This window comes from Rattus norvegicus, chromosome 4 (genome assembly GCF_021556685.1).
Source record: "Rattus norvegicus strain SHRSP/BbbUtx chromosome 4, alternate assembly SHRSP_T2T, whole genome shotgun sequence".
In the NCBI taxonomy this organism is placed as follows: domain Eukaryota; kingdom Metazoa; phylum Chordata; class Mammalia; order Rodentia; family Muridae; genus Rattus; species Rattus norvegicus.
In genome coordinates, this window is record NC_141537.1 from 78,036,310 (window position 1) to 78,108,398 (window position 72,089).

The following is a 72,089-nucleotide window of genomic DNA, read 5'->3' on the forward strand; positions in this document are numbered from 1 at the left end:
TCCACCTTATGAACCATTTTCTACCTCTTAAGGATGTTCAAAGATCTTTCTCTCTCATGGTCTGACCATTTAGTAGGGTTCCTCATGTTATGGTGACCACCAACCATAAAATTATTTTTTGTTGCTAAGTCATGACTGTAGTTAGTTTTGCTACTGTTACGGATCATAATGTACATATCTGTTTTCTGTGAAACTTAGGTGACCCCTGTGAAAGGTCATTTAACCTCCAGAGGGGTCAGGACCCACAGGTTGAGAACCGATGCTAGAAATTCAGCAGCTCTGTGGAACATTTTCTTGATTGATGATTGATGTGGGAGAGCCCAGCCCATTGTGGGTGGTGCCATTTTTAGGCAGGTGGTCCTCGGTTGCATAAGAAAACAAATTGACTCTAGCCTTCTTGCTCCCTCCTCCCCCCCTCTCAACTCTTCCCCCTCTCCATGTTCATGGCTGGCCTCTAGTCCCCCTCCCTCCCTCTGCTTTTCTTTGTCTCTACTAACCTCTCAACTCCCCTCCCTATGCCCTGAATAAACTATTCTATACGAAGGAAGGAAGGAAGGAAGGAAGGAAGGAAGGAAGGAAGGAAGGAAGAAAAAACAAATTGGGCAAGCAAGTAAGCAGAAGTTTGCTTCAATTCTCACCTCCAGGTTCCTACCTTGAGTTCCTGCCCTGGCTTCCTTTCATTAGGTGCTGTTATGTGGTATAAGCCCAATAAACCCTTTCATTCCCAGGTTTCTTTTGGTCATGGTGTTTATCACAGCAGTAAAAAGCAAACTAGGGCCATCTTGCTATGTAGCCCACACCCTGGTGTCAAACCCAACACCTTTCTCCCCGAGTGCTATGATTTATAGGTATGCCACTGTCACAGCTACCACACACCGACCCAGCTACATTTCCCCCTGCTTCCTCTGGCTTTTGTAATCCTGACTGTCCTGAAACTCACTCTGTAGACCAGGTTGGCCTCCAGCCAGTAGTTCTGCCTGCCTCTGCCTCCCAAGCACTGGACTAAGGGAGTGCACCACATCCAGCAGTATGCCTTTCATTTTAACAGCCTGCTTTGCATTAGTTATTCTACTTCACAGGGGCCAGACAGATGGCTTGGCAGTTAAGGGTACTTCCTGCTCTTGCTGGGGATCTTTAATATATATTTTACATATATATCTGGGGCTATGAAGGAAGATAGCTTAGCGAGTAAAGACATTTGCTCCCAAGTCTGATCCCTGGAACCCATATGGTGGAAGGAGAGATTATCCTTTGACCTTCACATATGCCTTGTGACACCCCTCCTCCCCGCTTCCACAAAATAAATAAATGCAAAAAAGTCTAGAAAACCGTATCTCTACAGAATTTTTTTTGCAGTTATTCCCCAAACAATACTGTATGACAAGTATTTACATATCATTTACATATATTAGGTAAGTGCCTGAGCATCCCTGGGTTTTTGGTATGCATGCATGGGGGTCCTGCTCATCCTAGGTATCGTAGTGCTGTGCTGTCTGGAGCCTCGGGACCCACTAGGGCCTTGGACTGTATTCCATTTCGCATCATGCAGGGATGTACTTTTCTCTGTATTTTGTGTCTTACAATGGTATATTTAATTGTTTCTGTAATTGTATGCATTTTTAGTATTTCTCCTCTTAAGATTACCAACATGAATGTTATATATTCTGTAATCAGTTGTAATTTTGTTATGAACTTCCAATAGAAAACATTGCTCTGGGGCTGGGGATTTAGCTCAGTGGTAGAGCGCTTACCTAGGAAGCGCAAGGCCCTGGGTTCGGTCTCCAGCTCCAAAAAAAAGAACCCCCCCCCAAAAAAAAGAAAAGAAAACATTGCTCTAGTCTGTGTCCAAACTGCCTTGAGCTGGTCTGATCTCAGAAGCTGAGCTGAGGTTAATACTTGGATGGAAGGATTGCTTCCCCCAAACAATATTAAATATTTTACATTTTGGTCAATAAATGATTATTCTCTTTACAAAATGTTTTGTTTTGTTTTTTTGAGACAGATCTTACTATGTGTCTCTGTCTACACTGGAACTTAATATGTAGAGCATGCTGGCCTTGAACTCAGAGTGCTTCCTGCCTTTGTGAGGATTAAAGGCATTCACCAACGTGCCTGGTTACAAATTTTTTTTATAGGATCAGGATATAACTGGGTGGTAGAATGTTTGCTTAGCATGTGAAAGGCTCCAGGTCAAACTCTCAGTACCATTCCTTCCCACCACCTCCATTATATATAATTTTAGTGCATGGTGATTTTTAAAAGTAGTCTGAACAAAATAGAGTACTTGAAATGTGTTGTGTTTTGCTTTGTAACCCTGCTGGTCCTTTTTATTTTGAGACTGACTTCAAGTAGACTGGCTTCATGTAGATTGGCCTAGAACTTGCTTTGTAGGTAAGGATGATCTTGAAAACACATGATCCTCCTGGTTCCACCTCCTAAGTGCTTCCAGGTGTGCACCACCACATCCGGTCTGATTTTGTAAATGACTAAAAAGAAAGTCTCATGATTAAAAACTAACTATGCCTTTCAAGTTTCTTATAGCCTTATTACTTTATCAGTAATTAAGTATGTGAAAATATTTCATTTTTATTTTTCTCATAGTTCTGTAATTTTTTTGCTTTATATATTTTTGAGGACAAGTTGGATACAGTAAACTTATTTTTCCTTTGATAATGTTGCCTTCTAGAGCCTAGAAATTAGAGCCTCTGGCATTAAAACATGCTTTGTCTGGTAGTGTTAGCACATGTTTGCTGTCTTCTCTCCTCAACCACAGATGATCTTCGAACTGTTTTCCATCCTTAGTTTGTAAGTCATCTGTTTTGCAGACAGTTTTGTGGCAGGATGTTGAGCATCCTTTTGCCCTTATCTAGGGATCAAGGCAAAGGACAAAAGATTTAAGGTACCCCCCTTTTGAATTTCATGTGGCCCCATGAGACAGTCCAGGCTGTCAGGACTGGCTGGTCACTGACCTGTCCCTATCACATGTACAGAGCAGATGTGGAGGCCTAGCATGCACCATGTGATCTCTTAGTCTCTTTAAGAAGTGGGCACACTTAAGACACAGAACCAGGTTTTAGTGCAGAGATTCCAAAGGACAGGTGGCTTCTAGTCCTTCTTGGCTCCTCTTGAGCCCTGGTAATCCACTAACTAGGTAAGAGACAAACGACTTAACCTGCCGCCATCTTGCTGACCCTTCCCTGTTGTCTCACCTTTTTGGGTTACTTTCTCCTTTTCCTTGGATTAATTAGATTTCCTTCCTTCCTGTTTTGGGGGAAGGGTATATGTGTGCAGGGAACTTTATTGATTGTATTCAGAAGAGTAGGACTCCCTAAGCCCTTCTCCTTCTTCTGGGGGTCTGTGGTGGAAAACTGAGGGGACAGGGACTACTCAAGGACTACTCAGCAGCCAAGGGTCTGGCCTCCTCTCTCTTGTCTTTGCTTGGGTGATAGTCTAGGGCTTCTTCTTGGAGACCTTCGAAGGCCATGAGGCCGACCACCCTGTTGCTGTAGCCATATTTATTGTCATACCAGGGGATAAGCTTTAGAGAGTTGTCTTGAGGGCAGCGTCAGCCTCAGCATCAAAGCTGGAAGAAGTGGAGACAACCTGGTCCTCAGTATAGCCTAGGATGCCCCTTAGTGGGCACTCAGATGCCTGCTTCACCACTGTCGTGACGTCATCATACTTGGCAGTTTTCTCTATGTGGCATGTCAGATCCAAGTGGACACTATGGGGGTAGGAACATGGAAGGCCATGCCTGAGATTCCCATTCAGCTCTGGGATGACCTTGTCCACATCCTTGGCTGGACCAATGGATTCAAGGATGATGTTCGGGGCAGTTCCACATACATTATGCCATAGCTTCCCAGAGGTGCCATCTACAGTCTTTTGTGTAGAAGTGGTGGCATGGATTGGTCATGAATCTCTCTCTCTTTTAAAGATTTATTTATTGTATATAAATACACTGTAGCTGTCTTCAGACACACCAGAAGAGGGCATCAGATCTCATTACAGATGGTTGTGAGCCACCATGTGGTTGCTGGGATTTGAACTCAGGACCTCTGGAAGAGCAGTCAGTGCTCTTAAGCGCTGAGCCATCTCACCAGCCCCCAAGTCATGAATCTCTTGACAATGACAAAGTTGATGTGGATGACCTTGGCCAGAGGACTAAGCAGTTTTGGTGGTGTAAGAAGCATCACTGACAGTCTTGAATGGGTTATCACACTTCTTGTGGTTCACACCCATTACAACCATGGGGGCATCAGCGGAAGGGGAGGAGATGATGATCCTTTTGTCCCCATTACTTCAAGTGGGCCCTGGTCTTCTCCATGCTGGTGAAGGCACCAGTAGACTCCTCAGTCTGCTCTGTACAGCATCATTCTATGATGTTGGCATAGTCTCACTAGGGAAGACAGGTGGCCTTCCAGTTTGATGACAAAGTTTTCTGTTCTCCACCTTGACTGTACCATTGAATTTACTGTGGGTAGAGCCATACTGCTACATGTAGGCCATGTAGTTGAGGTCAAGGATGGGGTCATTGATAGTAATAATATCAACTTTACCAGAGTTGAAGGCAGCCCTTACAACCAGGTACCCAATATGACCAAATCCATTCACTCCAACCTTCACCATCATCATCTCAGGGATGAGGCTGGCACTACACAAGATGTGGCTGTCTCTGGAGGAGCAGAGAGCATTTTTTCTCTCTCCTTCCTGGCTGTCTTAGAACTAGCTCTGTAGACTAGGCTAGCCTCACAGACATCCGTCTTCCTCTCTCTGCCTTCTAAGTGCCTCCTAAGTGCTGGGATTAGAGGCATGTGCTGTCACTGCCTGGCTTCTCCTTACCTTCCTCCCTCTCCTCCTTTTTTATTTTTCTTTTTTCTTTTTTTCCCCGGGAGCTGGGGACCAAACCCAGGGCCTTGCCCTTGCTAGGCAGGCATTCTACCGCTGAGCTAAATCCCCAACCCCTCCATCTTCCTTCTTCTTCCTCCTTTTTTCTCTCTTCTTTCTTCTTCAAGACAGTGTCTCACTATGTACCTCAGGGTGCCTGGAACTCAAAAGATCCCTCTGCCTCTGTCTCTGGGTGCTGGGATTAAATGAATTCACGACCATGCTCAATGAAGCAAGTTTTCTTCCTATTTGCTCCCTCGGCTAGGAGCCATTCTGATGTTCTTTTAGCGGTGTGAATGAACATTTTAAATTGTATAGCTGACTTCATAAGTCTAAAACCTGCTTCACGGGATGTGCTGGTGGATACCCGGTAACCCCAGCGCTCAGCAGAGACAGAAGCAAGTGGATCATTTGAGGGCAGCCTGGTTTACACAGTGAGCTCCAGGGTGGCCGGTGTTACATAGTGACACCCTGTCTCAAAAATATCTAAGTGAACTGGTACCTTTGTTTTTTTTTTTTTTTAAAGTTTAATTCTATTAGTTTTCGAGATGGAGGCCCAAGTTGCTAAGGCTAGTCTTAAATTTTCTCCATACTAAGAATGGCCTTCCATTTCTGACTTTCTTGCCTCTGCCTTCCTGGAGTTGAGAATACAGGGGATAACCACTATTCCTGACATCGCCTACCCTTGCTTGAAGTCAGAGACTATAAAATGCTTTCATCTAAATCACCTCCATCTCATATTTTATTGTTGTCCATTTTAATTTTGCTTTTTTTTTTACTCATTTACTTATGTGTATATGTGTGTCTTTGTGAGTTTATGTTGCGTGCATATGCATGAAAGTGCTTGCAGAGGCCAGAAGAGAGCATCAGATCTGGACCTGGAGTTATAGATGGAGAGTTACCAACTGCCTGTGCTGGGAACAGAAGTCAGGTCCTTTACAAGAGCACCAGGCACCCTAACCACTGAGCCAGCTCTAGCTTATGTAACATATTTCCACTTACCATTTTTTTTAAAAGATTATCTATTTTACTTATGTGAGTACACTGTAGCTGTCTTCAGACAAACCAGAAGAGGCCATCAGATTCCATTACAGACAGCTGTGAGCTGCCATGTGGGTGACTGGGAATTGAACTCAGGACCTGTAGGAAGAGCAGTCAGTGCTCTTAACCACTGAGCCATCTCTCCAGCCCTCATTTACCATTTCTTTATTCTTCATTCTAGGTTCTTTCTCCATCTATCTTTGATGTAGCTCTCATTATTTGCGGTTTTAGACATATACTCTATAAAAATCGTCAGTATTCCCTAAACAATGTATTATATCAACTATTTGTATTGCATTTATATCATATTAGATGTTAGTAGTAATATTGATATATGATTTAAGTTTTCTGGAAGGGTGTGCAAAGGTTATATACAAATGCTATGGGGGAAGGGCTTTGGAATGAGTCCCTTTCCCCGACACTGATGAATGATCATTTTTTTTTTTCAACTGTTGCTGGTGCTGTTGTATGAGCACTTCATTAATGTTTTAAAATTTCTGTCCTGGCTAGCTTTATGTCAGTTTGACACAGATAAAGTCATCTGAAAGGAGGGAACCTCAACTGAGAAAATGCTTCCATATGATTCTGTTGTAGGATATTTTCTTTATGCGTGATTGATGGGGGAGGGTACCACTGTGAGTGGTGCCGTCTCTGGGCTGGTGGTCCTGGGTTCTGGAAGAAAGCAGGCTGAGCAAGCCACAAGCAGCAAGCCAGTAAGCAGCACCCCTCTGTGGCCTCTGCATCAGCTCCTGCCTCCAAATTTCTTCCCCATTTTGAGTTCCTGTCCTGGCTTCCTTCAATGATGGGCTACAATGTGAAAGTATAAGTTAGATAAACCCTTTTCTTCTCAACTTGTTTTTTGGTTATGGTGTTTCAGCATAGCAAAACCCTAACTAAGGCACTATACTTTACTTCTAGAATACCTTATTAATTTATTTATGCAACAGGTTCTCACTATTTAGTCCTGGCTGGACTGTAACTTGTATGTAGACCAGGCTTGCCTCAAGTTCAGAGAGATTTACCTGCCACTGCCTCCCAGTTGCTACAATTGAAGTTGTGGGCTTATCATGCCTGGCTAGAAATACTTTTGTTGTTGTTGTTGTCTTTTTTGTTTTTTTTTTTTTTTTTTTTGGTTCTTTTTTTCGGAGCTGGGGACCGAACCCAGGGCCTTGCGCTTCCTAGGCAAGCGCTCTACCACTGAGCTAAATCCCCAACCCCCTTTTTTGTTTTTTAATGGTACATTGTTTAATACAGTATGTCAGTTTTCTTTTCTTTTTTTAAGGTTTATTTATTTTATGTATATGAGAACACTGTTGCTGTCTTCCAACACACCAGAAGAGGGCATCTGATCTCATTATAGATGGATGCGAGTCACCATGTGGTTGCCGGGGATTGAACTCAGCACCTCTGGAAGAGCAGTCAGTGCTCTTAACCACTGAGCCATCTCTCCAGCTCCCAGTCAGTTTTCTTAAGGTTTGGTGAATACACACACACACACACACACACGCGCGCGCGCGCGCGCGCGCACACACACTCTTATATATATGTGGGTCTCTGTGTTAATTGCAAAACAATTTAAAAAGAAGCTTCTCTAATGAAGTTTGGGAGATGCACTAATCTATGAATATATATCTATATGCAATTGAGAATTTCACATTGTATTTTGATCATATTCACTCCCAACTAATTTCAAATCCATCCCTAAGTCCATGCTTGCCCAACATTGTATCCCTGATTTAAAAAAAATTCAGCTCATTTAGCATTGGCTGTATCTGTCTGGGTATGTGGCTATCCACTGTAGTGTGCTTAACCTACTAGAGACCATACCTTAAAGAAAACTAACTTTCTATCTCTTGGCAACTATCTACTACCAATAGCAAGTCAGCACAGAGCAGCTTGGGGTCATAAAGTTCACAGTACATCATTTATTACCTACAAATGTTTAGACTTACTTGTGTTTTGCCTGCATGTAAGTGTGTTATGCATGTTTGGTACTTTTAGAGATCAGAAGAGGGTGTGAGATCTCCCAGAATTGGAGTTTCGAATGGGTGTGAGCTACCACAGTATTCTGGGAGTTAAATTTGGGTCCTCTTCAATGCCACGTGCTCCCAGCCACCTCTCCAGTGGCTCCCATTTCCCCATTTTTGAAGTGGCCTAACTGTAGCCCATATGAGCTTGGAAAATGCATTACATGGCCTAGCTTGCCTGGAACTCAACCTTTTGCTTCAGCCTCCTGAACTCTGGAACTAACACTTGTGAGCTACTACATCTAGCATTTCCTCCACCATTTTAAAAATAAATTGAGAGTATATATTAATGTATAAATGGTCTTAATATTTTTACACAGTCATGTGTACATTGTAGGATAATTTGACAATTGCACCCATATTAGGAACTCTGTCTTCTAGTTGTGAAAGAAAAAAGGCCTTATTTTCTAAGTCTTTTGCCTTGTTTTTAAATGAACAACTTTCATAGACATCTACAAGGTAGGAAAGGGTTGGATAAGGTGACAGATGGAGTCCACACAGGAGTCTGGGAGAAAGGCAGGGCTGGTGTCAGTTCCACTTGCAGCGATCTAGGGAGGTGGATGATTCTTTGAGCCAAGACCCAAGGGGAGGTACAATGTGCCAGGTGGACTGGGGACAAAGGGAAGGTGGATATTGTTTGCAGTGGCTGTGGCATGGAGTTAGGGGAGAGCCTAAGTTTGTCTAAGGTGTTCCCAAGTGAAACATAGGAAAGAATAAGGAAGCCCCCCTCCGCCATCCCATGTGAGGGTGTAGAAATACTATGCTGATCTTTAGATTTTAACTAGCAGATAATGGGGAATCCTTTCAGCTAGGGAGCAGTCGTGACCAGGTTTCCCAGGCAGAAGAATCACCATGGAGCAACGTAAGGGATGGCATGGAGCCTCTGTGGTAGTGACAGATGCTGAGGCCCAGAAGACCTTCAGTGAAGTGTTTTGTTTTTAAATCACAGTGGGTTTCAAGATATGGTTTAGCAGTTAAAAGCTTTTGCTGGCCTTGTATAGAACCGAGATTTGATTCCCAGAACCAGTGTGGTGCTCACAACAGCTTGCAACTCCTGGGGACCCAATACGCTTCTGGAATGTCAGAGCTGCTGCACATACATGGTACACATGAACTCACACAAGCAAATGCACATGAAAAGAAGTCACTCCAGTTATGTTTTACAGGGTCTCATAAAAAGCCATGGCTTGCTTGACACTATGTAGACCAGGTTGGCTTTGAATTGCAGTGACCCTTCTGCCCCTGCCTTCCGGTTGCTGGCATGATAGGAAGGTGCCATCTTACCTGGGTTGGGGTTCTTGATGTTACTGCTATGGTTAAAATACAACCCATCTTGCCTTTGGTGATCTGGGAGTGGCTCCTGCCCCAGATGGAGAAATCCTTCATTAGAGAGCCATACTGGGCTCTGCTTCTTAGTCTTCCAATGAGAGGCTGGGGTAGAGCAAGAGCACAGTGAACTGGGTAGGACTCCTTGCTGGCTTTCAAAGACTGGAGACATCTAGTGAGGGAGATGATCAGAAGTGAAGGAAGGTGCCAAGTTGGCAAGAAGTTAGGCACTGCCATGATTTTCCATCATGGGCCTGGTGGAACCTTCCCTTCTGTCTCATTCTTATGTCCTTCATGAAAATAATATGGAATAAATGAAAAATAAGTTTTAATATGTCTTTATTCTTAATTACGTGTATCTGTGTGGGCGTGCATGTGCCTAAGAGTACAGGTGTATTCAGGGGCCAGGCCCTTAGAGCCCCAGGAGCTAGAATTACAGGTTCACTTGCAGCGTAACACAGTGCCAAGAACTGAACTCAGGTCCTCTGCAAGAGCAGCACATGCTCTTCACTGCTGCGCCCTCTCTCCAGCCCCCCAAAATATGTTTTCCTTGCCTTAAAAAATGCTGAGCAAGATGATTAGCCCGGATGGGAGTGTGGCCAGGATGCAGCCAGACAGACTGGGGAAGGGGTAACTCACACCCATGTTCTTGATATTCTGTAGTTTTTCTCTAAGAATTTCCCATTTCCTGAATATCATCTCAAACTAAATTATATAAACCTTGTTTATAGTCTGTTGGCAAAGAGACGGTATGTTTTGATTCTCTTTCCAAAAGCCAGTTTATCTCTAGGAAGTCAGACTTCCCTGCAATCATCCATCCCTTGTTCCCGAGGTGGCCAAGCACTATGGGGGTTAAGAAATGGCTTCCTGGAGGAGGTGTTTAAAAGCAGCAGGAAAAATGATGAATGTCTAAGAATGGAATCCATGAAACAGCCTTGGTGCTGGTTAGATTTTATTTTAACAGGATGTTTTCTGTTCATCTGTTTTTCAAAATATCAGTTATATCAATATTAGAAGTGTAAACAGGTACAAAATATACAGTACATAGAAACAATTTTCTTAACTAGTCTATTTCTAATAAAAGTATGCAGGAAGGAGCTGAATGGGCACCATGGTCTCTGCCCTCTTCAGGGAATCATTACCCATTTGGGCAAGAGGACCAGTGGCTGCTTTAACAAAATGGGAATGGCTATGTGTGATGGGGACAGCACTGTTAAGACAGAAACTTGGACCTAGCTCTAATTCCACTGTGAAGATACTCCAGGCAGGCAGGCCTGAGAGCCATTTACCCAGTTAGCTGGCAATCCAACTGCCTCCTGCATGTCTATGATGTGCAAGCACACACACCGGGGACTGTCCAGCTCGAGCTGCTGAGGCAGGAGTTCTGTCTTGATGATCTATCTGATCCATGCGTGTGGGACAAATCTTTTAAGAGGGCAAGATCTCAAAACCTTTCCACTATTCTAGGACCCAGTATCACTGCTGCTCACCTTAGCTCCTAGAACACACAGTACTCATGGAGAGGCTCTGTCCCCTCTGAGCCCTTTATTCCTCTTCTGTAGAAAGAACTGCCTGTCTACCTGCTTTGCAAAGTCATGGTTAATGGTGGAATGACATGTGAGGTGGAACCGGTGAGTCCATTTTGAAAATGAACATACTACACAATGGGCAGCCAACTGAAGCATCTATGGGTAATGGAGGTAGCCCAAGATGGGTGGCCCTGGCTTTCTGTGACTTCATGTTCGAAGGCAAAACACCCTTGAGATCAAACACTACTACAGCTCCATATGATTCTTCTTAGCCTGGCCCAGAAGTCACTACTACAGTGGATGTTACCATCTTGGACAGGTATCACAGATGGCTCAAAACAGGAAAAGTCAGGCCTTGGCTTAAAGGGTCTTTTCAGAAGAGAAGGGCTGCTTCTAGTAGGGTCCCTACTGCTGAGTGGAACCTGTCAGTCTAGGCCCCAGCATGCCTGGACAGGACTGGAACTCAACCTGCCCAGGACTGTGTGGTCCACGGCTGGGAGTGCCCTTGCCTGCTTCTCCCACTGACCATCTTTCCAACACTGCTAAGACAAGGTGAGCACACACCTCTCAAAGCCACACCTCAAAAACTGGTCGTTGCTACCATTTTTCCAGCTTTTCCCTCAAGAATTAGAGAAAAAACAAAACAAAAAAAAAAAAAGGGTAATTAAATTACTTAAGATCCATTAAGGTGTTCAGTTTCACAGTCGGAACTCTACGTTCAGGCGGAGGCTGCGTTGATAGTCCTTCTTTCCAGTGATCAGTTCAGCAACATGGGATTTGGTTTTCTGCCATGTCCCCCATTCTGCTTCTGAGCTTTCAGGCCATCCTGCTATCTGCATTCAGGGCTGTACATTCGTGGCTTGCAGGGGCCACAGGAGGGTTGGGGCCCTCACAGGTCTCCACCACCATCATTGGGTCCCAGGACACTTAGGCCACAAGTCCAGTCAGTCACAAGGTCTGTGGATGCCATGGGTCCTTTGGCTGCGGGGCTCTTGAAGGGATCAGGAGGAGCCGGCAGTGGTGGGAGCGGCTGACCGTGTGCAGGTGCCTTAGCCACTGCCGGGTGGTTGCGCTGGTGCTTGCGGAGGTGGTCCTTGCGGATGAAGCTCTTTCCACACACTGTGCAGGTGAAGGGCCGCACGCCTGTGTGCGTTCGGTAGTGGTCGATGAGCTTGGAACGCTCTGTGAAGCGCTTCTCGCACTCGGTGCAGGGGAAGGGCCTCTCACCAGTGTGTAGCATGCGGTGGCGGATGAGGTGTGCAGGGCGTGTGAAGCAGCGGCCACACTCCCCACACCTCAGAGCGCTGCTGTCCCGTGCACTGCTTCCACCTGCGCTGCTGCCTCCGCCCCCGCCCCCACCCCCACCTCCGCCTCCTGTAGCGGTGGAAGCTGCCCCGGTACCCGCCCCGTCCGACAGTCCGCAGCTGCGCTGGTGAGCACTGAGGCTCACCTGCAGCTGGAAGCTCTTTCCGCAGGTGGCACAGGTGAAGGGCCGGCCTCCGGGTGGTGCTGCTGGGTGCTTCTTCAGCCCCGGTTTGTGGCCAAAGCCTTTTGTCCGGCCGGGGTATTTGCAGGGATCATTGAAGGGTCTTGGGGCCTGACTGGGGTCCAAGATGGCCTCTCCATTGTCTGGAGATGAGAAAGGGAGCCCCTCGGGCACCGTCCTTGGGTTCAGGCTCACTGGAGGTTTACACCGGAAATTCCAGCCCCACCTGACTCCTCCAAAGAGCCAATCCCCGGCAGGAGCCTCCTCCTGTGCTATGGCAGGACTGAGCTCACCAATGTCCCTCTCTGGCCGAGTGGGCTCCCGCAGGCCCAGCACTGGGTCCTGGCTGGGGAAGGAACTGCCTTGACTCTCCCAGGCTCCTTCCTGGACAGGGCTGGGGAAGAATCTTGTGGCTTGGCCTGGTGCAAACAAAGTCCCATGAGCCTCCAGGTCGGTGGGATGCACAGGTGTAGCCACCACCTCCTCTTCTTGGACTTCTGTTTTGATAACAATTTTTACATCTGCTGAGAAAGAGTAGGACAGAGATCATTCTGGGCATTTTTAAAGGACAAAATGGGTCAGACACCTCCATCTGGAAACTCAGCAATTACTCAGCCCCACGGAGCACCACATTGGGACCTCAATACCATAAGTCAAATGAGCATCCCGTCCTGGGTGAGGCTAACCAAAAGCTTCACCTGGCCTGGTGACTTCTTCACAGTAAAAGTAGCTCTCAAATTTGCTCCTCAGATTCTGTTTTCTCTTTCTTTAGCTATTAAAGTAAATTACGAATTTATTCTAAAAAAAGATTTTGAGTGTGGTGATCATGTACTAAAAATAAGGCAGAAGCACAGGCTTGCCCTCTGATGTGTCTGGGACTCTGTATAGCTGTCAGGCACATTCTTAGTCACAGCTTTATTTCATAGGGCTGCAAGATTAGCCAGGATAACACATGGAAAGGTCCCAGGCACACCGTCTGGTACACAGAAAATGCAGCTATCTGATCGAACAAGTGGAGCTGTTTGACTTTATATAAATGTATGAATCTCAACCTCAAGACCTGATAACAGCGTTCTTGGTGTTTTAGTATATTTGGTGGTGGGAGTGGTAAAAGATGACAGAAATTTTTATTAAGGTAACAGGTAATTAGCTTTCAAACAAAAGAATGTGAATGTTGCTCTTCCCAACTCTGGCGTCTGCTGTCTTTGTCTATGGATATCTAGGAAGTGGTTATAGCTCTGTCTGTCTGCATCTGGGCCTGGAAGCCACAGGTTGCCTGGGGGGGGGGGGGGTTGGGAGGTGGGATGGGGAAGGCTTATCCTCTAGAAATCAGCTTATTTGAATAGATTGGCCAACTCTACCAGGAAAGAATTACAGGGAGAATCTCTTTTAAGCAACACCTGTCAATAATAAAGCCTATGGCCAATGAGCTGAGGGAGGAAATAGGAGGTGGGGCACTGGCAGGAAGAGAGAGGATTCTAGGAAATAGAGAGGGGTGCAGGTCATTCCGGCTGGAACGCTGAGGAGATGGAGTAAACCAGCCATGTAGCTGAACCCAGGTTGGAATAAAGGGAGATTCCCCCTGGATTTGGACCCAGGAAGCTAGGAGAGGAAACTAACCATGTGGAAGGCATAGAACAGTTTGAATGGGTTAAATCAGTTACAAGCTAGTCGGGGAATGAGCCAAAACTTGTGGCTAGACATTTATTAATAAATAATTAGCCTCACAGTTGTCATTCCAGGAGCAAGGCTGGGAGGAAAAATGATTTTTTTTTTTTTAACAAGGAACTGTCTGTAAGAAACATGGGTATCCTCAAGAAAGGCTGTTCAGAGAGTTCTGAAGGAGATAGAGAGTAGAAGGCACAGAGAGCCGTAAGGGAAGTGCATGCTGGCCGAGAGGATGGGACAATTCACCAGTAAGAACAGAGTCCCCATCCATCCGGCATTCACTCTCCTGTCCTGCCACTCCTGTACCTTCTGTGGATGCTGCTGTGTTGAGCTTCAATGTCCCATCTGAGCATGCTGAAGAGGGGTGGTGGGGAGGGAGGTCTGCTTGCCAGGAAGTGGGTGGGATGGTGGTTGAAAAGTTGGAATGGACACCTGTAAGGAAGAGAAATCGCAGCCTGTGGGTTAGGGAAGGACAAGGACATGTGAGAATAGTGAACAGGAAAGCGGAGGGAGGGAGGGCAGGGCAGTGAATCCTTGAAAGCTCCCAGTGAATGGCCATGTGCCTTGGTCTCTCTGAAGCCAGTGTCTTTTGTTTCCTTCTCTGAAGCACTGGGAAGTCAGATATTATAAACTCGCTCACCTTTCTCCGGTAAGAGTTGAACCTATGCCTCAAGGTAGGTTTGAAGAACTTGTTAGGCCAGATTTTCTTCTTTTTTAAAAAGACTTATTTTTATTTTATATACATAGGTGTTTTGCTTGCAAGTATATCTGTGCAACACTTGCATGCATTGTGTACCCTCAGAGGTCAGAAAAGGGTGTCAAATCCCCTTCTGACAGTTAACTGCTATGTGGGTGCTAGGATTTGAACCTATGTTCTTCAAAGAGTTTCCAGCACTCTTAACTATTGAGCCATCTGTGCAGCCGCCAGGCTGTGTTTTCTGAGAGCGCACAGTTACTCATATGCTCTTAGCCACTTTTCCAACCCCTACCCTCAGTCCCTAAAACTCAGTCTGCTCTCCTGCCTCAATTACTTACCAGAGGTAGCATCTGTGGAGATGTCTCCTGCTCCAGAGTCCAACTGGCTGAGGCCCCACGGCTCTTCCCCAATATCTGGTTGTCCAGCTGCCCAGGCTTCCACACCCAGAGCCTGCTGCTCCTGTAGTTGGAGCTCCCCCTCTTGCTTGATTTGCATCAGGAGGTCAGGGGCAGGAACTGGTGCTCCAGAACCTAGGGAAAGGAGAGCACGTGAGACCTTTGGGCCCTTGGGGTGACCCTTAGGGTCTAATAGTACAAGAAAGCCATGGCAGTGGGTACCTGGGTTGATGAGAAGGAGAACATGCCAATGTGTTCAGGGTTAGGGATGGACCAAGGGCACTCCCAGCTGCCCTGGGATGCTGCCCTCACCTGTATGTAATATAGGAGCAGCAGCTTGAACTCACCCTATCTTACCCCTTCATTCTTGGTTATTCACATGAGTTTAAAACAAAGAGTCCAGAGGTAAAGGAAAGCAATTCAATGAGCAGACACAGTGAGGAGCTAAGGATGTAATTCAGTTGGGAGAGTGCCCACCAAGCTCAAGGAGCCCTTGGTCTAATCCCCAGCACTGCGTAAAACAGTATGGTGGCATATCCAGGTAATCCCAGCACTTGGGAGGTAGAGGTAGATGGGTCAAAAGTTTAAGATCATCCTTAGCTACACAGAAACTTTGAAGCCAGCCTGGGATGCATCAGACCCTGTCCCCCCTCTCCCCAAAAAAGTGTATGTGTGGGTGGGTGTGGAATCATCAGAATGGATGGTAAAAGACTCAGAGAGTTCTTGACAGATTAATAGCAAAGTTGCTGCAGTCATCTCAATGGATGCTAACAGTGGCATTTGGAGCTTCTGTTTAGGGTGAATGGCAGCTAGACATGGAGAGAACCAGAGAAACTCCCCCTAGTATTAGCATCTAAAATATTGGGGAAAACACAAATGGTTTTTTGTTTTGTTTTGTTTTGTCTTTTGAGACAGGGTCTTCCTGTGTAGCCCTGGCTGTCCTGGAACTCCCTTTGTAGACTAGGTTGGCCTGTAACTCACAGAGATAGATGCACCTGCCTCTGCCTCCTGAGTGCTAGGATTAAAGGTGCCCACAACCTCTGCCAAGCAAAGTATAGCTTTCAAACTAATTAGAAGTAAGATAGTCTGAAGTGGGGGGGAGGCTATAAATAATCCTCAAAGGAAGAGTGGGATAATGCAAAAGAGACAGGAATAAGACTGACATCCAAGAGAGGTGGCCAAAGTCAGCAGCCTATCTGGACCAGTCATAACTACAGGATGGCGCAGTTCACCCATATCTCCAGAAGTGTTCCAGTAGCAAAATTAGAAAAGGGCGAGCAGGTGGAGAGATGGCTCAGCACTTCAGAGCACTGGCTGCTCAGAAGATCTTAGAGCCAGGTTCCATTCCCAGCATCCACATGATAGCTCACAATCACCTGTAATGCTAATCGCAGGGGATCCAACACTCTTCTGGTTTCTGAGGGCACCAGGCATACAAGTAGTAAACAGACGTGCATGCAGAGAGAACATACATACACATAAAATAAAAAGATAACAGAAAGCTAAATAGAAACCAGAAATTCCATGTAGGTATGTAGAAAGGTACATATATATATCCAAGGGCTTAAGGGAAAACTGAAACATGAATTAGAAGATGGTGTCTGGATACTAGAGTTCATGAAGATATCAAAAATGTGTGGGTTGGAGCAACAGTAGCACATACGTGAAATTTTATAGGTTTGCATGTTTATGGTAGAAAAGACAGGATGAAAATTAATGGGCTAATCAGGTAATGCAAGGTATCACAAAAGAAGAAATGCCAGCAAAAGCATTTGTGTATTTTTTTATTTATAGAAAGAGTTTCACTGTGTAGCTGTGGCTATCCTAGAACTCCTGTAGACCAGGCTAGCCTCAAAAACAAAAGTCTTTAGAATAGAAGGAAGTTATACCTGTGCTTATGCCTCAAAGGCAGTGGGAGGGGATCACCACAGCAGATAGTTAAGGTCAGTCTGGGCACCAGTCTGATATCGTGTCTCAAAATAAGAAGTGGGAAAAGAAACCAACCCAAAAGGCTGGGGACATAGCTCAGTGGCAAAGCACTTGCCTAGCATGTGTGAAGTCTGGGTTTAATCACCAATGTGGGGTGTGTGTGTGTGTGTGTGTGTGTGTGTGTGTGTGTATCGAGACTGGAATTTGTATATTAGTATAAGGGAAAATAATGCAAAGAATAAAGGTTAACTAATTTAATATTAAGCTAGTTCAACGCTAATAAAATCCTAGGAGAAGGGAGAGAGCATCTGTAACCAGCCTGAGAAGGAAACAAAAGAAGTAGACTTGGTTGCAGCTGAGGTTTAAGGAACATACTGTAACAAGTATTGTAAATCTGAAATGTCTGAGGCAATGGACAAATTCCTAAAGTTACACTTCTAAAACCAACTAAAAAAGGAACAGAATACCTAAATAATCTTATAAGTAAAATAAAATAAATCTGTTGTCTAAACCTTCTCATGAAGAAAATCTGAGACCCACATGGCTTCAGTGTTATCTTCTGAACACCCAGAGCAGATCATTCCAACATCAAGCAAACTCTTTGAGCAAATAATATTTAATACTAAAAGCAAGAGAAGGCAGTCTACAAAAGGAAAATTACAGTCTAACTCAAGAATAATGACAGATTTAACAGTTTTAGAACAAACAACATAATCTATAATGTACACAAATGATCATGATACATAAGGCTTATCCCAAGACTGCAAGGTTGGCACAACTTTAGGAAATAATGTAACTTACTGTATCAGTACTCTAAAGAAAACAAACAAAAACTATATCATCTGAACAGATGCCAGAGCCAACAACAAGCCCATTCTATACAACTGTAGTCCCTCCTGCTGGATGTGGTAAACATGTAGAAATTATTTTGTGGAATTCTCAATGTGGAAAGTCCAAAGCAGTTTCTTTGAAATCATGAATAACCAGGGTGCAGACTATCATGGTATATTCCTAGGGTGTCCATTATTCTGCTATATCACTAGGGTTCCTGTTACCGTCTCTGTATCATTAGGGTGCCCCTTTTCTACTGAAGGATTTTTCTGGGATTTCTTAACAGAATAAAACAAGAAAAACAAGCCATTATGGATTTAAAACAAAAACCAGCACATCTTTATTAATTAAGAGTGTGATTAATTTCTCAGAAAACCTGAGAACAATTATTAGAAAAGTTATTAGTATTAATGAGAATTTTAGTAAGGTTTCTAGATAGAAATGTCAACAAATTCTCTTTTAATACACTATTAGTGTTCTGAGGTGCTGATCAACTGCTATTTTTCTTCTGAGTTATGGATCTTAACCCGAGAAACAAAGGAGGAAAGTCAGTGAGGCTAAGTTATTTTCTTGTGTGATGATTCAGGATTTAGCTTTTGTCTGTGGACAAAGACAATTTTTATAATGACCCTAGTGTCAGTGGTTAGCCAGGGCTGGGCTGGAGCCTGTTCCCAGCAGGGAAGTTGAGGACCTATGTCTGGAGGTGCCTAAGGCCCAGACACTATGCTAGTCGAGCTCCTGATCCTTACCTCTTTAGTGTGGTGTGTTACCTCACACTTATCAGAGGCTGGACTGAAAACAGAACCGGCAGGGGTCCTGCTATGTGGGAAGGGTGTTTTCTGCTTCTACTCTCCAGAAATCAGCAATAAACAAAAACTGCCAGTTAAAACAAGATACCATTGAGCACAGTAATTGGAAACAAAAACAGAAGTACAAAGGAACACAGAAATATAAGTAAAAAGTAAAGATTTTTTGGGTATAACATTATGGAACTTCAAAGAGATATTATTCAGAACATTAGATTAGACAGAACAAGGACTGCAGATCATCAAGGATAACATGACCCAATGCCAGTGAAAGTGTCAATACCTTGCAATCTTCAAACCCCATTTATATTTTTCATGGTACTCGATTAGGCAGATAAAGTTTCCCCACAACAGTAAAGGAAAAAAACAAAATGCTAGCTGAAAGTACCATGGTCCCTTCTGCTCAGCATAAAACCTAATTCTGCTGGGTTAAGGACTTGAACATGTGAAAGCTTAACACTTTCATTTCAGTTGGAAATACAAGACTTTATGATCTGGTGACTGGGAAACATTGCTTAATGGAAGACACAAAAAAGTTCACTCACAAAGGGAAAGACTACCGAATCCAAGTGCAGTGGAGGGAGAAGCATCTGTGCTTTTCAATGCAGCACTCAGCACACTGCTCAGTGGTGGAGCACTGCCTATTCTATACCTGACCCTGGAGCTCCATCTCCTACATACACACAGCCACCCACAACTAGAGAAGGTATCAGCACACACAGATTGTATTAAGATATGCAAAGAACTTACAGTAATAAAAAGACAAATGGAACAGCCCACAAACACAGCACACAATGCCTCATCTCACATACAGTTAAAGCCACTTCACTCCTACATGATGGTCACAAGTGAAAAGAATCTTTCAAGAGGCGGGAGAGGAGTCCTAGGTCCTGCTGGTAACCTGTTAAAGTCGAGTCCTGGCCACTGCCAGGTCTGCACTAGAGAAACCATTGCAGATGTCAAAGAATTCTCACAGCAGCATGCCTTTAAAGCACAACCACCAACCCAAAATCCACAACTAACTCCAAATAACCCAACATCTAGAAAAAATGCAAATACTCCCTAGCAGTAAAAGAAATACAATGTGTTTGTCATAAAACTACAGAGTGAAAAATCATGGAAGTGAACAAACTGTCCGGGTTTTTTTTGTTTGTTTTTAATCAACACAGGAGGCTCAAGATGCCAAATGAGAAAAGCAAGCCCAAGAAGGAAATCTGCACTATGGTACCATTCATAAAAAGTTGAAAGCCAGGTAAAACCGAATAATGGTTTTTGGTAATAAACAGGAAAAATAATGTAAAGGAAGGCAGGGAACGATCCGCTCAGTTTCTGATTTCTATTTGTTTACAAGGAAAGGGCTGGGCCTTGGAAGGTTCTGGTGGTGCTCATTTCTCATGCTGGATGTTGGACATACAAGTGTTCCTGAGTATTCTCTTGCCATTACGTGTGATGCACAGTAACAGAAAACCATACTGTTGAACAAAAGCACCCCTCAATGTTTGATAATAACACTATCTACAGTAAAAACTTCTGGGTAGATGGGATAGAGTGTAACTGGTCTTTGCTTCTTTGTGGGTTCTTCTTTTTCCCACTCTTTCTTTATCCCCCGCCCCCATAGTTTTATCCCATAGGAGAGAAAGAAAGGGGAGAGATAGAGATCCTTGAGTCTAATTTCTTTCTTCTTGTTTCTTCTTTGAGCTCTATTAACAATTGGCAAACAACCCCCTGCCCCCGATGACCAATAACCACCAACCTCACCTCTCAGGGCCCTGGCATTTATATATCCTCTGAGTTCCCAAAATTAAAAAATGTCACACAATTGCACAAAGTGTCTGCAGTTGGCAAAACCACGCCTCTGCTAGAGCACGAGGCAAATCATAGTCAGCTGCTGTGGACAGTCTGAAGCAGCCCTATATTCCCACACTTGGGATTAAGATGAAAACACATTCCCATAATATTTGTGTTTTTAAAGAAACAAAAATTCCAGAATTCTCATAATAGAGTACTTGCCAACCACATGTGTTGTGGATTCCCACACAAAACTGTTGGTTAGATACAAACAGAAGGAAGTGTGTGTATACGTGTGTGCATGGTTGAGGTGGAAACTTCTGATATCTTTGGAAAGTTGGTTATGCTAAATTGATATTTTGCTGGGGCAAACAGGTGAAAGGATGTAAGGGGAGGCACTGATACTAAGATTTGTCAATAAAGAAGGGTGGGAGCCCATTGCTGGGCAGAACTTCCAAGTGGGACTTCTGGGTCCCAGGGGGAAAAGGCAAATGAAAGGAAGGAGGACAGGGTTTTTTCTGCTATGCTTTGGAATGAGAAAAGCAGCAGTCATGTAAGGTCTTGGGCAGCTACATCCTTCAGCCTTCTCTGTGGAGGCGTGCTGGTGGGTAGGTGGGGAGGTTGGCAGGGGGTCTGAGGAGGTTGGCGGGGCTAGCTGATACAGGCCACAAAGCTTAGGACAGGAGGAGAAACACTGATAATAATTGACAAGGGCATGCCTTTCACAAGGCAATTGTGCCTAGCTGGCAAGTTCTAAAAATAAAGCTGTCTTGTTTTGGTGGAGCGGTCGACTCCCAGAGCATAAGGTGGGTAAAGAGAGAAGTTAGGTTAGAGCTGGTGGATAAGCTGCTGGGAGGAGCTGGTAGCTCCAGGGCTAAGTTGGTAGTGTGTTTTTAAAACTACACACAACAAAAGGGTGTTTTGCTAAAATAGAGACATGAAAGAATATTTTCCTGAAACAGACAAGGTGAAACGATGTTTTGCTATAGCAAACACCTGAAAGGACTCTTAAGGAGTATAAATATGATCGCATAAACAGTGGAGCCTTAGTTTGGTTTGCTCTGCCTCGATACTCTTTGCTCACCTTCGCTAATGACACACATGTATTGGTTCTCCTTACATGGCATTTTAGAGCTCAACAGGTGATAACGATGTTGAGAGAAACTCGCCTGCTCATGAGGTTCCTGTGGTAGCTCGCTGCTTCAGTGGCCTCGCCTCAGGCTGGTTGGTGAGCCTGGTGGTTTCTTTAGGATTAAACTGCCCTTGCTGATTCGTGTGGTGACTGCCAAGTGGACTGGACTGCAGCTGCTGATTGATATTTGGTGTTTGCTACTGAACTGAACTGCTGGTATCCTGACAACGAAGACTGGACTCAGCCCCAAAGAACAATTTCTAAACAAGTCTACTTCCTCCATGTCCTAATAACTTTTCTCTTCCACTTCCTCTGGTGGGTGGTGGGCTAGGGGAGGCTGAATGCTTATTAAAATAGGTTGAAAAATTTATACCTACATATGGTACCAAAGGCAGTAGCCAGGACCTGATACATATCAGGCAAGAGCTCTACCAGTGAGTTACATCCCTATCCACCCTTTGTTGTTTGAGACAGGATTTCACTATGGATCCTCAAATTTCTGATCCTCCTGCCTCTGTCTCCTGTGTCATGATTATAGGTATGCATAGCTATGCCATTAAAACTATATTTTAGGGGCTGGGGATTTAGCTCAGTGGTAGAGCGCTTACCTAGGAAGCACAAGGCCCTGGGTTCGGTCCCCAGCTCCGAAAAAAAGAACCAAAAAAAAAAAAAAAAACTATATTTTATTAAGGTTATATACTAAATCACTGATTTAATAGGGCAGCCTAAGAAGCTCTTTTAAAGATTTATTTGGTGTGTGTCTGTGGGTATATACAAGTGAGTATAGGTGCTTGGAGCTGGAGTAACAGATGGTTGTGAGCGGTCTGACATGGGTGCTGGGAACAGAACTTGGGTCCTCTGAAAGAGCAGCAAATGTTCTTAATTGTTGGCTCTCTGGCTCCTTTTGAAGAAATGTTGGCTCCTTTGTTTTTGAGACACGGTCTCACTGGGTAGCCTTGGCTGGCCTGGAACTTGCAATGTAGACCACCAGACTGGCCTCAAACTCAGAGATCTACCTGCCCCTGCCTTCCAAGAGCTGAGATTAAAGGCATGTATGCTTTACCATGCCTCGTCCTTTAGAAAATACTTTAAAAGAAAATCCCTAGCCAGGTTTGGTGGCACACACCTGTGATCAGTAAGCAGGGATTCAGATGTGAAGTAACCAGGAAATGGAAGCTGTTTTCGTGATACTGTGTCTGTGAAATGTTGCTTTGTGGGTGAGCATTTTGAAACTGCAGGAAAGTTATTCCCACTGTATTAAAACTAAGGGGAGGGGATACTTTCCCAATTTGCCACATTTGTGAACTAATAAAAGGGTCTGTATCATCCAAGGACCCAGGCTTCAAAATAGTGTTGATGTTATGATTTTGATTTCTTAAGAGGGTTTTAAAATAAGATCATGGGAAGAAATGCCCTAGAAGGTGCTCCAGTGTACCATGATTTGGGAGGGAAAAAAGTTACCTTTCCCCACAAATATGCTACTTACCTCATATAACCTCTTAAAACACAAGTGCAGGACAGGTTTCAGATACCTCCCCAGGTCAGCTCTATAGAGTGCACTATGTCTCTGCTTCACTCTGCTAAGTAAATCATTGCTTCAACTGAGCCCCTCTGCTGAGTTCTGCCATGTAAGACAAGAACCCAAGCAAGTTCCACCCAGGTAACAGACCCAGCAAGCCTGGGCACAGTGAGATGCTGTCTCAAGATGAAAGTAAATAGATACATTTTAAAGGAGGCTGGGGTCCATACAGCTCAGCAATAGAATGCTAGCCCGACATGAACAAGACCCTGATTTTGATCTTCAGTGCTGAAAACAAAACAACCAACTTCATCAAATCACAATGCATATGGAAACTCTAGAAGTATATCAGCAGCAAGGATGTCTACTTTACAACACCTCGGTCAAATTGCCAGAGCACAAAAAGTGTTACACAATTTAAAAAAGAATGCATAAGTCCCTGGGTTTTATTCCTACCTTTGCTAAAAGGACTCCCCATGAGTTTGTTTTTTTAAAGGATCAAAAAATCAAAGGGTGTCTGAAGAGATGACTCATCACACCTAAAGAGAGCAGCATTTTTTAAAGCCTGAACTGAAGTCAAAGAACACATATACCTGTTAAAACTACATAAAACGGGGCTGGGGATTTAGCTCAGTGGTAGAGCGCTTACCTAGGAAGCGCAAGGCCCTGGGTTCAGTCCCCAGCTCCGAAAAAAAGAACCAAAAAAACCAAAAAAACAAAAAAAACCACCTACATAAAACACAAATAAGTCTAAAAGAAAATCCTTGATCACCTAAGAAACTATCAACAAACGAATCTTGTGGACAAAAAAGCTCTGAGTTGTAATGATGGCAGGCAGTTCTCTTTAGTTAAACTATAAAGTAAGTGAATGCAGTTCATCCATGCTCCCAACAGGATTACATCAAGAACTTAGAGACTCCATAATGCAGTGAAGAGCAAAGATTCGAGAACAGCTAGAACAGTTTAAGTCGCAAGCAGGGCAGGTTTGATACATGAGGTGTTAGGGCTATGAAAAGAGTAGCCTTGGTAGAGAAGAACAGCTACAAACAGGACAAAGAGCTTGTGAACAGCCTCATGTATATGCAGACATTGGTTCAAGCTGGAGGTGATACTAGAAACCAGCCAAGACAGGAGTCTACTAACATGTTTCCAGCCAGGGTCTCATGTATTTTAAGCTGGTCTCTGGTTAGTTTTTAGACACTTCTTATTATTGTGTATGTGTGTTTTGAGTGCCAGTGCCCAAATGTACACAGGTTGGAGGAAAACTTTCATGAGCTGGTTCTCTCCTACTCCTGTTATTAGTCTTGGTGGTAAGTGCTTTTCCAGAAGAACGTTTAGCCATCCCTCCAACTTGCTTTGTCACCAAGGATGATCTTGAGTTTCTGATTTTTCATGCCTCCAATCCTCAGTGGGTTAGAGGTGTGTGCCACCATGCCCAGTGGAAAAATTTTAAATCTCTTTTGCAGCCTATATAAATATTAATTCTAGAGGATTGAAGACTTAAATGTTTAAAAAGTAAAAACCTTTAAATACATATTTAAAAAATACAGTATGGACTAGTAAGATGGGTGAATGTGTTTCAGGTGCCTTTAAGCTGTCCTCTGACCTCCATGTATGTATGTTTATACAAACACATACATATATACACACATCCCTAAATTTAAAGTGTAATTTTAAAATATTTATATTTAAAAGGGCTGCAGAGATGGCTCAGCTATTAAGAGCACTTGTTGTTCTTGGAGAGGAACCAGGTTCAGTTCCCAGCACCCATATAGTGGCTCCCTACAATCTGTCAATTCTAGTTCTACGGTGTACATGGTGTCTTTTTCTAGCCTCTTTAGGTACTACAAACACATGATGCACCTATATAAATTCAGATAAAACATCTATACATAAAATCTTTTCAAGAAAAAAATATTTAAGAAAATACCTTTCTCTGCTTTCTGTCTGCTCTGAGATGAGCAGACTTTTTTCCTTTTTTTTTAAAGATTTACTTATTTTTATTTATGTGCTTACACTGTTGCTGTCTTCAGAAACACCAGAGGAGGGTGTTGGCTCCCATTACAGATGGTTGTGAGCCACCATGTGGTCCTGAATTGAACTCAGGACCTCCGGAAGAGCAGTCAGTGCTCCTTACCACTAAGCCACCTCTCTAGCTTCTTTCACTCCTTTATATATGATATGATATTCTGTTGGAGAAATAGCAATTAAACTGAGATAACATTTCTTCCCTGCCTCACTGGCAAATGTTTCTTATGAAAAGTGGGAAAAGACATCAGAAACACATTTCCCAATGCTGATGGGAGAAGCTTCTGTTAACTCTGGAGAGTGGGGGTACTGCCAGAGGTGGAGTCCAGCCCAGGGAGGCACCTTGGGTCTGCCCCAGAGAAACATCAGTATGCTGATGCAAAGACATGCTTAAGGATGTTGCTGTCATGCTGTTTGTGGCAGTGAAAAAACAAGACAGTACTAGAAAAAAAAACCTACACCAGTTGTTCTTCCTTTTCCTCCTCCTCTTTGTTGTTACTGTTGCTGATTGTTTTGATAAGGATCTTGCTATGTAGTCCCAGGTGGCTTGAAACTTGCTATGTCATCTAGGTGGCCTTGAACTCATAGCTATTCCATCTGCCTCAGCCTCCAAAACACGGGCATATATTACCACACATGGATTTTTCTTTGATTGTGTTTGAGAGAGAATTTCAGTGTTGTACTCCTGGCTGGTCTCAAGAGTTTCCTGTGTTTCAAATGCAGAGATTACAGGCATGTGTCACACCTGCTATATAGTTGTTTTTCAAATGTCAGTCACCTGTTGAAAGGTCTAGACCAGGAGCACTAGCCCCACCTTTGACCCCAGTACTGAGGCTATGGCAGGAAGGCCTGCACTAAAATAGCAGGTCTGTCTCCCATAGCAGCAACACCCTAATGAGTTAGTAGACAAATGTGAAATATAGAGTAAAATACAATGACATTTATTTTGACTTTGAAAAATACAAGAGTAATGAAGGGCAATCAATCAGTTACTGTGTGAGGAATGGGCCGAGTCTACAGAGGTAGCTAACGGTACCTTAAAGATGGGACTGAGCATACACTCAATACCACTTCCTGAATTCCTACTCTGTTATGAAAGATTCTGCTTCTCAAACCATCCGTGAACAAAACACATACGTTTTTATCCTTTGGAGTTTATAAATGGAAAGACATGTATATAATAAAAAGATAAATGCAAAACTACCGGGCTGGAGAGATGGCTCAGTGGTTAAGAGCACTGACTGCTTTTCCAGAGGTCCTGAGTTCAATTCCCAGCAACCACATGGTGACTCACAACCATCTGCAATGGGATGTTCTCTTCTGAAGTGTCTGAAGACACCTACAGTGTACTCACATATAAATGAAATAAATAAATCAGCCCCAAATGCTAAACAAATAGTTTGGATGGACAGTGGGACCAGAGCAGAAAGACATGAAAATGGGAGGATGGCTGCGCTATGGAGATCAGATGGAAAGTCAGGAAGTATATTTTAAGGGGATCTCTGCTGTGTCAGCAGACTGTAGGAGCTAAGGATAGGACCAAAGATGGCAACCATTTCAGGAAGGGACTGAGATTTGTTAGGAGTCTAGATAACTCAGTGGGAGGACTAGGGAGAGAGAAGGTGTGTGTGTGTGTGTGTGTGTGTGTGTGTGTGTGCGCACACACACATGCGCATATAGAAGACTAGAGAACTTGGGTTTTTGGGTTATAGCTAGACAGATGGAGAAGCCAGGAAGATGAGGGAAAAATAGGTTTCAAAGGGTTACCAGATTGCCTTGCCTTGGATGTACTGACCATGGTTATGGGGTGTGGGAAATTCAGGCAGAAGTCAAGGGTGGGGCACACAGACAGGTACTGAGACCTAAGCTGCTTTGAAGGAGAAAGGAACTGTGAGGATAAAAGCACACCGTTTTGGGAACGTCTCATGGGGCAGGAATCCCAGGAGAGGGAGGTGTCCTGTGTATCCAAAGACATAGCTTCAGGAGGCAGTGCTGATTGAGTGTGTCCATGGAATCCCTGTGTTGCAAACTTAATCTCTTGATCTCTGTTACTGGTATTAGAGGCAGAGCCTCTAGAAGCAAAGGATTAGATGAAGTCATGAGTATGGGATCCCCTGTAATAACCTGAGTGGCTTTTTAACCAGGGGAAGGAAGACTTGCTGTTCCCAAATGAAATATCCTTTGGTGAGGTCAGCAAGAAGGAGCTCACCAGGTATGGTCCTGTGACCTGGACTTTCCAGGCTCCGGGTAGGGTATAATGACCCAGCTGTGGTATTCAGTAATAACAGAAAACGGATTAAGTCAGTGAGGATGGTGACAAACTCATGAGAAAGAGGCACCCAGATGAAACGGATGACTTAGAGGATGTCCTTAGACTATAGTAGCTAGGTGAGCAGAGCTACAATTATGACTTCAGAGCAGCTGACCCAGAACAGCCAGAATAGGAGTTGGAGGGCCCTAAACGAATGTTGTTCTGGAACTGCTGTGTAGTCCAGGCTGGCCTTGAACTCACAAAACTCTGCCTGCCTCTGCCTCCCAAGTGTGGGATCAAAGGTATTACCACTGCCGCCTGGCAGATTCATTTTGTCTTCTGTGTGTGAATGTTCAGCTCATATGTATGTATGTGTACCACATGTGTGCCTGATGCCTAAGGTTGTCAGAAGGTGTCAGATCTCTTACAACTGGTTACAGATGGTTGCAAAACACCATGCAGGTGCTAAGAGCAGAACCTGGGTTCTTTTTAAGAGCAACACATGTTGTTAACCACTGAGCTGTCTCTCTAGTCCCTGAGAGTACGTTTTTAAAATTAAAAATGGCCTTTTAATACTAAATTGAAATACTTGGTTTGTGAGCCCTATATAAACAGGGCTAGGTTTGGCCTAGGAGTAGTACTTTATCAACCTCTGAGCTAGTGAGGGAACTGAGGTGATCTGGTGATTGCTGGCTGATAAGGAGCTCCCACTAAATGGTCAGGAATACCAGGTGAGTGCTGCAGGTTTATAGGTTTGCCACTGGCAGCTGTCTGAGTGCAGGTGCAGAGCAGACAGTCAATTTTCGGGATTACAGTTTTGTCAAGCAGAGTGAATATAGGGAAAGTGAGAGGAGGATGAGGAGTATGAAGGCTTAGAAGGTCCTATAGACTGAAGACCTGTTGGATCAGAGGTTCAGACTGGAAGAACCAGGAGCAGTAAGTAGCTGTGGAGTCCATACTAGAAATGTGGAAGGAATAAGGAAGCCATAACCGTGCCAAGACAGTGAAGAGGGTAAAGCCACCACATGGATATAGCAATCAGCAAGAGTAGGGAAGAAGAGGATGGCAAGGTGCTCAGAGGTCTAACATTTTAGCTCTCAAGACAAGGTTTCTAGAGAGAGGGAGGAAGGGAGGGAGGGAGGTAGGTAGGTGTGTGTGTGTTTGAGTGTGCTCATGGGTCAGTGATGAGGAGCAAGGACACCTGACTTTTGAAAGCACAATGCCGAAGCACACGGGAAAGGACAAACAGCTGTAGGGCAGCAGCACGTGGGAAGAGTCAAGACTCAGCCTGAGCTGATAGATGGAATACACTGGACCCAGGAGTACTGCTGTGCATGGTAGGTCCTGTAAAGCACCATGGAGATCACAGGAGGTGAAGAGAAGAGTCCCGACAAGGGCATGCACCAACTCAATCACCCCAGATGACTGGACTGGGGAGGGAAGAGCAGACAGGTTCCAATGGACAATGGAGTGAGGGCTAGCAACTAGCCGTTTCTTGGACCTTATTGTTACAAACATTCAGAAATAAAAGCAGGCACCAGTAACCTCTCACCCTTGGCTTTGGAAGTCAAGGCCATGTGTTCCCCATCTCTTTCAGGGAAAGAACTCAACAGGCACCTTTCCACCATCCAGTTGGCACTGTTCCATGTGCTCAGCTCTAGACTTGTTTCTGCCCTTGTCTGACTTACATGAAGTACACATGTACAACACATAGAAGGTAACCACAGGAAGTCGGAGTGATAGGTCAAGGACACAAACCCAAGGACAGGCAAGGGAGGAGGCAGAGGTTGAGTAGAGACAATGTCTCTCACCAAAGGACCCAGCAAGGTCTTCCTTGCAGCATCCTAGCATCCTAGCATCCTGTCCTCCCTAAACATGTAGAGGTGCTGACTGGCTGCAGGGAAATCTCAGACACTGTTTAGTATTAACATCAGCTGAATAAACGCCTGATTCCAATTTCACTGGACCACACAGCTTGACAATGGGTTCTGAAACTCCTAGTTATGTTTAAGGTTGGATGACTCAGGGCTGGGGATTTAGCTCAGTGGTAGAGCGCTTACCTAGGAAGCGCAAGGCCCCTAGGTTCGGTCCCCAGCTCCGAAAAAAAGAACCAAAAAAAAAAAAAGGTTGGATGACTCCTTCAATGGTTCTGAACAAGCTCGTCTTCTACTCTCTCTCCCTCCCTCTTCTCTCATCCTCTAATTCTGTGCCCCTGCTTCTGGCTCTGCTATCAATGTCCAGGAGGGAAATGACTAGTTTCTACAACATAGCTGAGTAATCCGGAGTTATGACTCAACCATGAAAGATTTAGATTTGAAACGTCCTCTCTGTCTCTAGGAAGAGTCACACTATCCTGGACCTTTACTCTTAAGTGTTCATTTGGTCACTTGCTGTGTCCCTGACCTTTTCCCAACCCTTCACCTGGACTTGGGTCCACAGGAACCTCCGGGACCTTGGGGCCAGTGCGACGCCAGGTGCATGGCTCCTTGCCTTGTTCAATCTGGGAGAGGACCTCGGGTTTGGAGATGGCATAGTCTGAGGAAAGACAGGAGGTTAATCTTGCCACATTCTCATCAGAGCTGGGACAGGCAATTGTAAAATCACTAACAGCCTAGAAACTAAATGTCTTGAGTGGTGCAGAAGAACAGTTATCAATGGTAGGCATTCTCCTCAAAGTCTTCGAGCAGTCCTGTGTAGAGTCCAGAGGGTGGGAAAGGTGCTATTGCACATGAATAATGCAAGTGAAAGACCCTACCCCCTAGTCGTCTGTCCACATAGCTGGTGGTGCTGGACAAGGCATGTCTGCAAAGCAGAATCCCACCAAATACTCTTGGCCAGGAAGGAAGACTAAGAAGAGGGTCTTTCAGAACAGTAGCTCCAGGGGTGGGAGGAGCAGGGCTTTGGGGCAGAGAAAGAACGTCTGTCTTGAGAGGCAAGGTCTACTCTATTATCACAGACCCTGTGCTGTGTCACATAAAAGCCATCCAATCCATGTTAAGAGAACAATTCCTTTGCTAAAGTGGAGTTGGTTAAAAATACACTGCAGAGCTGCCAGCACACCTGTACTCCAGTCTCAGCCAAACTGGAGATGTCAATTCTCTGGGCCTAGTGAGAACGGAGGTCACCACTTTCCTCAGTCTGCTACTTCGTCAAGCAGAAGGGAATATCTGACTCTACCTTACAATATGAGGTGGGAAGACAGAAAGGTGGGGGAAAAGGAATCTCCTTGCTCAAATTATCTAGGACTCTGCATATGACTGTCATGAAAACAACCATATCACAAAGGGAGGTCTGGAACTTGTAAAATCATGCTTTCCAGAGGTGTGTTAGGCTTACCCAGGGAAACCAGTGTCTCGTAGTTGCCCCTCATCACATGCTTGTAGAGCTCCTTCTGCCAGTCTTCCAGCTTGCCCCACTCCTGATCAGAGAAACACACAGCCACGTCATCAAAGGTCAGGAGCACCTGAAACCAGTGTCATACTCGCCCACCCTCACACTCTCAGGCATGGACCCTCAGGCTAACCACACCAGGGCTCCCAAAGGCTACCTTGGGGACCTCGCCCTTGCTGCCAGGGGGCAGCCGCAGGATCCAGAAGTTTCGGTTGCGTAGCAGATTCTCCACATTCTCCAGCCGCCGCTGCAGCAGGCCGTACTCCTGCAGCAGGGTTCCCAGCACGGCCCACTTGCCCTCCAGCTGGTTGCTGAACTCCACAGCTGTCTTCTCACAGTCAGCCAGCTTCTTCTCCGCCATCCCAGTTCGACCTTCTAGAGAAAGTAGTCGAGCAGCCTGTGATTCAATTTTCCTTTCCATAGCCTGAATTGTAGCTGCCATTGTCCATGGAGAAATCTTTGAGAAAGAAGAGAAACTAGCATCATTCTTTGCACTGTTGCCCTGAGCCTTCAAGACCCTAGGCATAGGGGAGCCAAGCTGGGATTGGGGAGCCCATGTATATAGGAAGTATCCTATATCATGTAGCAGATCCTGCCTTAGTGACAGCCTCTTTTGGTATAACAGAACTAGCCAGAGTCTGGCAGGTGCTTTGCCTCAGGACCTAGAGCACATTGTGTAGATTCCTATCTTGGTGCTTTCCACCCTATTCAGTCATTTCCTGTATGTCACTACACTGAGAATCTCTTCTGGTGGACACTGTGTCTTTTCACAGCACAGTGCTAAACACATGGTAAACACAGTGCGATTTTGCAAAATAAACAGTGACTTAGCATTGCTGGGGTGTTTTAGTGGAGAAATGATACACTGCAGATTTACTAGGGCCCAGCCTGCACTCCTGTCACAATCGCACAGGAACTGCATGATGATGACCTAGCAAAAACCCCAGCTGCTTCAACTGAGAGGCACAAACAAGGGGGTTGCTCAACTGCTTTTTTAAAAAAGCATCTCATGTCCCCACTTAACAGACAGATAAGTTCAATGGCTAATTCTCCTTCTTCTAGGACAAGCTGATTTGATCCTTTCTTAATTGCCCCACCTCCCTGGGCTAAAATTACCATTATTGCTAATTTTAACCAACCAAAGAACTGAGTATTTTGCTTGTTTTTGTGACGAAGTCTCACATAGCTTTGGCTGACCTAGAGCTTGCTAAGTAGCATAGGATGGATGGCCTTGAATCCTTGATTTTCCTTGCCTTCACCACCCAAGTTCTGGGGTGACAAGTGTTGTTATGTCTCGCACTCTTTACATCACCTGAACTTCCTGTAAGGTAAGAATCATTCTCAGACATGAACTGTCTTGAGATCAGGGATAAACTATAATCTGGTGAGGAAAGCAGATAGACAGTCATACTTTTCACATGTGCAACAACAATCACAAGACTGATGTGTCCCTGTCATTGGGAGTGGCATAGAAGCTTTAGTGACTACCCACTGGGGATCAAGAACACATTTGGGTAGGGAGTGGGAGGAGCTCTTCCATGTACATCTAAGGTGCAACCCACAGGATAGATTGGAGATCCTGGCATAGGCACCATTTCTGGTTAGTGCCTCAAGATGATGTTTCTTATATCCTAGAATATTCTTGAACAAAAAAGGTTGGTGAATATTTGCAAAACACAAGTTCTGGAAACTAGTGTGGACTCCTCTGAGTTGCTGAGAACAGAAAGTGGGAAGACCTGAGAAAATGGGGACAAGAGAGCTTGGCCAGAGGCAGAAGAGCTTGCCTGGGTGGTGCTCAAGAGTTTCTCAAGCTGTACAGGAGGAGGGACACTGGGTCTGACTGGCAGAACTGTTAGAGGGACCAGCCCTGACTCAGGCTACCCCAGACTCTAAGAGTTTATTTCATTCCCTCTGCTGCAGTCCCTGTGTTACACAAAAAGACATCTGCACAAATATCTCTCTTGTTGATGTCATTCTTGTTTAACGTGTTTTTAAAAATTGGATCCATGGGTCTTTGAAGTGTCTAGTTGGAAGTAGGGGCTGTGCTCTGCTGAAGCCTAAACCTTGCTATAGTTAAAGGGAAGATGGGATAGTCAACTGCTGAAAAGCCAGGGAAGCCAAAACTCTGAGCTAGAGAGGAACCGCTGGTCTAAGAGGATGCCAAATTGTTCAACTCTTTCCTACCCACATGCTGAAGTCCAGGCCTTCTCCAACCCCTTCCAACTCTGCAGCCTCATATCCAAAACCTCATCTCCAAGCTTGTGGACCAGTCTTGCACTGTCCTGTGTCTGTACCTTATCTTTCTTTGCCCAAGTCCTAGAAACCCTAGCCAACTCAACTCACAGAAGCACAGATTACCTGGCCAGGCAGGAGGAGCACCAGTCTGCTAAGCACCTGCATTCGAACCTCGTTTCCACCAGGTTGCTATGACCTCTTTCTGTTCGACCATATGGCTACTCGTGTACCTGGATTGCTTTCCTTATTAAAGTCATTGAACTGTGAGCACTGTCTTCCCACACTTTTCTTGCTGGGATTCTTGGCAAGTTAACTTCATTGGGCCTTCAGCTTTTCTTTTGTACGAAATAATAACTATAATAGTTACTACCCCACAGGTTTGCAGTGCAGACAAAATCGTGCCTAAACCGGGCTGAGTGCAGCGCCAGTCTGGCTGGACAAATACGAGCAGTACTCGCGTGCCGCCCGGGGAGGGTTGGGCACATAGTGGGTGCTCACTATCTACGGAATCGACGTCGGACACCTCCCAGGTGCCACCAGGCCGCTGGGGGGAGCTGGGGGAGGGAAGCACCGGCCCGGCGCTGAGGAAGGTGCCCGGCCCGGGTACGCGCAGACCGGGAACTTGGCGCGGATCGGCCTCCCGAGCGCGGACGGCCGTTCCCTGAGCTCGGCTCCACCCGGTCCGGTAGGCCCCGGCGGACCTCGCGGCCGCTCGTCACAGCCATAGGACCCGCAGGCCCGGTCTGGCCCGGAAGCCCTCCTGGGGCCTGCGGCACAGTGTGCTGGGCCCCGGCCTTCCGGGGCCCGAGGCCGCGCGGGCCAAGCGCGCGGGCCGCCCTTACCGGAGCCGCGGCCGCCTCGGCCATGGCCCTGCGCTGTCCTGCCGGGAGCGGAGGAAGTCGACGCCGCGGCGCGCGGCCCCACGCAGGCCTGGCCGCCGGGTCCTCTCCGCCGGCAGCGCCGCCCGGGCCTGCCGCTACCTTCCCCGCCGCGCTCCTCGCAGGCCGGCCTGCTGCCGCTCCGCCCGCAGCCGCACCGCCGCCGTCAGCGCCCGGCCGCTCCACACTGCATCCTGGGAGCCGGCGCCGCGGCCAGGCCGACGAAGGCCCGTGAGGCTTCCTGGAGGCAGCGCGGCGGCACAGCTCCACCTGCAGCTCGAGCGGCGAACGGCAGCGCCGGCACCCGCCTGCTGCCGCGTCTGGCCCCGCCCTCCTCACGAGGCCCCGCCTCGGCCCGACCTCCGACCACGCCCCCGCGCGGCGCCACGCCCCCTGCGGCGCCAGTGCTTTCCAGAAGTGTCCACGCAGTCACGGAGCAGTGGCCACCTGGTTTGGCGGTATAAAGCTTGGGCGTACGGCCTCGGCAGGCACCCCTGGCACGGTCACTTCCGCAGCTGGCCAGCTGTAGCACGTCTGTCTTTGCCTTGAAATGGAATGAATACTTCCAACAATAGAAATATGGCTTGATAAGTCACAGTAGGCTCTCTGTAGGATTATCTATGTGTGTTATAATAAACATTTCAATGATACGAAAAATGTGGGATTTTCTATAATTGTAGTATAATAAACATTTACCTGGTGGGTTTTTTGTTTTTGTTTTTTTTTGAGCCGGGTACCGAACCCAGGCCCTTGCGCTTGCTAGGCAAGCGCTCTACCACTGAGCCCCAAGCCCAATAAACATTTTAATGACATGAAAAATGGGTTAAAATGCCATCGTTTAAAATTGTTTTGAATGGAGCTGGAAGGTATAGCTCAGAGGCTAAAAGCGTTTGCTGTTCTTGTAGAGGGCTGGGTTTTGGTTCCCAGCATTTCACAATAGGCTGTAAAATAGTTTCCGCAGATCCAACGCCCTCTTGTGACATACCTGGGTACCAGGTATGCATGGAAAGATGTTGATATAATGAGAGTAGTCCGGAACTATTCCTTTTTGGCGTTAAAATGTGTGTATAACCGGATGTGTGTTATCATGTTTGTTATTCATGTTCATATAGTGTTCATATAAAAGGTTATGTCTAACAAAGTTTAGGTAGATTTGGAAGCATGTACATTAACATGTTGGTAGCTTTATGTTAACAGACTACAGATCGTTTGGAGGCATCTAATTTTTTCAATTCATATTTTTGTTTTGTAATAACAAGGGAACGAAGAGAAAAGTCAAAATGTAAAATTTCTCCAGAAGCCTGGTGTGGAGCCCCCGTGTGGCAAAGATGTTTTGCCTTTCAGAATTACCTTCCAATGCACCCCAAAGTAGGAACAACCTGTAAGACCTGGACCAGAGCCTGAGATTTTTTTTTTGTCATTCATAATTTATTTTATGATTTACTTTTATTTTTGATTATGTATATGCATGCATATATGCAAATATGTGTACTCATATGCCGGGGGAGGGGGTCTCAGGTTCTGAGAGTGATCTGGGAACTGAAGTTTTGTTCTCACTTTTAATCACTGACCCTCCTTTCCCAGCTCCCTGACTGTGCTGGCTAATTTTATGTTAACTTAACACAAGCTAAAGTCATTTGAGAGAAGGGAATCTTAATTGAGAAAAAAATGCCTCTGTTGCCTTGACATCAGCATCTGCCCTCAGGTTTCTGCCCTGCTTGAGTTCCTGAACTGCCTTCCTTCAATGGTGAACAGTGCTGTGGTAGTGTAAGAAGAATAACCCCTTTCTTCCCCAAGCTTTTCTCATGGTGTATTGTTGCATTGCAGTAAGAGAAACTCTAAGTCACTGACCGAGACTGTAACACTTCCTTTATGCTCGCCTCAGCCTGCGTGGTCCGTAGGGGTGTGAGAAGAGATGGAGCCATTAGAATATATTCTTAGTGTGTAAAAATTGAATAGACCCTGGGGACTGCCCTGGGTGAGCACTTAATTTTAATATTTGAAGAGGCTGGTTCCCCAAACCTAATTTCTTCTCTTCCTGCTAACTCAGCTGTGTTCTGAGATCTCTAAAGTTTTGGGATTGCCTCTCAAAAGAATTACCTGGATCTCCTGACATGGAATCAGTTCTTGGAAGGGTGAAGCCCAGCTCTTACCCTTAGTACAGGGGACAGCTCTGGCATCTGCTCCAGGTCCTTTCCTATTGTTTCTTTTGGCATTTCTTCCAAGGAGGAATTCCTCCCCCTTCCAACACATCCCCTCTGCTGGGGTGAACCCATATGTGGGACCGGTTTTATGATCTGGAGGGAAGTTGGTAAGGAAACACCTGGCAAGAGTACCACTGTAGAGATGGGTGCAAGGGGAGGGGGGTGCTCTGTGGCCTGTGGTTGTTAGCTTTGCCGCAAGCGAAGGCACTTTTCACTGAAGAGGCACGCCCACACACAGTTCTCACTTTCTTCAGCTTTTCTTTGGAGAAGCCCACAGCCACGGTCTCAGGCATTTTGCTTTTTCCTGAGCATCTGTCTTTCTCCTAACCTTTGTGTTTAAGGGGATATTAAATATCTTTATTAACTCCAAGTCTTCTTTATTAAAAAACAAACAAACAAACAAACAAACAAACAAACAAGCAAAGGCCAGGGCTAGAGAGATGGTTCAGGAATTAAGAACACTATCTTCGGGGCTTGGGGATTTAGCTCAGTGGTAGAGCGCTTGCCTAGCAAGCGCAAGGCCCTGGGTTCGGTCCCCAGCTCCGAAAAAAAAAAAAAAACAGAAAAAAAAAACAGAAAAAAAAGAACACTATCTGCACTTTTCCAGGACCTGGGTTTAGTTCCCAGCACCCACATGGTGACTCACAACTGTCTATAACTCCAGTTCCAGGAGACCTGACACCATCTTCCTACCTCCAAAGACACCGGGTGTGCACATTGTACACATACTCCCATGCAGGCAAAACATTCATGCATATGAAATAAATAAATCTGAAGCAACCAAAGTCAGCAAATAGTTTAGAACAAGCCCTGTTAGCCTGAGAGGTAAAGTCCAAGGGTCTCACAGTGCTTATGAGAATGTAAACAAATAACCACATAAAGGGACCAACAACTGGGTCACAGCTTAAACTGTGGGTAGCAAACCTCCATGGGATTGTGTAATTGAATGTGGGGGGTCCAGAAACATTTGTTAACAGTGAACAGTTTCTGAGTGCATGAAGACCAAGAAATTAATTCATGGAGACCCGGGAGCCTGGAAACCTGCAGCTTCTGCTATTAATGGCCAGAGATTCTTGATCAAGTCAGCCAGTCTCCCAGGGGTCTCTTTGTCTCGTGTGTAAGATGGTCACCCTAGAAACTTGCTTACTTGATCTGCCATTTATTTATTTATTTATTTATTTATTTATTTATTTATTTATTTATTTATGAGTCAGAGTCTTCTATGAAGTCCTGGAACTCACAAAAATCCACTTGTATTGTCTCCCTCCAGAGTTCTGGGGGTTAAAGGCTGTGCCACCACACCCAGGAGATACAAACTTGCTTTCATGCTGGGCCCAGTTGAAGCCTAAGTACTTCATTCCTTCTGGTGGCTTAGTTCAGGGCTCCTTAAACTCTTTAAAGTTAAAAGCATTTTTATTTTACATGTATGGGTGCTTTGCCTGCATGTATGTTTGTGCACCACTTGCATGCTTGATGCTTTTGAAGTCCAGGAGAGGGCATTACAGGTCAGTATGTTGGGCTGCACATTTGACTCTGAGTTAGCTTTTTGTCTTCATACCCTCAGGGTCCTTTGGCTGTTGCCACATGTTTGAGAATCTCCCATTTGTAGAGGGTCCATACCTGCTCTTTACGAAGCTGTGGCCCAGTTGCTGGTCACTCTGTATGATTATTTGCTCATAATCTCATGTTCCCTTCCACCCCTAACCCAGTGTAGTACAGCCTGGTCTTGAACTCATGATCTTCTGTCTCCCAAGTGCTAGGATTACAGGCCCAGTATAGCACCGTTCCTGGTAGGCCAGTCCATTTCATTTTGCCTGAAGTAACTATTTATAGTACCTTGGAGAAAGGCCTTGCTTCTTCTTAAGGACAAAGAGGTCTTAGATCCATGGTGTTAGCCCATTGCTTCCTCAATGAATGCCTGCTTCCTCTTTGAGGACACAGCATCCAGATAGGGTGTTGCTTGGGTTTAGGAGACCATTTGTGAGTTCTCCAAAGGAATCGTGGAGGAGGGGATCTGGTTGGGTCAGTTCTTGCCAATCAGTGCAGGGCTGTTGAAAGTAAGGTCCTCAACAGGTGGGAAGCCAGAATAGCAGTCAGGTACTTGGCACAGATTGTCAGTAACTTTATATAGAGAAAATTACCTTAAATTACTTTCTTTTAAAAGGAGCTGTGGGTGTGAGAATCTTTTAACTTTCCCAGACCTCTTCCAATTTGTATCCCATTGTTTTCTCTGTCCTTTTGAGGATGGATGCATTTTAGAAGAACAACAACTTGCTTATCTTTGTATCTTCCAAGACTTGCCAACTGTATAACATACAACCAATAAAGTATGTAAGAGATGTATGTGTTTAACTATGTCTTGGTGCTGGGGAGATGACTCAGTGGTTCAGGGCACTGGCTGCTCTGATGACCTGGGTTTAGTTTCCAGCACCCAAGTGGCAGCTCACAATCATCTGTAACTTAGTTGGAAAGGGTCCAACACCTTCTTTCCACACTATAACACACATGTGGTGCACAGACATATATCCAAGCAAAACACCTACACACATAAAATAAAAATAAAAAATAAACCAATGTTTTGTCATTATCTTCTTAAATGGCAGGTTAAGACTTTATAAAGTAGATAAAATTTGAACTGTATCTTGCAAGATAGGCAGAATTTTAGCAAGAGTTTCAGACCATAGGATGCTAGTAGTGGTGGGAGCTGGTGTCAGCCTAGGAAAAACTCAAAGCAGAAAGATACAAAGTATTTTAGAAAAGGAGAAAAGTCCAGAGTGGCTAAAACTTGAACAATAGAGAATCTAGGCCACTTGATAACTTTCACTATACTCAAATACCTGATATGACAAACTTATACAAAGAAAAGTCTATTATGTGTGCGTTCATGTTTGTATGGATATATACATAAGTATGTATATGTGTACATATACACACATATATCCACACAAATAAAATATTTACATATATCCACACAAACATGTATATATGTATGTGTATCTCCATGTATGTGTGTATATATGTATGTATGTGTACATATGTATATATGTATGCATGTGTGTATTTGTGTATGCACACACCTGCCTGTGGAGGCCAGAAGAGGATGCCAGATTCCGTGTAACCGGACTTACAGGTCCTAGGAATCAAACTCAGGTCCTTTGCAAAAACGATAAGTACTTTTATCAGCTGAGCCATCTCTCTAGCCCTTTGACTTACAGTTTTAGAGTTTCCCTCTATGACTGGGAAGACTTGCTGCTTTAGACAAAATGGAAGTTCACAGAGAAGTAAATCCACTCACCTCATGGCCAGGAAATCAGAGAGAGGAGGGGGCTAGGGTGCTATAATAACTCTTGATCTTAAATTTTCCAACTGGCTAGTTTCTACCTCTTAAAGACGCCACCATTTATCAAAAACACCACTCTGATGCCAAGCCTTTAAGTTCATGGCCTTTAGTGGACATTCAATATCCAAACTAAGTATCTGAGAGGCCAGGGGTGTGATGTCTGTGGCTGTGTACATAGGAAGCATCTATGCCAGTGCATTGGAGAAGTGAGCATATAGGAGCTGGAGGGATGGCTCAGTACTTAAGCACAGTTGTTGGTATTGGAGAGGACCCAGGTTTGACTCCCAGCACATACATGGTGACTCCTAACTGCCTGTATCTCCAGTTCCAGGGTATCTGATGCTGTCTTCTGACTTCCTTCAGCATTACTATACAAATAATACACATACATATATGTAGACAAAACATTTTCACATACAATAAGATGAATAAATATAATGTTAGATAATAGTTGTGTTCCTTTTATATCTGAAAGAAAAGAGCCCTTTAATTGGGCAGAAAGGGCTGTTTGCATTCTGACGTTAATTCTGCTTCCCCAAGAGGGGCTGCCCCAAGGAGGAGTGGATCACATACTCAGGTGATCTCATGTGAACCTTCTTTCCATTTTAACTGGTCAAATGAGGGCTAGAGCCTGTGATTGGGCAGTAGAGGGGAAAGGTGAGGCTGGAGGTTTTAGAGAGAGGGGTGAAAAGAGGAAGGGGAGAGAGAAAGGCAGAGAAGACAGAGGAAGAGGAGGTGGAAAGAAGATGTAGCAGAGCCACGTGGCCTGGAGAAGCCACAAGCAGCAAGGGATCTCACAGGGGAGGAATGGAGTAGTGTAGTGGTGAATCTGCCCTATCTAGGAGGGCAGCTTATAAATATTGTATCTGAGTTATGTAGGGTTTGCACGGACTTACTGGGGTTGGAGATTTACTGCAACAATATAAAACAAATAAAAGTTGCCATATGTCCTGTAGTGGTCCTCAGGACCAGATGTGTTGAGTTGTCACACTGTAACAATCCTTGTAATCTTGCAGTCTCCTATATAAATGTCTATGCTTCTTTGAATTTTAAAAGATTGGAGGGAAGCTCTGGAGAGGCTCAGCAGTTAAGGGCTTTTTCTTCCAGATATCCTGGGTTTGATTCCTAGCATCCATATGGTAGCTCACAACATAAATGATGCTAATTCCAGGTCTCCTGCATTCCTTTCTGGCTTCTATAAACAGCAGTCATCAAGGCACAGACACACATGCAGGCAAAAAACAAGCAAGCAAGCAAACAAACAAAAAACAAAACAAAAAGCCCCCAAAAACCAAAAAACAAAAATAACAAAAAACCCCCAAACCAAGAAAACCAAACCAACTAACTCCCCCAAAATAGTGTAATAAAAATAGCGTAATAAAAATGTAAATTTTAAAAACTTTTGATTCTTTGTGAATGTTACAGCCTGTACCCCATCCCTTAGTAACTGCCCTTTGCCCTTGCAACCTCCAACCCTCAAAGAAAAGAAAATAAGATAGAATAAAAAAAAAAAAAAGAATCTCACGGTGGAAGCTGTGGTGTGTCATGGTGTGTTGTGTCATGGTGTGTCCACTCTTATCCACATATGTTCACTTGCAAGTGTTCATTGCAATGACTCCTTGGTCAGGTTCAAGGCCTCTGGCTTCTACGATGATACCATATTGAAACCTCACTGGACTCCTCTCATGTAGTCTGTTGTCGCTCTGTGTCATGGAGATCCTGCAGCTTTGAGATCCTGCAGCTTTGGATCTGCAGGATCCGTCCTTTCATGCACGTCAGCAGTCCATAGATGGGGTAAATGTTGGGTTGGGCCAATCCAAATCCCTGGATCTGGGCCTAGGAGGTAGCTGAGTGGATCAGCTTACCATCTGTCTTGTGCCTGCACCACCAGGGTGAGCTTTTTAGCACTGCCCCAGCTAGCTCACCCAGTGCCACAGCCAGCAAGGGGCAGGGTCAGCCTTGGGGCCAGCTCTCTCATACATTTGCTACTAGGGCTAGCTCTGCTGTGCTGCCTAGGTGAGGTGAAGGAGGGCCTGCCCTCCCAAGTGCTGTAGCTGGTGAGGGTCAGGGCCAACTCTCCTGCCTTCAGGCAGCAAGGCAGGGGAGGGTATCTCTCCCTTGCCCATGCCACCCATGCCAGATCTCTTGTACTCACACTCTTAGGACCGGCTCAGCTGTGCCCCCTTTCCCTCCAGCAGGGGTCAGCTCTACTGTGCTGCCTCTTGGCAATGGGACACAGACCCCAGGTGCAGTAGGACCAGGGACCCAGACGGCCCTTAGTGGCATCCTGGGCCAGGATCTCACTATGGCCTCCTCATATCTGCTTGTTTGTCAGTTTCCAGTTCCACTTTTCTCCACAGTGTATGAACTCCTTGGCTTCACTTTCTTTTTCATTTCTTCACGCATATTCCACCTCTCCCATTTCTCCATCACACATTCATCCATAGTGGCATCCGCAGCAGGTACTTGGGTGTTTTTCTTCTGGCTTCCCCTGGTCAGTGTGGCCCAGGTGGGTGCTTGGGTACAAAATATAATTTTTAAAAGATGGTTTTGGCCTAGAGAGATTCTCAGTGGGTCAGAGCACCTGCCATTAGAGGTCTGACCACTGAGCTTCATTCTCTGAAACCTACATACTAGGAAAAAACCAGTTCTCACATGTTGTCCTCTGACCTGCACATGCTGCTATGGCATGCACACACACATATCCCCAATCAATCATTTAATCAATCAATTGATAAATGAAATAAAAAAATTAAAGGATTATTTTGATTTATTGACTAATGGAAAAAAATCAATGATATACTGCTTCAAGAGCCCTCTCTTGGTCTGGAAAGATGGCTCACTGGTTAAGAGCACTTGTTGCTCTTTCAGAGAGCTCAGGTTTGATTCCTAGGACCCACACGACAGTTAGCAATTGTTTGTAACTCCACTTCTAGGAGATCTGTCACAAGTGTACAGACAGACATACAGGCAAAGCATATATATATATATTCATATTCATATATATAAATCAAAAGTCAATCTTAAAAGGAAAAAAGCCCTCTCCTGTTCTTATATCTCTAAATGCTCTGGGTCCCTGTTTTGGAGAGCCTCAGTCTGAGAAACATAGCTCTGAGGTATTTTAAATGATGTGCAATTTCCGTCATGATGATACCACCCTCAGACCACCTGGAAGTAAGACTTTTGTTGTGACTTTGATCCAGGGCTGAAATGGACATACGGCATATGTAGAAGAAAATCTTGATGTCCATGATTGCCTTTCTTTTCTAGAACTCTCTGTAATCAATTATTGTGACAGGTTGATGTCTGAGCTTGAGTACAAGGTGTCAGTAACTGACAGTTGCTTAGGGGGTGGCCCATCCTAGGGTCTCTGAGTTGCCCAGGAATAAAACTCTGAGCATCAGGAATTCAGATAGAGCCCCTGGTAGTCCAGGCTTCCTTTACAGGTCAAAGACTTTAGGCCTGAGCTTTGCAGGACAGAAAAGGGGCCAATTTGCTCCAGCAGAGAGGAAGAATGTCATAAAAGAATAATCATGTGGGTCTGTCTTTAAGTAAAGTTCAAATATGAAAAAAATCCAGACACATGATAGAAGTATCAGTTTGTATTTAGATTTAAAAAAATTCAGTAATTTCTCCATAACAAATGTTTTTTTTTTTTTTTTGGTTCTTTTTTTCGGAGCTGGGGACCAAACCCAGGGCCTTGCGCTTCCTAGGCAAGCGCTCTACCACTGAGCTAAATCCCGAACCCCAACAAATGTTTTTTTAAGCTCCACATTAAAACAATATTTCTTAGAGGAAAGAGATTCACAAGACCCAGGAAGCTAATGAAACTTACAGGACCCAGGAAGCACACAGTCACAAGCCTGACAGGCCCCTTCCTTAAGTTGAGACAAGCAGTAACCGACGTAGGGAAGGGAACACTCTCTGATGAGGCTGACTCTGATGTGTAAGGATCTCCAGGAATGCAGCTTCCCTGAGTCCTCCCCACATTAGTGCAGCTATCTGGTGGTACAGCCATACCTGAGTCCTGTGTATGATCCCAGTAAATCTAGACTGAGGTGGAAGAGTTTCTTTGGTATTCTCTCTGGGGATGGATAGATGCTTGTTCACTTCTCAGGAAAAGTCAAGTAATGACTAAGTTCTCCATGCCTTTTGAGAATAATGGTCTGGGTATAAACAGTTGAATTTTTCCACTGTGTACACTACTGTGCAGAGTTCAGTGCGCCCCAGCAATGACATTAGTAATTATAATAGGGACAAGCTTATTACTCAGATCCTGACTCACATTTACAAGAGATTTTGAAGTTTTATAAGGCTTGTCATTGAGTCATCAAGTTTTGATGACCTCATAGTCAATACAATTCTGCTTTATAACTTTCAGAGTGGGAGAAAGATGTCACATCAAAAGCTAGTCAGAAGTAGGACTGCTTTACAGGGACATGGAGTCCTCTCTAGGCTGGGTATAGACAAACTGCTCAGCAGGAATTAGTCAGTTCTTAGTGGGTCCTCTGGCTGGCCTGAAGTATGCAGGGCAGGCATAGAGTCAAGGTGCCTGTATCTTCTAATCCCAAACTCATGGATTCTGATAGTCTAAAGATTTTTTTTATGACATTTACCATTGCTGAGAGAGATTAGGAGATATAGTCTTGGCCCTAATTATAGAAAAATGAAATAATTTTTATATTCATCTGGGCAAAAGACTATCTGAGATTATAATTGACCTAGGAAAACAGGTGTGTGTGGTCACTGGTTCAGCACAAACTGCTCACACTTAAGCAGAATATTGAATATCCTTGCCTTAAGGGTCTCATTGTGTAGCAGTGTGCAAATAAACATTAAGAGGATGTGTGAGGGGGTTGGAGCACCCAGGTGGTGGCTCATAATCATCTGTAGTTCTAGTTCCAGAGGGATCCAATACCTCTTCTGACCTCCACAGAGATAAGGCATGCAAATAGTACACAGATAAACAGTGCAGGCAAAACATACATCCACATAAAGTAGTAAATATTAAGTAAAACCCACCATTGACTTAGAATCCAGGATTCTATGCTTGGAGCTGGGAAGGAAATATGGAACAGACATTTGGCAAGATTACCCTTAGACTTGCACAGACAGTTGCTTTGAAGGAAGGATGGCAGATGTTAATAGGTAAAGACAGAAGGCCAGGTGAGACACACAGAGAGGATGAATTGGAGTCTCCACCTTTCCAGGAAGAGTGGTACTGATAAGGAACCCAACAAAATACCAGAGCAGCAGCAGTAAAAGGATAACACACACCATGTAAACATAATAAAAAGAAAGTAGGCGACACTGTACTTATATTCCACATACAGTAAATCACAGAAGAAGCTTTCTTAGGAATTTCTTAGGGAAATTTCATAACAAGACCAAGGCCAACATGGCAGAAATATAAAGCACATATAAGTTTTATTTTAAATTACATTCATTATGTGTGTGCACACACACATGTGGGTGACATGTGTCCTTTCATTATGTGCATCCCTGGGATTGAGCTCACATCATCAGGCTTGGTGGCAAGTGTGTTTACCTGTTGAGCTATCTTGCTGGTGCCATATTTAAGCGCTAGTGTGCAAACACCATAGCCTCAAAAATTATGAGAACTAAAAGAAAAACATTCAAATAGCTAACCATGATGGATGATTTTAACAACTCCTCCATGTAACTGAGAGGACGAGTACAGGAAAGATTAGCAAAGAGGAAAGACTTGAAAATCAAAATTAATTTTGCTTGACATACAAGTATAAGATGATAGCCAACAGTTGGGAAGATAATCCTATTGCAGTGTCCCGAGACAGGATACTTACCTAAATGGACAAATGGCTGAGCCAGGAAGTCAGCTCCACTAGCTTTCAGAGTATTCTACACTCTTGGTGTAGAATAGACTAGAAGTTAGTAACAAAAACATGAGGAGACTGCATAAAACATTTTGAAAAGGGGCTGGAGAGATGGCTTTGCCAGTTAAGAGGACTTATTGCACAGGACCCAGGTTTAGTACAAGCAGAATAGATTGAAAAACCAGTAATGCAAGAGTAGAAAAAGAACTAAATCAAATCCAGTAAGACAGAGCACAACAGGGCTTGGGGACAGCGAGCGGTCAAGGAGGAATATTATGAATGACTTGAGGCCAATCCAAAAAATATTGTTACAGGATGTTTCAGAGTCTATGTAAAACAGAACAACTGAACTAGGAGGCATGGCGTCTGTGGCACCCTGGAGGCACAGACAGAAGGATCAGAAGTTCAAGGTCATCCTCAGCTTCTTACTGAGTTTAAGGTCAGCCTTAAACTGTGGAAAAGACAAAAACAACGGACCAAGGAAATTTAGAAAAACAAATGCTTTTATATCTGCTAAATATTAGATTCAAGAATTGAAAGCCTCCTGAGAGAGAACATTTGTATCTTAGATGCTTTACCAGTGAACTTTGCCAAACGTGTGTGTGTGTGTGTGTGTGTGTGTGTGTGTGTGTGCCCGCACGCGCACACGAGGGGGACAATATGCACCTTGTACACAATTATAAGAGAATATTATTTAAAAAGGAAATACTTTCCAATGTATCTCGCAAACATTTATTTTACATATCATTGTTATTTAAACCTACTAAAGACAAAAAAGCAAAAAGTAAGCTAGATAAAAATATCCTAAACGAAACATAGTTGAGCCAAATGATATTAAGACTGTAACCACTTATCCCTGCAAACAAGGTTGCTTTAACATCTGAAAACAAGTTTTGGTTATTCATTATTAACAGACTAACAAACATAACCACAGTCATCTTAATAGGTACAAGAAAATCATTTGAACAATTCAGTTAGGGGCTGGAGAAATGGCTGAGCAGTTAAGAGCATGGACTGTTCTTCCAGAGGACTGGAGTTTGGTCCCCTGGCATTGATCTCACAGATATCTGCCTGTCTCTGCCTCCCAAGTGCTGGTATTAAGGGCATATGCCACCATGCCCAACTCAAATTCTTATTACATGGATAAAAGATAGTTCCTTATAGCTCCTTAAGAAATGACCATAGAAACCTGGGCATAGTGGTACACATCTTTTTATCTCAGCACTTGGAGGCAGAGGCAGGTGAGGTAGATTTCTGTGAGTTTGAGGCAAGTCTAGTCTAGGTGGTGGGTTCTAGACATGCATGCCCACATGTCTATACGAACACACACACACACACACACACACACACACACACACACACACACACACAGACACTCCTAGAAATAATAAATTAAAACAAACCCTAAAGACTTTAAATCTCAATTATCCAAACCCTTTGATTTGCAGAGCATGACTGTCATGGCTTTAAGGCTTCCAGATCATTTCAACCTACATCAGTGTGGTGGTTTGGACATGCTTGGCCCACAGGGAGTGGCACTGTTGGGAGGTGTGTTCTTGGTGGAAGTGTCACACTGGGCTTTGAGATCCTCCTCCTAGCTGCTTGCAAGGTAGTCTTCTCCTGTTTGCCTTTGGACCAAGATGCAGAGCTCTCAGCCCTCCAGCACCATACTTACCTGGATGCTGCTATGCTTATTGCCATGATGATAATGAACTGGACCTGAGAACTGATAAGCCAGCCCCAATTAAATGTTTCCATTTGAAAGAGTTGCCTTGGTCATGGTATCTCTTTACAGCTAACTAAGACAGTCAGTTAGCCTTTTGATGTCTGACATGCATCCTGCATTTGGTGTAGGCTCACCAGCATGGCTGAGTCTCACAAATATAACACTGGGAGAAGGAAGATGTAGGGTCCAACAGTGGGTCCAAATGTCTAAAAAAAGAAAGGGTATTTCTTTATTGTAATCTTATTCTCTGGCTGATCACTACACAGATGTCATGTCCATCAGCAGCAGGATCAGTTTATCCTACCATTGGTGAGGTGAATTTAAGCAGCGTCTGACATATTTTTCCATATTCTGTCCCTACGAGTTCTTGTCTAGAAAAGCTAGTATTTATCATGATTCTGATCCCATTCAATGATTAGGACGACCACTATAGAGTAGTGAGTCTGTACTTTGACCACATCTTCTACGTTCATTACCTTTTCAATAAAGAAGCTTCCCTTCATCCACTGTCATTAAAAGGAGTTTATTAACAGGACTTCACAGTTTAATCAGCTATAATAGGTTCTTGTATGTTTTATTCAAATTGCCCCAAATTTAGCTACTGCTGAGCCTTTTCAAGTTGGTTCCCATGTTGTCTTGACATGTCCATTTAATCTTCTGAGCACACTCTTAAGTTCTTGTACAAAATACTCCACATGCTGTAAAGTTTCCAGGTTCCTGAACAACCCAGAAGTCCAGCATTTGCCAAGGGTTCTCAGTTTCCTTCAAGGGCATCTGATGGCCAAGGCATGGCGGCATTTAGGAAGCTTGTGGTGTGTGTGTGTGTGTGTGTTTTCTTTCCAACACCACCATACTTTCTTTCCTCCCTCTGTTATTTAAATGCACAGTGTCCCACAAATAGAACCATAGTTTCCCAAATACAGAAATATATTCTTACCTAAACAAAGTCCGTGTGTGCTCTCAGGAGGCTGAGGAAAGGAGTACAGGGTTCATTCTCAGCTATAGAATAACTTTGAGGCTAATCTGGGTGACTTAAGACCCATTTGAAAAAACAAATCAAATACAAACAACAAGAAAAAACTACACTCAAACAACTTCTTCAATAAAGTTCAATATTTCATTGTAGTTCAACATCTTGTTTTCCTTAGTTACCAGTGGTTTGTTCATGTTATTTGTGTAATTATACTATTAGTTTTATTGTTTTGTTATTATTGTTATTGTTATTATTATTATTATTATTATTATTATTATTATTATTATTATTATTATTATTGAGACAGAGTTCCATGATGTAGCACTGGTTGTCTTGGAATCTACTAAGTAGATCAGGCTAGCCTTGAACTTTAGAGATCCTCCTGCCTCTGTTTTCCAAGTGCCAGAATTAAAAGTGTATATTATCTGGGGAGGGGGGATGGAGGGGAAATTGGGAAGGGGGATAACATTTGAAAAAATAGAAAAGTGTACATTATCATGACCAATGATTTTTGTTTTTTTTTTTAGGTTTATTGCCTCATAATTGTGGCTTCATTTTCAGAAATATAAAATATTAAATTGATTAGAAAGTTGAGTCAAACACACACACAAGGTGGAGAGAAGGGGAGGAGAAAGGAGTCATGTAAAAAAGAAATCATTTTTTTTCCTTTTAGCCTCTGCTCCCAGAATGACAATCTGAGTCTAATTATTTATTAATAAATGCCTTGGCCATAAGCTTTGGTTGATTTCCCGGCTACCTTGTAACTTATTTAACCTGTTTAAATTATTTTACATGTTTTACTTTAGTTACTTCTCCTCAGTCCCGGCCTGTAGCCCGAATCTCTCCTTTTTTTTTTTTTTTTTTTTTTTTTGGTTCTTTTTTCCGGAGCTGGGGACCGAACCCAGGGCCTTGCGCTTCCTAGGTAAGCGCTCTAACCACTAAGCTAAATCCCCAGCCCCCGAATCTCTCCTTTTATTCTGTCTTGAGTTCATCTGTATGGATGGTTACCTCTGCTCAGCGCCTATGCTTCTGACCTCCTCTATATTCCTTGGCAAATCTTGGCACCTCTCACTATTTCCCAGAATCCTCCCTCTTCTTGCCAATGCTCCACCTCCTATTTCCTGCCTCAGCTCATTGGACATAGGTTTTTTTATTGACAGGTGATGGTTATAAGAGATTCTCTCTACAAGATCACATGTCACCCCATCTCTTCCAGCTCGTATTCATTACTACTTTGACTCATGTTTTATCTCTTGATTCGGATATGAGGTTATGCATGTATTTTAAAAAAATTATTTATATAGCTGAGTACTGATGGCGTGCAGTCTTTTGTGTATGTTTTATGCTTATATAAAAAAGTCCACAGGAAATCTAGCTGGTGAGATATGACAGTGAAATGAGATCATTGTGTATTATTGAACAAAGGCATTTTTATAGGAATAAGATCTAGGAAAGGTACAGGATGAGTTAGAAGTAACAGTCCAGAAGAGGGAGCTGGGAGATCAAAGAACAGTCACTAGCCTTTCTGTAGTCTGGTGGGCCAGTTAGTTGCATTAGAGGAAGAACCCAGGAAACGACAGACATCCAGCTGCTCTCATGGGAACTTGAAGGGGCTGGAAGAGACTGACGAGAGTTACTTTTGCTTTTCTCCCACTCTGTAGACCCTCAGTCACATGTTTTATGATGGAGGGCTAATGAATAGAAGGAGTCTTCTTTGGCTTATTCCTAACCTGAGTCCACATGGGGAGACCACACTGGGAAAGCTGAAGCGGAAACTTAGGGGTTTTTTGGAAAGTCAGTTGGATGGTGTTTGGGGCAAACACATGAAGGAACATTTTGTTTCAGCCGACACAGGTGTGAAATCTTAAGGCAGACTCATGTTTCACTGAAGCAGACACAGGAGAGAGGATGCTCTGCTAAAGCAAGCACATGAAAGATCACAGGATGAAGGGTTCTTTGCTAATGACATGCATGTATTGGTCTGCCTTACACTGTGTAGTTGAGCTGCATTTGTCAGGACTCCGCAGAGAGAAACGCACCAAAAACCTTCTGGTGCTGTGCTGCAGTTTCTTGCTGCTTCCAAGGACTCAGGCTGATTGGATGCACGTGCTGAGGCAAGTCCCATGGAGGACAGGTGATATTTGGAGGGTATAAATAGGACCCCATGGAGTGATGATACAGAGCTTGGCTTGTTGGTACAGCTAGTTGTGCAACATTTGTTGGTCTCTTGTCTTCGCTAATCTTCGCTTCCCTGAGAGAGGCGCAGCTGAGAACTTCTCCTGGTGTTCCTGTTGGTCCCTCCTGATGATTTAAACTGAGGCTGAGGCCTGGCTGTCTCTGCAAGATTGTGTCACCACTGTTGCTAACCCAACTCTACTGAACTGAACTGCTGGTGTATCCCTGAGGTGTTTGACAGTGGATCCAGCTGCCGCTGCCTGCTGACCTGTGGACTGGACTGCTGATTTCCACACAACAGATGGGAGCTGCTCCAAAGTACCGTTCTAAGCAGGTCCACTCCCCCTATCCTTTCTTTTCCACTACCTCTGGTGGGTGGTGGGTTACAAGGGAGGTTAAAGCATTTAAGGATCATCATTAAGAACAGGATTTGAAAACAATTAAAAGTTACAGAAAGCAGTTTCAGTCATACCAAATTGTCACAGACCCAACTGTCACCTGAGAACTGACGGTGGTCTCTGCAGTGTGAGTAGACAGGAGAAAAGATGAAAGGTGAGGGAGACAGGTGAGGTAGAATTGCTCAGATTCTCTAAGAATTCACTGTACAGGGTTAAGGAAATGGACATCTAAGAAGTGGCCTAGGCTCTGACTTAGACGAAAATTAATGGTTTGTTCCTTGCATTGAGGCTAAGACTCCAGATGGGTCAGACGATGGGCAATGGGCACAGTGGGGGTGGGGGAAGGGCAGTTAGTGTTGCCCATGCGGAGTATGAGGGGCTGATAGGACTTCTGACAGAAACTCACATAGATTGTTCTTTTTGTATGCATATGTGAGGTAGTGTATGGCACACTGTGTGCTGGAGACAACTTACCTACTGTGTGTGTGCTTTCTGGTTTCTATTACTGTGATAAAATATTTGACTTTGGTAGCAAAGTACCAATTTCAACTTACAACACTATCACTGAGGGTAGTCAGGGCAGAAACTTGGAAGCAGGAACTGAAGCCAAATGCATGGAAGAGTACTGCTTATTGGCTTGCTCATCATGGCTTGCTCAGTCTGCTTTCTTGTACAACTCCAGATTATCTGCCCAGTGGTGGCACCACCCACAGTGAACTAGGCCTCCCACATCATTAACCATTGATACATCCCCCATAGACTTGCTTACAGGCTAATCTTATGATGATGTTTTCTCAATTAGGATTTCTTTTTCCCAGATACAGACAAGGTGACACCACATGTGTATTCCCCATGTGCAGAGGTCAGAGGTCAGAGGTCAGAGCTCATGGGTCTTGGTTTTCGCCTTCCGACACGTGGGCCTAGGTGTCTAACTCACATCATCAGTCTTGGCAGTAGGAGCCTTTGTACACTTAGCCATCCTACTGGTCCTCTGCCTATGTATTTTGAGACAGGGTCTCTCACTGAACCTGGAGCTCACCTATTTGGAAAGATGGGCTGGCCAGTGAGTGCTGGTTCTGCCTGTCTCCATTATTCAGTGTGGCTGGAATTACTGGATGCCTGGCTTTTACATGGGTGCTAAGGATCCAAATGCAGGTTGTCACGGAGTGGCAAGCATAGAACCATTTCTACATTTTTAAGGGTTAGATGTCATATGACCAAGATTAAGGCTTATTGTAACTGGATTTTATCATGCAACCTAAAACAATAAAGACATGGAGAATATGTGAAATAATCATTTTCAAGATACTGGACACAAGGCAGTGAAGTACACAGAAATCCATGAATGATGGAGGGCAAACTAGCAAAGCCATATAGGTGCCCAGTTTACTGACAGGAGGGTCTCTGTCCTGTAAATATTGGGGGCCAGGGCTTATGTTTGGTGATTAGAGTATTTTACAGTGGGAAAAGGTTCGATTAATTAAGAAGGAACTAACTAAATGTGCTGGGCCTGGTAGTACACACTTATAGTCTCAGAACGTAACAGGCTGTGATAGGGTGAGAATGGAGAATCCAAGCCGTGTGTGTGTGTGTGTGTGTGTGTGTGTGTGTGTGTGTGTGTGTGTGCATGCATGTGAGTGCACACAGAGAGAGACAGAGAGACAGAGAGAGAGAGACAGAGAGAGAGAGAGAGTGAGAGAGAGAGAGAGAGAAAGAAAGGGGGCAATTTAAATGTGAATGCAGCTAATTACAAAGTTTTAAAACATATAGTAAAGGCCAAGGTAATCATAAAGAAAACTGACAAATTTACAGTAATAGCTGGAGGTTTGAGTACTTTGTTTTCAGTAATTAGTAAACTAAGTAAACAGTAAGGCGGTAGAAGATATAAACTACACAATTAATCGGCTTATCTAAATCATATTAATGTTACAAAACTTACTCCTTCATGCCCCATTCTTTTTAATAGTCATATGAAACATTCATCAACATGGACCACATGCTAGACCACAAAACAACTTTGAATCAATTTAAAAAGAATTCAAACCAGGCAGATCATGTTTATAGATCGCATCTGAATTCCATGCCATAATAATACGGCATATAGATATATCCACAGTTTTATAATCTTTTCATGACATAATATATTTACTGATTAGAGGTTTCACACAATGTGCCCTGATCACATTCACTTCCTCATCCTCCCAGTTCCAACCCCAGATTGTGACTTTCCTACAAGAAAAGAAGAAAATAAAAACAAAAATATCAAGTCCAATTCGTGTTGCCTGTATATCCACTGGAGCATGATCAAACTGGCAGAATCTGGCCCCTTAAAGAAAACCGAGTCCTTCCCCAGGCCAACCCCTGCCAGAAGCCATCGACTGTGAAGAGCTACACTTCAGCACTGCTCTCACGGATTTTAAGAGTTCTCTTCAGTGGCTTCCTGTCTGGTAAGTGTGTAGAGAGAGGTTTCCCAGAGACTTCTATGCCTCTCATTCTCAGCTGTGAGTCTGCAGTCATCAATACCACACCAAGAAAAGCTTCCTTACCCCTTCTAGTCAGCGGCAGTACAGATCATGGATTTCCATATGATTTCTGCAAGGGGATCCATGAGCATCAGCACAGACCATGAACATCAGTACAGCCCTCAGTGGTGACACGAATCATGGACATCCACATGGCTGTCTGTGGCAGTACAGGCTGCTGACTTCAACATGCCTTAGCTGGCTGCACAGGCCATGCACATCACCATGGTGCCCAGCAGCTGCAGCACAGTTTTATAATTAAGCATACTTGTTATTTATGAGTCAAAAGAAGAAACTGTAAAGGAACCTTGGACTTAATGACATAGTTGAAGAAGCACTAAGAAGAAATTGTGTGTGTGTGTGTGTGTGTGTGTGTGTGTGTGTGTGTGTGTGTGTGTGATGGTGGATGTGTGTGTATGATACGTGTGTGTATCTGTGTATATGATGTATATTTGTGTATGGTATGTGTATGATGTGTGTGATGGTGTATGTGTGCCACTGTGTGCATGTGGGTGGTCAAAATGTCATTAGGTGTCTTGTATGAGGCAGTTTCTTTGCTGTTTGTTACTTTATAAAACAGACTAGCTGACCCTAAGTCTCCTATCTCCTTCTCTTATCTCCCAAGTCCAATGGTTCTCAACCTTCCCAATGCTGTGGCCCTTTAGTATAGTTCTTCATGTTGTGGAGACCACCAACCATAAAATTATTTTTGTTGCTACTTCATAACTGTAATCCTGCTATTGTTATGAACTGTAAATATCTGATACTCAGCATATGTAACTCCTGTGAAAGTGTTATTTGACCCTCAAAGGGGTCATGATCCACAAGTTGAGTAACACTGCCTTAGGAACATGGGAATTGCAACTATGTGGCATGTAGTCTCTACTACGCCACTTTAAGCTCTGGGTGGACCACTCTACCAACCATACCCAGGTTCCCTTGGATCTGTGGATGAAAGACACACACATACATTAACTTACTTTTTTTTTTTTTTTTGGTTCTTTTTTTCGGAGCTGGGGATCAAACCCAGGGCCTTGCGCTTCCTAGGTAAGCGCTCTACCACTGAGCTAAATCCCCAGCCCCACATTAACTTACTTTTAATATGCTCTTTAGCTCAATGGCTGGGAACATCTAAGCCACCCTTGGCTAACGTGCCCTTATCTTCACTCCCAACTCAACACCTCTAATTCTGCCCTAACTTAGTTGCCTGGTTATCAGTACCCTAAATCTGCCCTCAGCCTTGTTGTGTTTCTAATCTCCAGGCCCAGTCAGGGAAACAGCCAGTGGTCATTCCACCTGAGATCTCACCACCCCCACTCCAAGCATGGAAAATCTTTTTTTCTCCTTGTGCATGTGCTAGTCTGCCTGCGGGAACCTAGAAGTTTTGCCTTTTCCATCCAGCCATTGGCCTCTAGCATCTTTATTGATCAATCAAGAACCAATTGGGGAACAGGGCTGATCAGAGCATCAGAATCACCCCCTAACCCTTTTACGAAATGTCCTATTGTTTTGTTTGGAGATCTCTCTCTCTCTCTCTCTCTCTCTCTCTCTCTCTCTCTCTCTCTCTCCCCCTAGCTGTCCTGGAACTTTGTAGAACAAGTTGGCCTCACAGAGCAACTACCTCTGCCTTCCATGTGTGCACCCTGCTTTGTATGGGACTTGAACTCCGGTCCTTATACTGTAACCTGCTGGTCTGTCTCCCCAGCTTTCAAAGTAGATTTTAGGCCACCGGCAAGATGCTCGGAGGGTAAAGGCACTTACAACCAAGACTGACAACCTGAGTTTGGTTCACAGGGTTCACATGGTGGAAGGAGAGAACTGGTTCTTGAATGTCCTCTGATTTTCATACATGCAGTATGGCATGCATGCAGCCATTCACATACAGCACATGTAAATAAGTGTAATTTTTAAAAATATTTAATTAGTAAATAAAAGGATAATTTATTACCTTAACTGTGTATGTTAAAATATTTAAAGCCAAGTGTCTAAACTTCTACATTGAAAATCTACAAAGTGAGTTGATTGATGTCCGCCTGGGTCCTGTCTTGTCTGGAAAACACTGTCTTCTTGGGCACATCCATCCCTCTGGCTCTTAAAGTCTCACTTCTCTAAGATCTGCACAGATCCCAGAGCCTTGAGGGGAGGGGTTTGATGAAGGCATTTCATTGAAGAATGAGTGCTTCAAAGTCTCTCATTCACTCTGCATATTGTTCAGTTGTGATTCTCTGTGTTAGGTCTCATCTCCTGCAAGAAGAAACTTCTCTGATGAGGGCTGAGTGAGTCACTGACCTATGGGTATAGTGATATGTCCTTAAGTATCATTTTATTACTATTTAGCAAAATAACAGTAGGTTTTCTCTAGGTCCATGACCTATCTAGTCTTGGGTTCTTGACCACTTCAGCAGTGACAGGCAACAGCAGTATGTACAAACCTGCACAGGTTCAAGCCAGACAGGGTCCTGGCATTGAGATGGGGGAGTGGACATGGGTCCCTCCCCTAACCAAGAAGCTGAGTACAGTTGATACCTGTTGGCAAGGGAAAAATCAGTTTTCTCCAGTGGAGTCTCATTGTGTATATCATTCATACTCCAAAGTAGGCCATGTTCAGGACTATTTGGCCAACACAAAACAAAGTTATTTTTTTTTTGTGGGCTTTTTGTTTCAGCTTTGTTTGGTTGGTTTTTGTTTGTTTGTTTTGTTTTGTTTGTCTTCTAGGTTTTTTGTTTGTATTAATTTCATTTTGGTTTTTTATTTAAAGAGGGAGAAAGAACAAACATGAAGTTGGGTGTGTAGGGAGTGGCGTGAAGGAGAGGTCTGGAGGGATGAGGCAAGGGGGAAACATGATAAAATATATTGTCTGGGGAAGCATTTTAATTAAGAATAAATAAATAAAATCTACAAAGTGGAATCAGCTAATAAAGATAAAAGTATAAATTACTGAAATAGGAAATAGACAACCAATAGAGACATTCATTAAACCAAAGGTTGACTCAGCTACATGTAGTGAATCATATCTGTGTCCCAAGGTTGAGATAGGAGGATTTCAAGTTTGTGACCAACCTGGCACACAGAGCAAGTTCCAAGTCAGCCTGGATTATCTGTGAGATTATCTGTGAGATTATCTGGAAGTCCTCAAATAACCTCACCTTTGGGGGAGAACAAGAACAGAAGCTGGGTAATGGCGGAAGTGACCTAAGGAGAGAAGCAGGAGACTGGGGAGGGGTCAGGGTCAGGGTCAGGGTCAGGGTCAGGGTCAGGGTCAATCTTTTACCAGAATCTGTAGAGAAAGTAGAAAAAGGTACAACTGGAGGCTGACAGTGGTGGTGAGGTCCTGGTGATATGAGAAGGTCATGGTGAGGTCCTGGCCCAGGATGCAGTCAAGGGCCATGTCTGGATCCATGGTCCTGCTCTGACTGGGGTCTGTGTCCATGTCTGTGGCCCAACTTACCACCAAAGGCCAAGTGGATATCTATGGCCTGGACTGCCAGTAGAGACCACATGGATACCTGAGGGCCTTCCTGCTGTGAGGGGACATGCTGATCTGAGTGGCCTGTGCTGCCACCTGAGGCCAAGGGGACATCTGGGCCCAGGCTGCTGCTGTGGTCTGGGTTGATGTCCAGGCCTGTGTTACCATCAAAGGCCATGCAGATGTCCCTGATCTGGCCTGCTGCCTGAGGTACTGTGCTAAGCTGACTCCGCCCCTCACCTGGACAGCATAGTAGAGCTGACCCTGACAGCAGGGTAGCAGATGAGCCAGCCCTGAGGGTGTGAGCTTAGGAGAGCTGGTGCCACTTCTCATCTGCCACAGGGTGGCATGGGTCAGGGAGAGATGTCCTTCCCCACTCTTCAATCCTTGCAGCCTGCAGCAGATAGAAGAACAGGCTCCAAGGTCATCAGAGTGGGAGAGCTAGCCTTGCCCCTGACCAGCTGTTATATTTGGGAGTGACCCTGTACCTTGCCTGGGCAGCACAGCAGAGCTAATCCTGGTGGCAAATGTGTTGGTGAGCCGGCCCCAAGGACATAAGAGCAAGAGAGCTGACTCTGCCATTTGCTTGATTTGGTATGGGGTGGTGCAGGCCCAAGAGCTGGAGGGCCAACCAATTCAGCTACCTCCCAGGCCCAGATCCAGGGCTTTGAGCTGGCCACCCCAACGTAAACTCCATCTATAATCTGCTAGAGCTTGTGAAACAGCCAGTCCTGCACCCCAAAGCTGCAGGATCTCAGTCTAAGACACAGGGCAACAACAGGATGTCTGAGAGGAGGTCCTGTGAGGATCCAGTAGTGATTCTGTAGCAGAAGTCAGAGGCCTCAAAATAGATCAATGACTCATGGCAATGAACATTTGCAAGTAAAGATGTGTGGACAAAAGGGTGTACTGTGTGACACACTGTAACACACTACAGCTGCCAGGACAAGGTCTTTTAAAAAAAAAATTTTTTTTTTGAAGAGGAGGTTGATGGGTGGTGGGTAGGTATGAAGGGATGGAGAGATAAGTGGGATTGGGGTACATGATATGAAATTCAGAAAGAATCAACAAAAGTTAAAAAAAATATAAAGGGTTAAAAATCAATGGTTGACACTAAGATGTGTATAAGACACAACTAAACAAACTTGCTCATAACTAAAGGCAAGGTTTTCTATTAGAAAAGATTCTTCTAGTCCTAAGCACAACAGAGGAAAAGATAACCCATCAAGTCTGTCAGAGTTCCTATCAATGAATAGAAGAGCCAAAGGAAGACATTTAAAATTTGCGGGTGCTAGAAAGATGGTTGACTGGGTAAAGACACTGGCTGAGAGACTAGCAGTCAGGCAAACTCTCGGGCAAGCAGACATTAGGGAGAGTTGCTATGGCTAGGTAATAAAAGTGGCAAATTTCCAAGATGGACAGCTTCTTGTTTACCCTCCTGACCTGAGACAAAAGTCTGGCAGCTTAAAACAAAGGCCTTGTAGACTTTTGTTTCCTTCCAGGTCCCTGCTGATGGACTTGCTCAAGTTCAAGGTCACATCAGGACACGCTGCACAACAGCTCTGGGCCAACCAACTCTAAATTAGGGAAGAAAACAAAAACAAAAACAAAAACAAAACAAAACAAAACATCCTCAGAGACCTGAACCCCAGCCCCAGAGAAGACACTGGATTTCTGCTTTCCAGTTCCCCGTCTGCCTTGTGGAGAGTTTTTTCTGTGTGTCTGCTGTGTGTCTGCTGTGTGTCTGCTGTATGTTTTGCTCCCAAATACATTTCTTCAGCTGTTGATCACTGCTGCCTGTTGTGTTTGAAATTTCTCTGTTTTTATCTGCTGTTCTTGAGAATTTTCTTGCCTTTTAATTCTTTAACTGGTAGAAAAAAAATTGCTCTACCAAGACCTCTAAACTTTATCACCAGGGAACCTGATGACCAGAGTCAGAATGCCAGGACCCTCAAGGTAGGGGGAGAGAAATGACCATTACTCACATGTGTCCACACACATACACATTTGTCTCCTACATAATGCATAAATAAAAATGTTCTATAAACTATTACAGAGTGAAAGGATCAGCAATACACTCACGACAGGAAATCCCAATGTCCTTATCTTTTCATCAGCATTACTAGAGCCTAGAAGGCAGCAGGGTGAAGTTCCTGTCACATACCCAACCTACATCATACAGACAGATGGGTGTGGTTAGGGTGAATCAGATACAGAGAATCTTGAAAACTTTATCTTCAGATACCTTTCAAAGAAAGGAAGTTATTTCTTCAAATGAGGAGTATTATTTTGTAAAAGAGCATTCAAGAGTTGAAATCCAGAGACGAGGATTTCCATATAGGAGAGAAAGGAAGAAATAATGTCCTGGTGAGGGTGGAAAAGTCATTTGGTTCAACAGTAAGCCATTTGGGGAAAACAGGACAAAAGGTGGAGGAATCTGGGCCCCTGCTGGAAAACATAAAACAGAAGTGTTCCCTACCTGGCACCTTCTCACATGGGAAACAGTCCTGCAAGGTATAGTTACCATCTAGGGGTTTGATATGGTTCATTTTCTTTTCCAGTTAAACAATTAAAAGAGAGAAGAAAAAAAAAACCCCAAAAGCGAAAGAAAAAAACCCCTCAGTCCCAGGCAGCAAACAAGTGACAGAAGCAGTCAGTTAAAGAAAGGCTTCTATTAGGGATAAAATCCTTCTCTCTCTCTCTCTCTCTCTCTCTCTCTCTCTCTCTCTCTCTCTCCCTCTCTCTCTTCCTCCTTCCTTTGAAACACAGTCTCACTATATAGCTCAGGCTGGCCTGGAAATCATTATATAGGCCAGGGTGGTCTCAAACTTCCAAGCAGTTCTATTTTGTCTCTGCCTCCCAAGGGTGGGGACTAAAGATGTGTGCCACCAAGCTCTGCTAACCCTGATTCCTCTAGACTAATCATGTTATACTTGATAGGGAGGTAAAACAGGATTCCTATGAGATTACAGATGAACTTTCTCAGCCTTATTAGAACAAAAAGGAATGTCTGTAGAGATAGCCTGTCTCTCAAGAAAACAAGAAATGTGGCTACAACGGCAACAATTTCCTCATTCCCAAACCCCTCTCTCATCCTTATAAAGGGTCATTGGCTCAGTTAGGTTTTTCTATTGCTGTGACAAAACACTTTTGCTCTGCCCTCGACAATAAGCAGTTGGTCTTCTAAGCTCAGGCAGGCTCCACTTAACTGGTAGTCATCCCATGGTACTGACATCTCCAAACACTGGACTCTTCTGCTCCAACTAGGCTGCACTTTTACCAACAGCCTTGCCTAGGCTCTCATTATGTCTCAACTTCGCTTCAATCCTGAGTTTTCAATTGCCACTTAGGCTGCAATTTCACCAGTGGCCTCCCTGGCCTCTCACAAGCCTCAGTTGTTGTCCTCCATGACCCCTTCATGCCTTCAAAACCAGTCCACCTGGTGACTCTTATATTTCCAAGTTCTGCTACCATAGTGAGGTACAACCTTGACCTCCTCTGTAACTCAGCTTCTGTGTGCTCAGGAAACACTTCTCAGAAGATTTCACCTCGATGATATTGGTCCCTTTTTTTTTTTTTTTGGTTCTTTTTTTCGGAGCTGGGGACCGAACCCAGGGCCTTGCGCTTGCTAGGCAAGCGCTCTACCACTGAGCTAAATCCCCAACCCCTATTGGTCCCTTTTTAATTACCACTAATTTCTCAGCTCCAACTAACCAGCATTGATTATCCCAGTAAAACAAAGGTTTTATTTTAATGGTTCTTTTGTTAATACTTCAACTTCAGCTGACTATAGATTCGTCATATAAATGGTTTGGTAGATTCTTTGCTTCCCTGTGAAATTTCACAAGCCAGGTTTCTATTGTCTGCCTTGCTCTTCACATTCTTTTTTTACTTTTTTTTTTATTAACTTAAGTATTTCTTATTTACATTTCTAGTGTTATTCCCTTTCCCAGTTTCCGGGCAAACATCCCCCTAATCCCACCCCCTCCCCTTCTATATGGGTATTCCCCTCCCCATCCTCCCCCCATTGCCGCCCTCCCCCCAAACAATCATGTTCACTGGGGGTTCAGTCTTAGCAGGACCCAGGGCTTCCCCTTCCACTGGTGCTCTTACTAGGATATTCATTGCTACCTATGAGGTCAGACTCCAGGGTCAGTCCATGTATAGTCTTTGGGTAGTGGCTTAGTCCCTGGAAGCTCTGGTTGCTTGGTATTGTTGTTCATATGGGGTCTGAAGCCACTTCAAGCTCTTCCAGTCCTTTCTCTGATTCCTTCAACAGGGGTCCTGTTCTCAGTTCAGTGGTTTGCTGCTGGCATTCGCCTCTGTATTTGCTGTATTCTGGCTGTGTCTCTCAGGATGCTCTTCACATTCTTATCTTCCAAGCTCTGACAAAACATCCCACAGAGCTTTCAATTGCTCTTTTTTTTTTTTTTTTGGTTCTTTTTTTCGGAGCTGGGGCCCGAACCCAGGGCCTTGCGCTTCCTAGGTAAGCGCTCTACCACTGAGCTAAATCCCCAGCCCCTCAATTGCTCTTATAGCCCAAAGTTCCAGTCTTTCCACAGTCTTCTCTAAAATATGGTCACATCTGTCATACACCAATAGTCCACTCTGCTGGTACCATCTTGTCTTAGTTAGGGTTACTACTGCTGTGATGAACGCCAGGACCAAAGAGCAAGTTGGGGAGAAAGGGTTTATTTGGTTTTCACTTTAATATCACTGTTCATCATTGAAGGAAGACAGGAAAGGAATTCAAACAGGGCAGAAACCTGGAGTCAAGAGCTGATGCAGAGATCATGAAGGGGTTCTGCTTACTGGCTTGGTCTTCATGGCTTGCTCAACCTGCTTTCCTTTAGAACCCAGGACCACCATTCCAAGGGTGGCCCCTCTCATAATGGGCCCTCCCCTATCAATCACTAACTGAGAATATGCCTATAGTCTTGCCTGTAGTCTGATATGGAGGCACTCAGAGGAAGTGAAGCTGAGCTGCAAAGAAAACTCAGACAAAATGCTGTCTGGAAGAGGTTTAGACCAACTGAGGCACCTGGAAAGGACATTCTCCAAATTTTTGAGCTGCCTGAAGACTGGACAGTGTGCTCCAGGTTCCCAGCTTTTGCCAGCTGTCACCCATGCTGGGGTGAACTTTAGTGATGCGGCTATCTTTGAGTCATTTCTGCTCCTGTAAGCAACCCCTCACCCATATTCCTGTAAGTAGCCCCAGTAAAACTCATTAGTTCAGTTATACTTTTGTGGTATCTGTACTTTGGTCTGTTGTGGAATCCTTATAGTTAATGAGTGTGTTTCATTTCCCCAGGGAAAATTTTGGCACACAACACTGTTTGTTGAATGTGAGATTCTGGTCCCTTTCTGCCTCCTGTCTCTTTACACTGCCTCAGAAATGTAACAGTACTTACTTTATTTAATCTGATAAGGCTAAAAGACCAGAAGGAAGAACTGTGCAAAGTGGCTGCTTCTAAGTGACAAAAGAGATTCTGAAAGAACTGAGAAATTTTTTATGATAAGCTTTAAAAATAACATTTGACCTTTGTCTTAGTCATTGCTCTATTGCTTCGAAGAAACATCATGCCCAAAGCACTTTTATAAAAGAAAATATTTAATTGGAGGCTCACAGTTTCAGAGGTTTAGTCCATTATCATCATAGCAGGGAGCATGGTTGAGTGTAGGCAGGTGGTGGTGTGGTAGCTGAGAGCTTTACATTCTGATTTGCAGGAAGAGAGAGAGAGAGAGAGAGAGAGAGAGAGAGAGAGAGAGAGAGAGAGAGAGAGAGAAGAATAAGAAGAAGAAGAAGAAGAAGAAGAAGAAGAAGAAGAAGAAGAAGAAGGAGAGAGAAAGACAGGCAGAGACAGAGAGACAGAGAGATATACAGAAACACAGACAGACAGACAGACAGACAGACAGACAGACTCTGGTGCTTGGCATGGGTTTTTGAAACCTCAAAGTCCACCTCCCTGAGTGACACTATTCTCCCAACAAGGCCATGCCTTCTAATCCTTTCACATAGTGCCACTCCCTGGTCACTAAGTATTCAGATATGTTAGTCTATGGGAGCCATTCTTATTCAAACACCCACATTCCACTTCCTGGCCCTCACAGGTTTGTAGCCATATCATAATGCAAACTGTATTCAATCCAGCTTCAAAAGTTCCCAAGTTTATCACAGTTTATCACAATACTGCCTAAAAGCCCAAAGTTTGCCAGATAGTGGTGGTGCATGTCTTTAATTCCAGGACTTAGGAGGCAGAGGCAGTTGAATCTCCAAGTTCAAGGCTTGCCTGGTATACAGAGTAAGTTCCAGGATAGCCAGAGCTACACTAAGAAACACTGGCTTGAAAATAAACAACAACAAAAGTCCAAAATTCAAACTCTCTTCTGAGACTCATAGTTAAGCAACCTCTAAACTGTATCCTCCCATAAAATCAAAAGAAAAATGTAGATTGGATACTTCTAACATAATGACACAGAATACCCAGTACCATTCCAAAAAAGATAGGAAAGGGAGCATAGTGAGGAAATACTGAACCAAAGCAAAACCTAAAACCAGCAGGCAAATTCCAAACTCTGTGTCCCATGTCTAATGTCAAAACACTTTTCAGGTCTCCAATTCCTTTCAGCTTTGTTGACTGTAACATATTCTTTCTCTTGGGCTGGTTCCATACCTTGTCAGCAGCTCTCTTTGGCAGGTTTCCAATTACTCTGTCATATCCAACAGCTTGGGGTCTCCAATAAAATCCAGGCTTCACTTTTATAGCTTCACACAATGGCCTCTCCGGGTTTCCATGCAGGGGCCCTAGATACATGTGTGGCCTCAGTGGTTTTCCTTAGCCATGGAGGAAGATTACCCTTTTTTGTATCATTGACTCTAAGGCCAGAATCATGTGACCCAAGGGCTGACAAGTTCTGCTGCTTGATGGGTCAGAAACTTGGCCCACTCCCTGAGTTACATTTACATCAGATTTCTGCTCCTAATGGTTTCCTTCACTGCTTAAGCCTTAAATTTTTTTTTTGCACAAATTGGAAGTGCATTGGATGGGGTCTTGCCACAACTTCTACTTCATTTAGCTTCAAGCTTTTCTTTAAACTTTTTATCTCCTTGAACACTAAACTTGGTTCCAACAGTACATTTCTTTGGTGCTCCCCCGCTCAAACCATATATTTTACACATTTTCTTCCTTAACATGCTCTTTTTCATTGTAAATCAGTATAAGAGTGACCATTAATAACCAAGTGACACATTAATACTAGGCAGTCTTGAAGTCTCCTTTGCCAATGCCACTAATCCAAAAGTCTTCAGTTTAGTCTCAGGTAGATTTCTAGAAGAAGGGCAAAAAGCAGTCACATTCTTTGCCAAATTATCATGAGAATGGTCTCTTGGCCACTTGTTAATATTCTTTTCTTCTAAATATGTTGAGACTTTGGCTTTCACAGTTCAAATCTTTTTTCTGTCTTCCATGATTCTAAAAGTATGACTTAGTAAACCCTGATTAAAGTATCCAACTGCTTTCCTAATCCAAAGTCCCAGAGTACACATTCCACCAACAAGCAGCATGGGCAGGCCTGTCACAACAGTACCCCACTATCCTGGTACCAACTTCGTTCTGTCTTAGTCAGGGTTCTGTTGCTGTGAAGAGACACCATGACCAAGGCAACTCTTATAAAACAATTAATTTGTGCTTGCTTCCAGTTTCAGAGGTGAGCTCATTATTATCACAGTGGGACCATGTAGTCTTGTGCTGGAGTGGTAGTAGTAGTGAGAACTACCTCCTGATTCATAGACAGAGAGAGAGAGAGAGAGAGAGAGAGAGAGAGAGAGAGAGAGAGAGAGAGAGAGAGTGGTACGCTCTGGTCTTGGCATGGGCTTTTGAAACCTCAACCCTCCCTTGAGTGACACACTTCCTCCAACAAGGCCACATCTCTTTGAATCTTCCTAATCCTTTCAAACAGTTACATTCACTAGTGACTAAGCATTAAAATATGTGAACCTATGGGGACATTCTTATTAAAAAGCACCACAGTAAACAGTTGACACATTCATGTAGTGGGATAAAGGTCACAGTAGGGCTGTCTTGATGGAGGCTCTTTGTGGTTCTCATTCTATGTTGTCCTCATGATGGTTCTCAGAACTCCTTCATTGTCCAATCAGGACCTGGGATGTCTACAACCTTCTCCTGCCTTTGCTCTCACAGCCTACTGCACATATCCACAGGCCAGACATCTGTGTTCTAATGTAGGTACAGCAGGTGTCTATAAAGAGTTTACTTTCTAGAAGTCACTTAAAATGTAGGATGTGAAGGCAGACATCTGTAACCCTAGCAGTCCTGTGGTTGAGATGGGAGGCATGGACAGGAGAATCAGCCAGAGCCTGGTGCATACTGTCTGTTAGAGTAAAAAACAGAAACTATTTCCTCAAAACACAGTGGAAGGAGATAACTGACTCCTGGAAGTTGTCCTTTGACCTCCATGACTGCAGTTTATTTACATCTGCACTCATATGTACACTCACATAGAGAATAAATGAATAGGTCTTTTCTTTATAAAGGAGACAGGCATAATGCCTTCTGTTAGTTACTTTCTATTCCTATGAGCAAAAGCAACTTGTGGAGGAAAGGGTTTAGTTTATCTTATACACCTAGGTAACAGTCTCTTGCCATGGGAAATCAGAGCAGAAACTCAAGGCAGGAACTGGAGGCAGGAAGAGGAGAGGAAGAGGCCAGAGAGGAGTGCTGCTTACAGTGTTGTTCCTCCAGGCTTTTTGAGACTGCTTCCTTATTTCACTTAGCACAGCCAGCCCAGACAGGGCCCTCCTATACCAATCAGCCATCAAAAAATGTCCCATAGCTTGACCACAGACCAATCTGGTATCAGCCATCAGAAAATTTCCCATAGCTTGGGACATTTCCCTAGATCTAGGACAAGTTCCTAGATTTTTTCAATTGAGTTTTCTTCTCAAATGACTCTAGTTTGTGTTAAATTGACATTAAACTAACCAACACAGCATCCACCTAAGTTGTGTATAACACAGGGAAATGATATAAGTTCCAAAGGCCCCCATAGTATAGTATACGTAGCATATACCTACTCCTCTGATAGCCTAAAAAGAATGGGTATACAGACTTGTGGACAGAGGTAGAGTTGGGTACATGGGATTGAAGAAAGACTTTCCTGGGTCGTCTTTGCAGAAGAATGAGTGATGGTCTTACTAACTCTATAAAGATAAGTAGAAACTTCCAATCTATCAAGAGAATGCTATGCATGTCTGTGACTATAAAAACTGGTTAGTAGACACCCCAACCCCCATTACAGGGCAGTGGACATAGCTTAGGGGGTAGAGCATTTAACTTTGGTTATTGAGTCCGCCAGTTCAAGTCCAGATGACTCCTGTCCTGTGTTTTCCCCCCTTTACTTATAGAGCTATTGTCTACATTAAATTCTTCCTTTTTCCCATTTACCCTAGTTATAGTCTTTTAGTGGCACTGGAAGCTACAGGCCAGCCCTTGTACATATGTCATTTGGATGCATGGCTGCCTCCCTCTCTTCCTGAAGGCAAAATGTCCCTCCCATTCTTAGCATTGTACTGCCCTCTTGTCCCAAAGCAATAAGCAGCTGAGGGGAGACTTAGGAAGAACAGAGTGGAGAAATGGGAAACAAACCTCCAAACCATGAAGTGGTGGTGGTGAGTGTTGGCTGAGACAAAGTGCCAGGCCTAGTTCAGTGCTCCATAGGAGAGAAAGGAAGGGAGGGAGGGAAGGAAGATGTGGCTCTCTGCTCAGAGAAACTGATGTGTCCATGTATTAGCACTGTATCTTGTCCTGCATGAGAATTAAGCAGGTTGGAATTGTCATGGATGTACATTATGGGCCTTCTAAGTGCTGTGATTCCAGAATGGCACCCCAGAGGTCCTAGAATGAAAGCTGTTAGGAACCATAATTTCATATTTTAAAGGGAGCACTTGAACGTTGACTGATTTTTATTTTGACTATAACTACTTTTTAGGGATTGTTCTTCTTTGTTAGAGTCATAGTGGTTTCAGGGAACGATTACTGTAGCTTCTAAGTGTTTATATAAAAACATGGTAAGGGCTAGCAAGATGGCTCAGGGGATGAGGTGCTTGTGTCCAGTCTGACAGTCTGAGTGGCATTGCTAGGTTCTGCAAGGTGGCAGGAGAGAGAACTGACTCCTTAGAGTTGACCTCACTCAATTGTACTTACTAAAATTTCAACCTCACCCCCAACACACTCTAATGAGTTAATGGCTCTCAATAATACCAGATTTTAAACTAAATAATAAGGTAGAAAAGAAAGGGGAAAAAACATAAGAATCAAAACTTAAAATAAAGAAGTGGGTCTCAATCTGATAAAGAGTTCAGTATACATAGCAGTGGTACATGCTTTTAAAAAATACCCACAGGGATGGGGATTTAGCTCAGTGATAGAGTGCTTACCTAGCAAGCGCAAGGCCCTGGGTTTGGTCCTCAGCTCTAATATATATATATATATATATATATATATATATATATATATATATATATATATATATATATATATCTCCACACTTGGGAGGCAAGGCAGAACCAGAAGGCAGAAGGCATCCTGGTCTACATATTGAGTTCCAGGTTCCAGGCCAGCCAAGGTTACACAGTGAGACTCTGTCTCAAAAACAAAACAAAACAAAACAAAGCAAAACAACAACAACAACAACAACAACAACAACAACAACAACAACAACAACAACAACTATACCTAGAGCTCTGTCAGATATCTTCAAAACAATACAAAGAAAGCCTGGGATGGAACTTGGTGGAATAGTTCAGTTGCCTTGCAAGCATAAGGACATGGGTTTGATTTCCCAGAGTCTTGCTCACTTTGCTGAGGCAGGTCCCTAGCAATGTATGTGTGGAGTCCTCACCACCTCAGAGGTGGGATGGGCTGCAACCAGCCTCAGAGGAGAGCACATGACTTTTCCTGAGAACATTGTAAATAGATGATGATGGTGCTGGGGCAGCACTGGAAATAGACCAGCATAGGATGAAACCCAAGAATGTGGAAAGGTCCAAGGAAACTCAGAGTACTTTCTATTTGGTAGTTTATTCCCTCCCAGAAGACTAAATTATGAAATATCCGTGATTTCATTTCTTCATAAGAAAGGTGGCAGAGAACTGGATCGCTTGGTCCTGCCTGTGTGTTTGTGCACTGTGTGCCTGCGGAGGTTGGATCCCTAGGGTTAAGGACGTTTGTGAGCTGCTGCTGGTGGGTGCTGAGAACATACACATGCTCTTAACCACTGAGACAGACATGCTCCCATCCTTTCACATCTTATTGAGTATGGGTGTTTAGCCTGCTTGCATGTTTGTGCACCACCTGTGTTTGTGGTATGCGGGACTCCCAGTGATTGGAGTTACTGATGGTTGTGTGCTGGGAATTGAATGGGGGCCATTTGTAAGAACAGCAACTGCTCTTAACCATTGAGCCATCTCTCCAGACCCTTGCTTACATTGAATAGCCAACATTCTGAGTGATCTTCTTTGAAGTTTTATTCTTTTTTGAGAAAATAGGCTTAGTTATCCTCCCTTACCACTGTTTCCTCTTATAACTGGCCTTTCCTGGGCAGAATATCCTGTCTCTCCTGCACCATGTTGCTCTGTGGGGTTGGTACTTGACACATTTCTTGAAGAAAGCCCCACAAATTCTAGGACTCGTTCACCATGTTTGCAGGAGTGCACCATCAGCACAGAAGGTCATAGAGGACTTGGGGAAGAGAGGAGTTCTCAGTGTGGTCTTCCTTGGTTACTTCAGTATTGAAATTGATTCAAAGTGATTTTAAAGCTAAAAAGAACTAAAAATAAAATGGCCCTGAAACTCAAAGCCATCTCTGCCAGGCTCTAAGGGCTTATGACTGCACTCTTCCTGGTTTCCTAGAGAGTCCCATCTCCTGCAGGATTTTAAAAGTCAATCACTTCTCCATGTAGCTGTGAGTTAATTTAAACAATAATTCCAATCCGTCATACACATGGCACTAAAATGATTCTTTCATATAATAAGCTGATTAAAATGAACTACTAGAAAGCTGCCCCCTATCTCATCAGAAGTGTGCATGAGTGAAACAGCAAGCCACTCATCTGGCATGGGACAGTGATTATCCCGATAAGCCACCAGGGTGCGTGCACTAGAAGAACATGCTGCTATACAGAGAAGGCAGGGACTGGGGCATGGCAGTGATAGAGGAAGACCCCAGCACCCGACATACACATACCACACATGTACACAGAAAAGCATTGCATTCAACAGTAATTTGATAATTTACTATAAACTCAAGGAGGGAAATCCAGATTACAGATTTTAAAATATTTTGAGCATTTAATGTAGTATTTATAGTAGTTATAGGATAGGTACAAGAAATTTGTAAATGGGGTTGGGAGACAGCTCAGTAGTTAAAAGCATGGGGCTGTTCCTCTAGAGGACCCAGATTTGGTTCCCACCATGGGTAACAACTATAGTTCTAGAGGATAGGATACCCTATTCTGACCTCTGGGAGCACAGCATATATGTGCAGGCAAAACACTTGTACATATTATATAAAAACAAATAAATCTTTATTAACCTCGTTTTGCTCACTTTCCTTGTGAGTTAATTCATTGTAGTTCTGTTTTCAATTTGAGGTGATCTGAGCTCTCTTCCATGAGCTTTCATTTTATTTTGTCTTAAGACATAAAAGGTCTTGGTTTTACATCATATTTATAAGGAGGTGTTTTTGTTCTTAACATTTTTTAAAAATTCATCTTGGTTCTTTTTTTCTTTAAGCAACTGCCTCGATTATTCCCACTGGGAATACCTGCAGCTGTCCATGTCAGAGCTTATGTGACATCCACTCCACTGCTGAGTGGATGGTGTGTAAGAGCATATCTGCATTGCACTTTTAGAAAACAACACAATGCACTTCACCCCTTGGCTTCCTTGGCACTCAAATGAAAAAAAAAGTTCACTCATTTGCATACATCAATTCCTTAGATGTAGGTATTACAATACAACTGAAAAGGTGTTTGTTAGGTACTCACCAAATGATTGGTGGCATAGCTCAGAGTAGGGCATTTGACTGCAGATCAAGAGGTCCCTGGTTAAAATCCAGCACAGCCCCCTTTGGAAGTTTATTCCCCTATATAGACTTTGCTATCTGCCAGGTTGAGGAGTAGTGATAGAGAGAGAGTGTGTACGGGGAAATAGAGGCAGACTCGATTTGATAGAAAAAAAAAGTATCATCTAATCTCCTGAACTGGGGCAATGGAAAACTCCAGAACTACAAATGTGATTCTAGAACATGATCAAGTTACCAAGCATTTCTCTTTTATTTCAGGAATACAGTATGCAAGTGTACATTGAAAGGTTGCTGAGTATGTGGATTTAGGATCTGAGAGTGTGGCCATGTGTCCAGATTACCTAGTCCCCTCAGACTTTGTGACTTCTGAGGTCCAAGTTGGGGCCTAAGAAGCTTAGCTTGCAATCACAGCCTCCCTTTTTCTCATCCTCCCACATCACAGGGACATCAGATAACATCCAGGAGTGACAAATTTAGCTCCTAGTTGTTCAATAGATTCATCACTCAGGGTTATGGTTCTCAAATTTATACCACTTGCAAGAGTTCAGGGAGGGGGCTGGAGAGATGGATCAGCAGTTAACAGCACTGACTGCTTTTCCAGAGGTCCTGGGTTCAATTCCCAGCAACCACATGGTGGCTCACAACCATCTGTAATGGGATCTGATGCCCTCTTCTGGTATGTCTGAAGAGAGTTACAGTGTACTTACATACATAAAATAAATAAATCTTAAAAGAAAAAAAGAGTTCAGGGAGAGAGAACTAGGTTAAACATAGCAACACTACTCCTCCCAGAAAAGGGGCAAGGGACAACAGAATTCTGGCATTTGTGGTGAGATTCCTAGTGGCAGAAGGAAGCTGGAATCTCCTATGTACAGCTTTCTGTTACTGTGATCAAATTCCTGCGATAGATAATAGAGAGAAAGAAATGTTTATGTTGGTTTAGGTCTCAAGACCTCACTCTATGCCCATGTCTGTGCTGTTCTTGGGCTAGTGCTGAGGTGGGTTATCATGAGAGAGATCATGTGATGGAGCAAAGCTACTCATTTCAAGATGTCTGTAAGGGTGTCTAGAGAGGAGGGCTCTGCCAGGGTCATGTTCTATCCTGATTTAGGTGGTTTCCAAAGAGGATTGCCAATCCCACTCTGAGCTATCCTCTCCACAGATTCTCTGGATTATTTTAGTGCTATACAGAGGCTCCCCCATTAGGCAGGGCAGACCTTCCTATCATTGGAATGACCCAGAGTTTGACTTAAGTGTCTTTCTTGAAACTGAGACTTTGTGAGTGTGATGGTTAATTTTAATGACCAGGTTGACTGGATTTAGAATAACCAAGAAGGAACATCTCTGGGCATGTCTTAAGGTTTCTGAGAGGTTTAACAGAGGAGGGAAGATTCATTCACAATGCGAGTAGAACCATTCCATGGTTCTGGTTCTCTCTGGATTCCATGGTTTCCTTGTCTGAATATGAAATGGAAGAGGGAAAAAAAGCTGAGTGCTAGCAACTATGTCTTTCTGCTTCCTGATTGTGAGGTAACATGATCACCTTACATTATTGCCACCATGCATCCCTGCCATGAAGAACTGTCTCTCCTACAACCATGAGCCAAAAATAAGCCCTTCTTCCCCCAACTTGCTTTTGTCAGATGTTTGGTCACAGTTAGACATAACTACTAAAGGTAGAAAATCCAAAAGTTACAGAAAAATGAATCATAAATACTGTACTCCCACTGAGACTTCATGGAAACTATCATAGAGCAGCCAGTTAACCCCTAAGGCATTAGTCCTAATATAGGAGTGCAGAATCTTAGGCTCCAGCGCAGGGCATCTGTGTAGGCTGAATGTGGTTCCTGAACTCATTGAGGAAGCTTTAGGCTTAGAGCCTGTGGTCCGTCCAAGGCAGAAGTCAAATGATGCCCACGTTGGTCAGTAGTTTGATTGTTCCTCTAAAGACACTGGCCCCACTCCACAGGAGTTTCTGCTCACTTCTAATTTCAACATCTATTTATAGTAGCCTTTCTCTGTATTTTTAGCATTCTCATCTCCTGACAGCATTTTTTTCTCGGTCTCTATTATGATAAGAATTTTAAAGAGAGAGCATCTGATTGGTTGTAATTGTTATGTGGGGAGATCTCCAGACAACTTGTCTACCTGTTAATTGGCCAGACAGGGAGGAAAGCATCAAAGAAAGTGATACCCTAAAGATAGGAAGTATATCACATATGGAAAACAAAAAGGTTCCTATATTAAGTGGCCTCCTACAGAACAAAAATTAACTTCTAGAAATTAAAAGAAATAAAATACAGAAGATATTAAGAGATTTTCCAAATAATAAAGTAAATTGAGAAGACAAAAGAAAAAGTAATAACATATTAAAATTAGTGTTTAAAAACTAAGATATATAAAACAACAGCGAATGAAGTGTTAGAGAGGGGAATAACAGTTAAGAATATAGAAATCGTCCTGAAGAGGACCAGAGTTTGATT

At 43.9% G+C, this 72,089-nt stretch overlaps 1 protein-coding gene across 12 annotated transcripts; it reads right to left on the reverse strand.

The window, feature by feature from the left end:
* Nucleotides 1-10,216: 10,216 nt before the first annotated feature.
* Zfp746 (zinc finger protein 746) lies at nt 10,217-34,086 on the reverse strand. 12 transcript variants are annotated; one of them, NM_001100852.1, is given in 7 exon segments: nt 10,217-12,820; nt 14,271-14,396; nt 15,000-15,191; nt 29,762-29,875; nt 30,677-30,758; nt 30,888-31,187; nt 33,808-34,086. In NM_001100852.1, coding segments are annotated over 7 exon segments (1,959 nt in total). In that variant the 5' UTR covers nt 33,832-34,086; the 3' UTR covers nt 10,217-11,699.
* Between the last annotated feature and the right edge of the window lie 38,003 nt (nt 34,087-72,089).

Excerpts from the sequence above, each read along its gene's own strand:
- Zfp746 (XM_087657356.1), bottom strand. The coding sequence starts at position 33,130 with ATGCAGGTGCTTAGCAGACTGGTGCTCCTCCTGCCTGGCCAG. Across the intron at positions 30,759-30,887 it reads GCAAGGGCGAGGTCCCCAAG|GAGTGGGGCAAGCTGGAAGA; the intron begins GTAGCCTTTGGG and ends TTCTCTGATCAG. Across the intron at positions 12,821-14,270 it reads CACAGCAGCATCCACAGAAG|CAGATGTAAAAATTGTTATC; the intron begins GTACAGGAGTGG and ends ACTCTTTCTCAG.